This window comes from Nomascus leucogenys, unplaced genomic scaffold (genome assembly GCF_006542625.1).
Source record: "Nomascus leucogenys isolate Asia unplaced genomic scaffold, Asia_NLE_v1 Super-Scaffold_258, whole genome shotgun sequence".
NCBI lineage: Eukaryota > Metazoa > Chordata > Mammalia > Primates > Hylobatidae > Nomascus > Nomascus leucogenys.
Window position 1 is genome coordinate 1061488 of NW_022095769.1, and position 68121 is coordinate 1129608.

Sequence of the window (68121 nt, forward strand, 5' to 3'; positions counted from 1 at the left end):
GAGAGTGGGAAAGGGGTGGGGAGAGCTGTGGCTGACAGTCAGACTTGGCAGGGCCTCTGGCCATCAGGATCCAGTGAGCGTTCTGGGGACCTAAGAAGCACTTGAAGGTGCTTTTGGAGAATTGGTGAGAGCAGGTGGCAGGGAGACAGTGACCAAGCAGAAGTCTTTGAGTGACTTTGAACAAAGCTTGGGCCCAGGCTTATTCCCAATTGGCGCCACCTCATAACAGTTTGCTACCCAGCCCGGAGCCCAGTGGCCACACCCTTGGCACATCCCTGACCAGAGATGCCTGCAGGCCTGACCCTGGTCTTCCCTTCCAACCCTGTGGTTACTAGTCCCTGCATTTCTTCACCCTGCCTCGGTTGACAAAATACCCTGTCTCCAGATTATGCAATCGAGCATTGGGACAACCCTATGGGGGAGGTGAGGCTGGGATTATTCCCATTTCACAAGAGTAAAAAGTAAGGCTCAGAGATGTAAAGCAACCTGTCCAAAGTCACACAGCTATTTGGCGGGCAGAGCCTGGACCAGGAGATAGGGCTTTTCTCTGCAAGTCCACAGCTCTTTCCAGAACTCTCTTGAGTTTTAGAATTTCTGAGCTAGAGCTAGGAGATGGCACAGCTTCTCTGGTATGGGGGATGTGGTGGAAGACAGAATCCACCCCTTGGGTTTTGAAACCTCCCTTGAGTGAGCAGGGAGGGGTGGAGCCAGACTTTCAGAGGCACATGAGGCCCTCAGGGGAGGGAAGTGGGCTGAAAAGGAAAGTAAACTAATAACTTTACTTGAGGAATGATAATTGATCTAATACATGCTACATGCTTACTTCCACCAGGCACTGTTCTACCTACTTTAGGTTCTCACAACCTTATGAACAAGATCTATGATCCCCACTTTAGAGATGAGGAAACTCAGGCACGGAAAAGGAAGTAACTTGTCCACAGTCACACCGCTGGGAAAAGGAGCGGCTGGGATTTGAACTGGAAGTCTGAGCCCGCAGGCCAAGCTCTCATAGCGCGACTGCACTGCTCCTTCTGTGCTCCAGGCACTGTGCTAGGAGCCGGGATGAACCTGACAGATGTACCCTAGTCCTCCCAGAGAGGATCCTGGCCGCGGGGCGGCCAGGGACCCAAGGGAGTTTTTGAAGAGAAGTGTAGCCAGAAGCGCCTAGGAGAGAGCGGGGGGTTGGGATGGTAGGTGGAGAGGGGCCTGTTCCAAGCAGAGCAGGGCAGGGTCCGCGCTGGGCAGGATGCCCGAGGCCTCGGGGCTCAGGAGGGGAGCGCTGGCGGACGGAGGTGGCTGGAAGGCCGGAAGGCAGTGAGAGCATCAGCCGCGATGCCCGGCCCGCATGTTAGCTATTCCTGAGCGGCAGGGCCTGGGGGTGACTGGGGAGCCCGCGTCCTCCCCAGTGGGAGGGGACCACGGCGCAGGAGGCAGAGCGGGGAGGAAGGATGAGGCACCCCGTGGCAAGACCATTCTGGCTGCTGCCTTTCGGAGAAAGATTTGAGCTCTAGGAGGCAGGGGCAGGGGCAGGGGCAGGGAGAGGAGCTGGGAGGCTGCGGCAGGAGTTTGCAGAGACTGCAAGGCAGGAGGAAGGAGACGGCGCTCGGGGAGAATCCACGGGTGGAGAGATATTACAGGGAGAACCCCATTTGATGGCCATTTTGCAGCAGGGAGTTAAAACCCACACTTGGCTGCCAGACCTCAGTTTGAAGCAGAAGTCGCCACTCATTTGCAATGCGACCAAGGGCAAGTGACTTAACCTCTCTGAACCTCGGTTTCCTCATCTGTAAACAGAGCTAATGACCCATGTATCTCATTGTGAAGATTGTTGCAAAGATTTAGACAATGTAAGCAGGCGTCTGGACCTAAGTCCTAAGTAAACTGGAGCATTCTGGACACTGTCCTTTAGGTCGTTTTGCAGACATCTAAGTCTGGGGGAAAGAGTCTTTGGGGCAAGGAGCATAAAAAGTTTCTGGGTCCTCTCCTAGCCTCTCCCCTCCAAACTGGGTGGCTTTGGGGAGAAGCTCTCTGAGCTTCTGGGTTCTCATCTATAAAATGGGGATACTAGCATTTTCCTCACCGAACTTTGAGCAGAACAGCCGGCACAGAGCTGTTGGACTTGGAGCAGAGCATCGCTTTTGTGTGAGCAAGAGCTAGTGACCCACCAGAAGGCTATGACAAGGGTCAGCTCAGCTAACACAGCAGGGCTGCGCTGGACAAGCAGGGCTCACAGGATCCTAGGGGCCTCCCTGGATTCCCTGTGGGATTTCTTTATCTGCCATGGAATGCAGCCTCGGCAGCAATGGGAGTGTTCTCACACTCAACATCAGCAGCCCTTACTGGGCATTGAGCTCACACATCAACCACCCACTTTAAACAAGTTTTAAAACAACAGTGTATTTCTAAAATCATTTTTGAAATGCAACTGTGTAAAAGTAACATGAAGGATAATTGTTACATATCAGGGAGAGTGATGATACCTTCTGAAAATTTCCGCCAGTACGTCTGCGCCCTGTGTGACAGTAGGAGCCATAAGGAGTTTTCATATCCTGTCAGTTTCTTTTCTTATTCCTTATTCGTACCAAATTAGAAGAATCCTAAACCACAATTATAGGTCATTAGAAATGGCAGCAAATGTTTGGTGGCTCTGACAGATGGTTCTGGATTCAGACCAAACAAGAATTCAGAAATCACAGACCTGTTTCTTCCTGAAGACTGCTCTCCCCTCTCTCGGACATTAGGTCAACAGGTACCAAGCTTCCAAAAGCCAGAAGACTAAGTATTTCACCGAGGGAGAGGGGGGCGGCGGTGAGGGGAGCAAGCAGAGCCATAATCCTTTCTTTGGTTGAATTTGACTCCGGAAAGAATTCTTTAAGTTCTGATGTAATGTTTGGATGTGGTTTTTAAATAGTCTTAATAATATGTCACCGATTCCTTTCTCCCGCTCAGAAACAAAATCACCAAGTGCTGAAAAGGAATCAAAATCAAAATGGAGCAGTCATACTGCTGTTTGGTTTTAAGAAAGTCTGCTAACTTGCTCCTCAACAGTAAACATTGTAATTGGTGATGTCTGGACAATACAGATATTGAATATATTGCCATTTGAGAGAGTCACTCAGGATCTCAGAAGTGGCCTTGAGTGGAGAAATGGGGGTTTTTTTGGTTTTGTTTTGCTTTTTTTTGAGAAAGAGTCTCACTCTGTCGCCCAGGCTGGAGAGCAGTGGCATGATCTCAGCTCACTGCAGCCTCTGCCTCCCAGGCTCAAGTGATCTTCCCACCTCAGCTCCCCACCACCCCAGTAGCTGGAACCACAGGCATGCACCACCATGTCTGGATAATTTTGTTTGTACTTTTTGTGAGACAAGGTTTTGCCATGTTGCCCTGACCGGTCTTGAACTCCTGGACTCAAACAATTTACCCGCTCTGGCCTCCCAAATGCTGGAATTTCAGGCATGAGTCACCAGACCCAGCAGCACATCATTGATTTTTAGCCAGCTTCACTTGGGCCCACAAGAATGTTTGAAAAAGATGAAATGAAACCATTTCCTTAAGTCATTGACTAGGCCACTGAAGATCAGTTCTAAGATCTTAAACAGCTTGCTCAGATGACAATATATGTGATAACTGACAGTTCAAACCTCACCTTAGAGGAATAAAATGTCATTATCTTTTTTAAAATTTTGATATTACACAAACTATCACTGGGCAAAAACTTGCATTTTTAAATGAGGAGTATAAGATAGCCAGATTTATTAAAATCAAACTATTTTCTCATAATATTTGCAATTGACACTATGTGATATCCAACACTGTCATTTGATAAAGGAAATTTGCCGAAAGTTGGTTTTTCATTCTCTGTGAGAGAAATGTGTATCATTAATAACATGGCTGTGTTACAATCTTCTCAGATAGTATTACTTTGTAGCTGTGTTTTACTAAGAGGAGTGCACTTTTAAATGCTGCCTCTGTCATTTTGTTTTTCTTTCTGCCTTTGCTGGGGGAAAATCCATTAATTTTGTCCTGGAAAGCTTATTTTGCTCTTGTTCTGGAAAAAAAAGAAAAGTCTCTGATGGTTTACCAGAAAGGTCACTGTGCTGTGTTTGAAAATGATGTGAAAATCTTGATGGCTTTATGCCACTATTTGACAAAGTTTCATAACACACAACTCACTGGGGATTAAAATGGAATGGATCACCAGTCCAGTAAAGTTTAGTTTCAGATCTTCAACATCATACTCACTATTTACACTTTTTCAGCTACTTGTGTGAAATTGTCAGACGTGTTCCAGTTCTTAGAGATTTACATATTTTTGAACTAGATGCTTGTTCACTATGTATTTACTTTTCTTCTTTCTTCCTTCCTTTTTTTTTTTTTTTTAGCCCAGCCATATGCTTGGACACTACGTATTTACTTTTATAACACTATTCTCAGTTGTAGTATTTGGGTTACTATTTTTCTCACTCTTCTTAGGCTTTAATTAACCACTTTTGAATCACTGGCTTACTATTTGGGTTGAGGATATTACACATCACAAAAATAATAACCAAAAACCCATAAATGACACGAAAATATGTCTCTGGAGATGATCTGCCCAAGCTAGATCAGCCAAATTCAAATTAGAGGATGCACAATGTTGGAGAATGTGACAGTTATTAAGAACGAAATGGGGCTGGGTGCAGTGACTCACGCCTGGATCTCAGTGCTTTGGGAAGCTGAGGCAGGAGGATTACTTGAGCCCAAGAGTTCAAGACCAGCCTGGGCAACAATGTGAGAGCTCATCTCTAAAAAAAATTTGAGGATTAGCTGTACATGGTGGCGTGCGCCTGTAGTCCCAGCTACTCAGCAGGTTGAGGCAGGAGGGTAATTTGAGCCCATTTCAAGACTGCAGTGAGCTATGATCACACCACTGCACTCCAGCCTGAGTGACAGAGTGAGAACTTGTCTCTGAAATAGATAGATAAATAAATAAATGTACAAGATGGGATTGTTGCAAGAATCTTAATCAATCAATTTTGCATTTCAGATTTATGAGTAGAGCAATTCCATCCCTTTTTTCCTTAGAGGTTTCCTATGGACCACTTGTATACCTTTAGGGATCCCCCAGTGGTCCATGAACCACACTTTAGGAAAATTCTATAGCCATTAAGTCTGTTGTCTGAATCATGAAATGTAGTTGGGTGGGGAACATTGTCCTGTTACCCTGGTCTCTGGCCACCCAGAGCTGGAAGAGTGCATCCTTGGCCGAGTGACATGTTAAGGGGGAGGGACCTTGATAAACACATAAGGGGCATCAAGAGAGAGCCAGGACATGTAATGAGCAGAAACCTGGACAGCTCAGTCTGGAGAATATTCATGGGAAGATGCAGGGTCTGTCAGGACTCAGTTCATGATGGGCGGCTCTGGTCCCCTGATGTCCCTTGGTTAGGTGTTCTGTTTCTACCAGGGTCCTGTAGCATGCAATAAGCTTTTTTTGACTAGTGAATAACCCCCCAGAACTCTAGAGGTCTGCATTGTAATTCTCCTATTGTGGTGTCAGCTTTTTTTGATGTCACAAATACCCCCAATGCCATAGGGTCTGTGGGTCTTAAGGTCCAAGTGGCAGGACCATTTGCACCACACCCGGAACTGTTGAATAACTGTTTCTTGCTCTGCGTCTCATTCAAATTTGACAGCCTTTAATGTCACCTGTAAAACATATTCCCAAAGGTAGAACATGTTTTCTCCAGAGTCTGAGGAGGCCTACCAGATGAGCTTTCTTATCTGTTGGGCAAGAATTTCTCCTTTCTTTGGAGTGGATGTCTAGTCATGCTTCTGACTACCAAACCACTAAAGATCTCACTGATGTTAATAAGATCCTAAATCTTTGTAGGGCTTTTTTTCTTCCCATCCCCTGGAATTCATGCACTTACCAAGGCTCCTTGGCACTTTTCTGGTCCAATTAACACGACGTCATCTGAAGAGTAGACCAATGCAGCCAGGCGCCATGGCTCACGCTTGTAATCCCAGCACTTTGGGAGGCCGAGGCAAGTGGACCACCTGAGGTCAGCAGTTTGAGACCAGCCTGACTGACGTGGTGAAACCCCGTCTCTAATAAAAATACAAAAAAATTAGCCAAGCGTGGTGGTGCATGCCTGTAATCCCAGCTACTTGGGAGGCTGAGGCAGGAGAATCTCTTGAACCCAGAAGGTGGAGGTTGCAGTAAGCCAAGATTGCACAATTGCACTCCAGCCTGGGCAACAAGAGCAAAAATCTGTTTCAAAACAAGAAGAGTAGACCAACGCACTATTCTGCAGAATGTCCAGATGATCCAGGTAACTTCAGACTTTTATGACAGAGTGGGAGAGTTAATATACCCTAAGACAAGACTTTAAATGTATATTGCTGTCCTTTCCAAGTGAATGCAAATTGTTTCTATTTCTTTCTTATAAGGATGAAAAAGAATGCATTCTTCAGATCAATGCCCACATACTATGCACCTGAGGCATGTTCATCTGCTTTAGCAAAGGTATGGCTCCTAGCCCAGCAGCGGCCATTGGGGCTAATACTCAGTTGTGTTTTCACTGGTCCACTGTCGTCCTCTGGAAACCATTTGGTGAATTGTTTGGTTTTTACATAATATATCCATTCTAGCATGCCCACTTCTCTGAGCTTTTTGATCCCATCTTCTACAGTCTGCTATGACAGTTCTAGCATTTCTACTGTACTTAGTGTAAAGCTGGCTGGTGGGTGATTCAGAGCCTGTTCTCTCTTCTCTCTCTCTGTCTTTTTTTTTTTTGAGACAGCACCTTGCTCTGTCACCCAGGCTGGAGTACAGTGGCATCATCATGGCTCACTGCAGCCTCGCACTCCCAAGCTCCTCCTACCTCATCCTCCTGAGTAGCTGAGACTACAAGCGTGTGCCACCATATCTGGCTAATTTTTTTTTTTTTTTAGACTGCATCTCACTCTGTCACCCAGGCTGGTGTGCAGTGGCACCATCTTGGCTCACTGCAACCTCTGCCTCTTGGATCAAGTGGTTCTCATACCTCAGCCTCCCGAGCAGTTGGGATTATAGGTGTGTGCCACCACGCTCAGCTAATTTTTGTGTTTTTAGTAGAGACGAGGTTTCACCATGTTGGCCAGGCTGGTCTTGAACTCCTGACCTCAAGTGATCTGCCTACCTTGGCCTCCCAGAGTGCTGTGATCACAGGCATGAGCCGCCATGCCCAGCTATTTTTTTTTTTTTTAAGTAGAGATGAGGTATGTTGCTTGGGCTGGTCTCAAACTCTTGAGCTCAAGCTATCCTTCTGCCTTGGCCTCCCAAAGTGCTGGGATTACAGGCATGAGCCACTGTGCCCAGCCCAGAGTCAGCTTCTTTAGGCCACTCCTGGCACCAGCTGTCCTAGATTAGGTCCCCAGGAAACAGACTCTAAGATGGAGTTTTATGTGCAGAAATTTTGGGGGTAGTGACTGCAGTAGGACTGGGCAGAGACAGACATTTCACTGCAGTGGATTCACAACAAAGGCCTCAGCCAACCCCACAAGGAGTTCTGGAGCTGAGGTAACCCTTGGGAGTTGTCCCTGCCTTAAGACAAGGAGTCAGGCTTTTATACCCTCACAACAACCAGCCCTAGGATGACTGCTTCCCAGGGAGGGAGCGAGACCTCTGGACTCCCTTTGCCTTGGATAATACTTGGGGAGGAATATCGGGGCAGCGGCCTCCAGCATTCAGCATTCAGCTGGCCTCCAGCATTCAGCTGGGTGTTGCCATCCTGCAGGGGAACCCACAATAGCTCTGAGGAAAGGCAGATTTCACAGATCTCCCCAGCCATTGGAGACTTCTTGAAAATGTGTGGGCCGGGTGTGGTGGCTCACGCCTGTAATCCCAGCACTTTGGGAGGCCGAGTTGGGTGGATCACCTGAGGTCAGGAGTTCGAGATCAGCCTGGCCAACATGGTGAAACCCCATCTCTACTAAAAATACGAAAATTAGCTGGGTATGGTGGCACACGCCTCTAATCCCAGCTACTCAGGAGGCTGAGACAGGAGAATCGCTTGAACCTGGGAGGTGGAGTTTTCAGTGAGCTGAGATTGTGCCACTGCACTCCAGTCTGGGCAACAGAGTGAGACTTTGACTCAAAAAAAAAACAAACAAACAAACAAACAGAAAAAACTGTGGTGGCCCTGTCACCAGAAATATGTAAGATGTAGTTTATAATTCCCTGGCTAGGGTTTTATAGCTCAAAACCAAGTACTGAACAGAGCTTGGCCTAAATTAATGGTTTTCAAACTTGGTTCCATGGTATCCTGGGGGTTTCTTATAATTCTCAGGGGGTTCCATGGATATTCATATTCAGGGGATCATTTCTCATCACTGCTGTGACCATGGCAACTCCATTCTTATCTGTTCACAGATTAGGACTCTGCAGAAGGTTTTGTTTGAGGAAAGGCTTTTACTGCTGAAAACTAACAGTAGGACATTCTATGGAATACCTGACCAGTACTCCTTGAAACTTCAGTCATGAAAAACAAGGAGAGACTGAGAAACTCTCAAGAACCAGAGGAGACCAAGGAGACACAAACACCAAATGCAATGTGATATCCTGGATGGAATGCCGGAACGGAAAAGGGACCTTAGGAGAAAAATTCATGAAATCCGAATAAAGTCTGGAGTTTAGTTCACAGTAAAGCACCAGTGTTGACATCTTCATTTTGGCAAATGTTCCATGATGATGTAGGATGTTAACATTAAGGGAACTGGATAAGGGATATATGGGAACTTTCTGTACTTTCTTTTCAACTTTTCTGTAAATCTAGAATTATTAAACCCAAATTGTAAAAGTTTATTTTAAAAAATTAGCATTCAAAAACCGTCAGACAAATGAGCTCCAAATACATCCAGAGATGAGAAGAAAGATGGTGACCTGATTCTGGAAGTTCAGATGTCCATGTTGGTGACCTGATTCAGGAAGTCTTTCAGGAGGATATCAAGCTTGGATCTTGGATAGAGCTGGGATGCGAGGCACTGGGGATTGGGCAATATCCCTGCCTGTAGGATTCTTTGTGGAATGCTGGATATTCATATTCCGGTCTTTTCTTATCTCTGGCTGCCTCAGGGAAGTAAGAACCCACCTGGGAAAGAGAGGACAGGACTGAAGAGGGACTCAAGGAAGTTGAGCTTACTGGATTGGGGGTGAATGTTAAAGTTCCAGTTTGAACAGGTTTGGAGGGAGAGATGGATGGTGGGGAGGGCATCATACCTTCATTGTTGCTAAATACTTCCTCTTCTTTCCAGCAGAGCCCAAGCTGGAGACCAGGAGAATCTAGAGGAAGGAGGTGACACAGGCCTGCTCCTAGTCTGATGGGAAAACCTACGTTATACCCTCAAGGAACCCCAATCTGGTATGGGAGACACACTCCCTGACTTCCGAGAGCTCTCTGTCTGAACGAGTGGATGCAATGCCTACCTTTAAGGAGACCCTCTGTCTGATGGGAGGGACACAGCTTCTTCTCCAATCTGAAGGGGAGATGGGACACATCACATGCACACTGGTGGTAGCTGGACTGACCTTTAGACATTAGTATTCAGGGACAAGGAGAGCCTGGGAGGAAGGCTTGAGGATGACCTGTGGTCCTTCGTGAAGAGAAGGCCAGTGTAAAGGGTGCTGGGATGGAGCTGATGGGCCCCCGGGGAGTGGGCCCTGCTCAGACATAGATGTCCATATTGGTGACCAAGCTCTGATCTGTCGTCCCCACAGGGGTCTATACCAGCTGAAAAGCAGTGAGGAGACAGGGAAAGACAGGAGACACACAGAGCCATATATGGAAGATCTGAAGTGGAGTGATAAAGATAAATATGAGGCTGGGCGCGGTGGCTCACGCCTGTAATCCCAGCACTTTGGGAGGCTGAAGCCTGTGGATCACCTGAGGTGTCAGGAGTTCGAGACCAGCCTGACCAACATGGTGAAGGCCCATCTCTCCTAAAAATACAAAAAATTAGTAGGGCATGGTGGCACGCGCCTGTAGTCCCAGCTACTCTGGAGGCTGAGACAGGAGAATTGCTTAAACCTGGGAGGCAGAGGTTGCAGTGAGCTGAGATCTAGCCACTGCACTCCAACTTGGGTGACAGAGCGAGACTCCGTCTAAAAAAAAAAAAAGAAAGAAAAAATAATAGATATTAGTATATGATTAAAATGCAGGCAGAAGCGAAGAGAGATTCCTGCTCCCAGACCTCCCCTCACTCCCCACCCTATCCCCCACCCCTGCCCTGGCCCCAGCTGGCACCCCATTTGCGTCTCCCTGTGTCCATGCTCCCCAGTCAGGCGTTACCTCAGTATTTTCTTTCACTAGGGGTCAAAGGCAAACAGAGCCAAAATCCACATGCGCCAGCTTGCAGGGGAGGAGGATCTCTGGAAAAGAAGGAGAGTGAGAGCAGGTACAGCTCCCATCTACCATGTGGTACACACCAGGCTGGGTCAGGAGGAGGGGGCAGGGAAGAGCCGTCCCGGGGGCCTGTGCAGAGTTGGGCACAACACGGCAGTCAGTAATAGTTGATGACTGACTGAATGAGTAGCATGCAATCAATATTAGAGAATGGGCCATAGCACAGTGGTTAAAGCCTGCGTTCGAATCTCAGCTCTGCAACTTCCTAGCTGTGTGACTTTGGGCAAATTACTTAACCTCTCTGAGCCTCAGTTTCCTCACCTGTAAAATGAGGATAAGAATATTAAAGGAACCTACATCCTAGGACTGTTGTGGCCTTGCATCTAGCTAATGCCTACACGGACCTTACAACAGGGCCTGGCACACAGGAAACACGAAAAAGCCCTTAGCCTGTGTCGTACAGGTACTACACGAGTGTGATTTTCCTGTCTGTGACATGCATCTGTGCTCACTGGGGATATGGTGTGTGCAGGGGGTGCTTCTGGGCTGGTGATAGTGAGGGTGGCAGGTGGTATTGGAGGGTAGGAGGAGCTCTAGCTTTGTGGCCAGGCCAGGCAGATGTGGGATCGATTCACAGCTTTACCACTTCCCAGCCAGGGGGGAGCCCCAGCAAGGGGCTTCCCCTCACAACAGAATGGGCATAAGCCCTTCCTGGGGCATTGTCAGTGAGGAGGTGCAAAGTGCCTCTTCAAACACTACAGAGAGCTGTAATTTTTTTTTTTTTTTAGATGGAGTTTTGCTCTTGTTGCCCAGGCTGGAGTGCAGTGGTACGATCCCAGCTCACTGCAACCTCTGCCTCCTGGTTTCAAGCGATTCTCCTGCCGCAGCCTCCTGGGTAGCTGGGATTACAGGTATCCGCCATCACGCCCAGCTAATTTTTTTTGTATTTTTAATAGAGACAGGGTTTCATCATGTTGGCCAGGCTGGTCTTGAACTCCTGACCTCAGGTGATCCACCCACCTCGACCTCCCAAAGTGCAGGGATTACAGGCATGAGCCACCACGCCCAGCCAAGAGCTGTAATTCTTTCCAACGTTATGCATGGTCTGTTGTATGTGGCTGTGTGTGTCTAGAAGCCATGTAGATTTGGAAATAGGGGACATGTGGACCAATGAGAGAAGACTGATCTGGCTGTCGGGACACCTGGGTTCTTTCTGAGCTCGAGAAAGGGGATCTTGCGCAACGCCTCGGCCCTTCTGACTCTCCAGCTATAAAATAGAGGTATTAAGGCTGACGTCCCAGAGCCGTTGTGAGGATTAAATGAGACGTCATGTGTGGTGTGGTCAGCTCACAATAGTTCCTCAGCAAAAGGGAGGGAGGCAGCTCTGTTCTGATCTTTCCAACTACTGGTGGTGCCTGTGGTCAGTTTCCAGCCACGTCATCCTGTGATCCTTTCCAGGCATGCACACAGATGGAAACCTGTTTGTGCAAATAGCCACTTCTTTAGATGAAGGGGGAGGGCATCCCTTGGACCATCCTGGGTCCCTTGGACCAGCTGGGAGTAACAGATAAGCCAGGCTGCCTGGGTTTGAATTCCAGCTCAGCCACTTGCTAGCTTTGTGACTTCAGGCTACTGACTTGACTTCTCTGTGCCTCTCTTTCCTCCTTTGAAATTGGAGACAATTGGAGCACCCATCTCAGAGGGCTTTTGGAGGAGTACAAAGGTGTAAAGTGCTTACGGCAGAGCCTGGCACAATCATTTGTTGTTATTCTGAAGTTGGGCCGGGTCTGGAGGGTGTGCTCCGCTGCCCAGTTCCCACGCCTTTCCTGGCCAGCAGATATCTCATCCCCTGGAACAGTCCCTCCTGAGCTCTGACCAGGCTCCCTCAGGCGGAAGTTCCTAGAAGGGTGCAACCTGGGGCAACAGCCAGGGCAAGCTGCTAAAATGATCACACTTCAGAGGAGGCCTCTGGATGTCAGTGGGACAGATTTTGTTGGAAAGCGAATGTTCATAATGTTCAGGAAAGACAAGTGAAGGGCACCCTTTTGCAGGTCCCCAGTTGGGTAGGAAAGAACCAGCCTTTCTCAGCTCTCTTCTCCTCACTCAGACTCCCTCCCACCCAAAACTCAGAAGGAGCCTTAGGAGATAGTCAGAGTGGTCTTTGGCAAGGTCAGAGGTCTGATACTCTGAAGTTCAAATCTCACTGCCCTGCCAGTGACCTCAAGAGGGGGAGAACCAGGAGTAGAAAAATGTAAAGAGGGTGACTAAAGGGGGTGGGGTGGGGGCTGGGGGAGGTATGATTGGAATGAGAGAAGAAATGGTGGGCTGTCAAAAAGAGGGAAACAGAAACTGTGGGGATCTGCTGTACCCAAAGTAGGCAGAGGGCCACATGTGCCTGTAGATGTGTGTGTAAGTGTGCATCCGTGAATGCGTGAATGAATGAATGTGTGTGAGAGCGCAGGTGGGTTTGAGTGGGTATGAGTGCCTCAGTCTGTCTGACAGTGCAGAGAGAATCATATACTCACCCATGGGTGGAGACTTTTTCTGTTCATCCCCCTTATTTTCCAGTTGAGGAAACTGAGGCTCATTGATGGGCAGTGAAATGCCCATACATGCTGGGAGGGGGCGGAGAGGAGCTTTTCCTAGCTTCATCTTCCCTTCAGTGTCCCCTCCCCCCACCCTCCAGCTATTTCTTGAGGTCAGAGGGAGGGGGCAAGCCAGGGCTGCTGGAGAGAGGCAGAGGGGGGTGGGAGGCAGCCTTGCAGGGCACAGGGGCTCTGCGGGAAGGGTCCGGACACGTGGCCTCCCCATTTTCTGCGGACGTGGACTCCCCACCCAGCAGAGACGTGTCATCCCTGGAGCGGGCAGCAGAGCCTCTCCAGCTTTTCTGCCAGATCCAGCCTCGAATGCGGGGAGGGCCCTTCAGAAGGACGCTTGGGCAGGTTCCTAGTCTGAGAAAGCTGAGCCCTAAAAGGGAGTGGGTAAACCTGGGCCCACCCAAATTCAGGCCCTCCCCTCTCCGCCTCTCCTCAGTGTCCCCACCTGGGAAATGGGAGAAAGTCAGGGAATTCTATCTGCCGTGGGAAGGTAGAGTCTGGGTGAGGGGCGTGCAAGTCTTCGAAGCCCCCTTCCGATGGCAATCGGGGAGCAAGACCTCATCCCAGGCCTGCCTGTGGCTTCCTCCCCCACTTCAGAGCCCCCTGCCTGGGAGAGGCACCCTCTCCCTGACTGTGGGGGAGGAGGAGAAAGAGGGTCCACGTCAGGAGAGGGAAGCTGCAGCCAGAACAGACATTCCCAATGACTCACAGCCCCGGAATGCCTTGAGAGCCGCAGGGACAGCCCCCTGTTCAACTGGGGCAGCTGGAGACCCAGGACCCTGGGGGGCAGGGAGGCAAAGTGAGGGGGAGGCACGGGTCAGAGGCAGAGCCTGGAGACAGGATTGAAGCAAAGGTCCCTGAGAGCAGCTGAGAGACGGAAGACAGTGTATCGCCCACCTCATCCTAGCCACATACTGTGGTCCTCACACAGCAGAAGTAGGAAGACTAGATCTTACAGAGGACCCCCTCCTAGACCACCATGGAACTCTTCTTCTTGTGAACGCTTGAAAAGAGGAGGAATGTCCTGCCCCTGTCCCTTTCTGGGTCTGATCCTAGCACCCTCCTGCCCTGAGGAGGCAGGGGGATGGCTACAATGACCTGAGAGCCCCCACCTGATTCTCGCCCACTCCAACCCACTTCATTGTCATGCTTCTCCCATGACCTCTGTCCCCTCCACTTTCTGGGCCTCAGGTTTGAGGAGGGCAAACTGAGGCCCAGCCTGGTCATGGGGGGCGCTTGAGGAACACAGCTGCTCTCCCCAGGCCAGCCTGACCCAGCAGAGCTCTGGGCTCAGGGCCTCTGTGTTCTGCTCTTCCTCCCTCCAGCGAAGATGCAGCTAAGCCTCCAGTCTACGTGGCAGGCAAGGGGGGAGCTTGCGAGGGAGGGGAGCTGGGAATGAGGTCAGCGGGTTGGATGGGCCAGGCCATGGCTGCGAAGGCATCTGGGCTGCAGCAGTCTGGAAGGTAGGGGCCTCCGGGTCAGGCCACTCCCAGCCCAAACCCGCCATCCACCCGCCCACCATGGCCTCCTTCCCGTCTCCTGCTCCTCCCCTCCCTGCAGCCCACATTCCGCCCGCCCAGGCCAGATGGTTCGCATCAAGGCTTTTCCATGTGGCAGTTCCTCCCTGCCCACCAGGCTCCCTTCCCCCTCTGGCCACATGGCTCAGCTAAGAGTTGGGGAGCAGCTCTCCTGGGCTGTCCTCCTAGGTCCAAATTGGGATTATGTGGGATCCCCATGTCATGCTGTCGCCACCATCGTCAGTGACCTCCCTGGCCCTGCCAGCTCCCCAGCCCCAACCGCCTGGGCTCTTGAAGTGTCACAGGGTTCTTACCTCTGATCCCCCAATCCCAGCTCTGTGACCTCTGGCAGCTACTTTCCTTCTCTGGGCCTCAGTTTTCTAATCTGTACAAGGAGGGGAGAACAGAATAAACTCCAAATTTCCTTCCAGCAGAATGTCTCTTATTCTGTGATATTTCCACCTAGAGACTCTAAAGCTCTGGGATCCAGCAGAGGTCAAACCGCAACTCTGGAGGGGTTATCTGGTCTACCTCTTTACCTGCTCCCAGCCCCATTTGTTTGTTCATCTCCATATCCATGAATTCCTCCCAACCCATCTATACTTTCCTCGAATCTTTCCCTCCCTTTAAGGGCCCCAGCCTTCTAACTTGAGTCCTTCTGCTCTCACCAAGGTATAAGTCCTCTGGGTGAGTTCTCAGCAAAAGGATCACAACCATTCTCCTTTCAAAGGCAGTCACCAACTCTCTATGGCCACCACTGAGTATAACTCCTTCCCCCAGAATCCCAGGCCTCTAGAAGTTGGCCCTAGCCTGCTTTTCCAGCCTTATCTTCCTCTGCTCATGGCCTTCTCTCTCTTTCTGTCTGTCTGTCTGTCTCTCACTCAATCTGTGTCAAGCTTCCCAGGCTGGGCGGTGCCTTTCCTCCCATTTAAACCCTGCATTTGAACCCTGTCACCCACCCTCCCAAGCCTGGCTGGAAAGCCACCTCCTCCATGCAGCCTTCCTTATCTCTCATTGGCACTCCCATCATCCTTTGTGTCTAGAGGCTTCCATTTACTGAGCAAGACATAGACCAGCAAGGTGGTCTCACTACTACCCCAGTTCACAGACTGGGGAAATGAAGTTCCAAGATGAAGCATTTACTCAAAATCACACAGCCAGTGCTGCCTCAAGTGAGGGGCATTTTTGTGTGTGTTTTATTCCTCTTCCTGGCTCCCCACTCTCCCAGAATAGGAGCTATTGTCCCCAGAGCTCTCCCCAGCACACGGCTGGCCCCAGAAGGCCTGAAGTAACCACTCAGTGAATAGGATCAACTAGAGGGCCGGCAACAGGCACCAAACTCAGCATATTGTCCCCCAAGCAGGGTCCTTGCCCAGCCAGAAGCCCGGGGTCATCCCTGTTCCTCACCACCCCCACCCCACATCCAATCCAACCCCAGCACCTGTAAATTTTGCTTCCCAAAGGGCTCTCAAGTCCATTCTCTTCTCTCCGTCTCCATTCCCACCTACCGGGGCTTCCTCACCTGGGCAAGTATAGCAGCCTCTCAGCTGCTCCTCCACCTTCGCCCACAGCCCTCCTCCTGCAGGTACCTACTCCATCGAGTGCCCATGGCGTTCTTTTACAAATGCAGACCTGATTGTGACCCTCCCCTGCCTCAGGCCCTCTGCTGGGGCCCATAGCTCAAAGGAGGCAAACTACACCCATGATGGGGCTTCTCTGGCCTACCCAGCGTTTGCCTGTGGTGCTCCAGCCACACTGGCCTTCCCTGAATTCCTTGGGCATCCAGCACTCGCCATGCTCCCTCCTGCCTTTGCATATGTGGTCCCATCACTCTCCACCCTGCCTCCTATCCTTTCCCATCAGCCTACCCAGGGAAGCCTTCCTAGGGCTCCAGGACTAGAGCAGACCCTCTGTCATGTCTGCCCATTCAAAGCTCTGCATTCTTCTCCTTAGTAACCTTAATGGCTGCACCTCCACGTTTATTCATGTGATATCATTGCTGTCTGTGTCTTTACCAGACACAAACTCCATCAGGCAGACACAGGGTCTGTGCTGCTCACCATTGAATGCCCAGTACCCAGCAAAGTGCCTGGCACGTGACTATTGTTGCATGAATTTATCAGCAAATGAATGTAGCTCCTTAGCAAAATTGGGTGGAGGTGGCTTTTGGGAAGAAGGCGAGGTCATATTATCCATACGGGATCCTTTCTGTGTCCGAGCCAGACTGTCCAAAGGGGCCCTCTGCCAGGACCCCTGCCTAACAACCCGCCCTGAAACTCCATAATCCGAAGTTTGCCAGGAGGAAGAACTGGTGGCTGGGGCAGAAGCGGAAGACAAGAGACATCGGTGGCCAAGGCTTACCTGGAGTGGGGGTTGTGGGGGCTGGGTATCAAGGAAGGAGATCAAGATCTGGAAGGTACCTCTGCCCAACAGAGGCTTCTCCTCAGCACCCCCTTCTTTTATTTAAATTCAGGATTCAAAGGAACCCTGGCATTTATCTCCCAAACACAACACGGCAACCAGACATCTGGCTGTGATGCAAGCCCTGCACCACCCACCCCCCTGGCCACGCCCCCTATGGCTGCTGCTCTTTCTCCCCTGGAGCATCTCACGAACGCTGCCTGCCCGCCTACAGTATGAGGAGACCCGGCAGAGCACCATCCCCCAGGATGGGCACCAGAGAACTGGGGACTGGGGAAGAGGAGATACCGGAAGAGAATAAGGGAGGAAGAGAGGGAGGGAGAAAAAAATATGTGGGTGAAGGAGTGGGACAATGGGCCAGAGACCAAGGAAAGAAAAGGAAAGGAAAAAAAACTAAGAAAAGGAAGAAAAATGCATGAAGAGAAAAATTTGAAGGCAGAGAGGTTGGGGGTGGGGGAGAGAAAAGGTAAATGAATAGAAAAAAGAAAGGAAGAAAGGAATGGAGAAAAGTAAATGGGATAAAACAGGCACAGAATTGAACCAAACCAGAAAGGTATAAATATTCAATCAATTCATGGGGCCAACTTTCTTCTTTTTTCTTTTTTCTTTCTTTCTCTCTTTCTTTCTTTCTTTCTGTCTTTCTTTCTTTCTTCTTTTTTTTTTTGAGAGAGAGTTTTGCTTTTTTTGCCCAGGCTGGAGTGCAATGGTGTGATCTCGGGTCACTGCAACCCCCGCCTCCTGGGTTCAAGTGATTCTCCTGCCTCAGCCTCCCAAGTAGCTGGTACTACAGGCGCATGCCACCACGCCCAGCTAATTTTTGTATTTTTAGTAGAGATGGGGTTTCACCATGTTGGCTAGGCTGGGGTCTCAAACTCTCAACCTCAGGTGATCCGCCTGCCTCAGCCTCCCAAAGTGTTGGGATTACAGGCGTGAGCCACCGCGCCCTGCAAAGCCAACTTTTAAGAAGAACTACCCTGCCTCCAGACATCAGGAGCAGAGAGGGATGTGACAGAAAAGCTGCCAGCTACCCTGGCTGGGACCTGGTGGGGTGGCTGGAGAGGGCCTGGGAGCTGGGGCCATGACAGACCTCGTGTCACCTGGGGCCATGCCCCCAGCCCTTCTTTCTCCAGCTCCCAAGTTCTCCTCCTAGGACTGGGGTGGGGGTGGTGGAGGCGGGGGGCAGAGAATGGGGTGGGATCCGTCCAGGACTAGAAAACAAGGTTCATCTTCAAGAGCCTGCAATGAGGGCTTGTTCTAGGGGAGAATGAGGGGGAGGCTGGGCCTGGCTGTGGACATTTGAGGGCTCGGGTCACCTGGGAAGAAAAGGAAAGGGGGAAGGAGAGCGAAAGAGGCAAGTGAGATCCAGAAAAGGAGCTCTGGAGACAGAGGGGGTTGGAGAAAGCAGCAAAGTAGCTTGGAAGACAGAGGAGGGATGCAGGGGCCTGAAAGGAATGCAGGATCCAGGATGGAAAGAAAGAGAAAGAGCAGGGGAGAGAAGCCTCTCTAGACTCCTGCCACAGCCAGACTCCTCCTCCCAGTCGCTGCCCTCTGACCTTGCTTCCTGGCCTCCCACACACTCCTTAGTCCACTCCAGTCCAGCTTCCTTGCCCATCTCTCCACCACAGCAGCTCACACTGTGGGGATCAATCACCACCATTCTGCTAAGTCCAGGGAACGTTTTACTCCTTACCATACTAGTTCTCTCTGCAGCATATAACTCTACTTCCTTCTAGTACCATCTGTTTCCTCTGCACCCATGACCTCCCAATCCCTCTCACCCAGCCGTCCTTATCTGGCCACTCTTGCCCTATCTTCTCCTCCTCCACCCAGCCCTTACACCCTGAGGGTCCCCGAGGCTCAGTGCCAGCCCCTCCACACTCCTCCCTCCATGCTTTCTCTGAGACAACACCATCCACAACCCCAGCTTCAGTTACCATCGTCCTGGGACCCACATTTGTCTCTCCTCTGAACTCCTGACCCAGGCGCCCAAGGCTTTCCTCCATGTTTCTAATTGGATGTCTCACAGGCTTCAAACACTCAGCACAGACAAAACCTACTTCATCATCTTCCCACTAACCCTGGAAAGGAAAGAAGGAGGGAGGAAATGAGAGAGGGAAATCCTAGGAGGCTGGAGGACTTGGGTTTGGGGCTAAGGCATAGAAGAGCGGAGCTGTACCTGGAAGCTGAGGAACCTAGCAAAGGGCTCCAACTGTGCAATGCTAAAGCAAGGGAAGAAGAAGGGCCAGCACACACCCGGGGTCTGTCCCCAGACTCTGCTCCAGGCTCCCTCAACAGGAACTGTGCAGGGCTCCATAATAGAGACTCATGGAGAGCTTCATCCTGGGGTCTTCACTGCACCCCCACTCTTAGACCCCACCCTTTTCTCTCCTCAGCCCCTCTCCTAGGAACCCCCTCTCTATCATCAGTCCAGGGCTAGAGGTGGGGGCACAGAAGCGTTCTGGAGAATCGGAGTTGGGGGAAGAGCAACAGAACCTCAACTGGAGGCTGCAGCAGCTGGAAAGGGTGACCCGGCTGTGCAGGGCAGGGGTGCATGCCCCCACCAGGTGCACAACACCTGGGCTACCTCTTCCAGGTGTGTTCTCCTCCTTTGTCCCACACCATGGAGTCCAGATGGGGCGCCTGAGGAGCTCTGAGGGTGGGGGCCTTTTCCCTCCTTCTTTGGTGTTGGGGGGCACTTGGGGAAATTTGGAGAAGGAGAGAACTCAGAGCTCAGCACTTTCCTCTTTCTGTTTTTCTTCTTAAGGAATTTTTTTTCCCTAACTGCTGATGACTTTACCATTTCTTGGGGGTGTGGGGAGGAGATTTTGGCTTTTGCTCCCCCCCACTTTAAGTGCCGGACAAAGTCTTACATTCCACAAGAAGCCAGAGCTTCAGAGTTTCCTAAAGATGAGGTGGCGTCTCCTCCTCTCACAGGCACAAGCTCCCTCCTCCTCCCACCCCCCATCCCCCCAGTCTGCAGCCCTCAGTCCTGGCCAGGAAGGCCCAGCCAGGCTGGGAGGAGACCCCAAGCACATTCTTCCTCTCACTGTCATACTGCAGAAATTAAAGACACATCTTCGGCCTGGGCGCCCGCCAAGCGTTTTAAGTCGAAGAGTGGCAGGGGAGGCCTTGAGCCTCAGCTCCATGCCACGTGTAAAGGTTGCTTGGAAACTGTCTGCCTCGGCCCCTGGGAGGAAGGCCTGGAACTGGACATTGGGGTGGTGGCTGTCACACGCCAGGTACACAAAACCCCAATACCAGGGATCCCCAAATATCCTTCAGAACCCCAGGCCCATGATGTAGCAACTCCCAATTCACACCTCGGAGGTTTCAACTCTTCTTTAAGATGGGCGTGGGAAAGCCTGGATGGGAAACATATGGGGAGGGGCGGGGAGCTGCAGGCAGGAGCCCTTCTCGCTACGAAAACCCAAGAAGCAAGGAGGTGGACAGGTCACTAACCCTCATACTACCAAGCCCTGTGGCACCCTGCCCTACACCACCACTCTAAATGTCTGTTCCCTCCAAAAACAGAACCCCTGTCCCCTATTAGGGAGGCGGTCTCTTGGAGCTGACCCCCAGTAGAGGGCAGGACTTTGGCGGGTTCAAGAACTGCCATCTCAGCACCTCAGCCCCCCAGTCCTGCCCTGCAGTTGCTGGCACTAGGCGGGGGCAGACCCTGGGCCACAAGTTGCCGCCACATGGTCGGGATAATTGATGAAGGTCCATCCCTCCATTGCTGTCTCCAGCCCTGCCTCTCTGGAAACTCTATATTTTCCCTTTAATTATAGCCCCTGCAGTCTCCCTCTGCTGCCCCACCCGCACCGCTCATCCTGGCTGCCCACGGCCAGCCGACGTGGCTGCCTCCCCTTCTGTTCCTTTTTTTTCCCCTTTGCCTTCGTTGCACAAAACCAGCTGGGGGAGGGCGTGGAGAGGGGCGGGGGGAGGCAATGGAATCTTGGACGGTTTGGGGGAGGCGGGACTCCCCGCTTCCACGTTTGCAGCTCTGGAGCACCGGGGGTGGGGAGCTGCTTAGGAGGGAGAGAAATGAACAGGGCACTGCAAGGAGACCCCCAGGCCTTCTCTCAGCCCTACAGAGTTTCTCAGGACGAGGTAGATTGGGGTTGAGGCAGAGCCTTGTTGGGGGATTGGGACGTGGAGGAAGACAGGACTTGGCGTTCTAGAGGCATCTTCCCTAGATATAGCCTGCTGTCCTTCGGGTCCCCAGCCCCTTTCAGAGTGTACAGATGATTCTCTCTGGTTCCTAAGGCAGAGAGCAATGACCAGGATTTTCAGGAAAGAGAGGAGGCAGTGGGAAGTAGCCCCTAAAATAAAGTCAATCATCCTCTGCAGCCCATCCCACACCTCCAAAGGCAAGTTTCACCCAGACACCCAAAATATCCCATACATCCCCAACACTGAGTCCAGGTACAACGGGAGAAGGGGCTTTATGCAGCTCCCAGAAAGACACCTCTTTAGCTAAGTGCCCTCCCTCCACCCAGGTTCTCTCTGGTTTGACTGTGCTGGGTAGGAGGGTCTCTAAGCAGCCCCTGGCCATTGCCATGGCAAACAAAACTCTTCTCTAAGTCACCAATGATCACAGGCCTCCCACTAAAAATACTTCCCAACTCTGAGGTGGAAGAGTTTGGGGAATGAATTTTTAGGGGATTGCAAGCCTCAATCCCCACCTCTGTGTCCCTAGAATCCCCCACCCCTACCTTGGCTGCTCCATCATCCAACCACCAAAGCTTTCTTCTGGAGAGACCACCTAGTCATGTTTCTCACCCTGCACCTCAGCCTCCCCACCCCGTCTCTCAATCATGCCTAGGGTTTGGAGGAAGGCATTTGATTCTGTCCTGGAGCACAGCAGAAGAATTGACATCCTCAAAATTAAATCTCCCTTGCCTGCACCCCTCCCTCAGATATCTGATTCTTAATGTTTAGAAAGGAATCTGTAAATTGTTCCCCAAATATTCCTAAGCTCCATCCCCTAGCCACACCAGAAGACACCCCCAAACAGGCACATCTTTTTAATTCCCGGCTTCCCCTGTTTTGGAGAGGTCCTCAGCTGGCCTCTTTATGCCCCTCCCTTAGCTCTTGCCAGGAAAGTCAGAGGGCGACTGGGGCACAGCCAGGAGGACCCCCTCCCCAATACCCCCAACCCTTCCACCTTTGGAAGTCTCCCTACCCAGCTCCCCAGTTCTACTTCCTCTAGATTGGAGGTCCCAGGAAGAGAGCAGAGGGGCACCCCTACCCACTGGTTAGCCCACGCCATTCTGAGGACCCAGCTGCACCCCTACCACAGCACCTCTGGCCCAGGCTGGGCTGGGGGGCTGGGGAGGCAGAGCTGCGAAGGGGGGAGATGTGGGGTGGACTCCCTTCCCTCCTCCTCCCCCTCTCCATTCCAACTCCCAAATTGGGGGCCGGGCCAGGCAGCTCTGATTGGCTGGGGCACGGGCGGCCGGCTCCCCCTCTCCGAGGGGCAGGGTTCCTCCCTGCTCTCCATCAGGACAGTATAAAAGGGGCCCGGGCCAGTCGTCGGAGCAGACGGGAGTTTCTCCTCGGGGTCGGAGCAGGAGGCACGCGGAGTGTGAGGCCACGCATGAGCGGACGCTAACCCCCTCCCCAGCCGCAAAGAGTCTACATGTCTAGGGTCTAGACATGTTCAGCTTTGTGGACCTCCGGCTCCTGCTCCTCTTAGCGGCCACCGCCCTCCTGACGCACGGCCAAGAGGAAGGCCAAGTTGAGGGCCAAGACGAAGACAGTAAGTCCCAAACTTTTGGGAGTGCAAGGATACTCTATATCGCGCCTTGCGCTTGGTCCCGGGGGCCGCGGCTTAAACCGAGACGTGGATGCTCCGGAGACTCGGGAATGGAAGGGAGATGATGAGGGCTCTTCCTCGGCGCCCTGAGACAGGAGGGAGCTCACCCTGGGGCGAGGTTGGGGTTGAACGCGCCCGGGGAGCAGGAGGTGAGGGTGGAGCGCGGCGTGAGTTGGTGCAAGAGAGAATCCCGAGCGCGCAGACGGGAAAGTGGGGATCTGGGTGCAGAGTGAGGAAAGCACGTCGAAGATGGGATGGGGGCGCCGAGCGGGGCATTTGAAGCCCAAGATGTAGAAGCAATCAGGAAGGCCGTGGGATGATTCATAAGGAAAGATTGCCCTCTCTGCGGGCTAGACTGTTGCTGGGGCCGTGGGGGTGCTGAGCTGCGGCGGAGGGGGCGCGGAGCGTGGGCGGGTGGAGGATGAGAAACTTTGGCGCGGACTCGGCGGGGCGGGGTCCTTGCGCCCCCTGCTGACCCATGCTGAGCACTGCGTCTCCCGGTCCAACGCTTATTGGGGCAGGATCCGGAGCGGGAAGACCCGGGTTATTGCTGGGTGCGGACCCCACCTCTAGATCTGGAAAGTAAAGCCGGGGATGGGACAGCCCAAGCCTCTTAAAGAGGTAGTAGGGCCCGTGAGGTCGGCCCCGCCCCGGCCCCATTGCTTAGCGTTGCCCGACACCTAGTGGCCGTCTGGGGAGCCGCTAGCGCCGTGGGAGTGGTTAGCTAACTTCTGGACTATTTGCGGACTTTTTGGTTCTTTGGCTAAAAGTGACCTGGAGGCATTGGCTGGCTTTGGGGGACTGGGGATGGCCCCGAGAGCGGGCTTTTAAGATGTCTAGGTGCTGGAGGTTAGGGTGTCTCCTAATTTTGAAGTACATTTCAAGTCTTGGGGGGCCTCCCCTCCAATCAGCCGCTCCCATTCTCCTAGCCCCGCCCCCACCACCCCACCTGCCCAGGGAATGGGGGCGGGATGAGGGCTGGACCTCCCTTCTCTCCTCCCGCGCCCTCCTCCTGTCTCCACCACGCAAGCCACTCCCCACGAGCCTGCCCTCCCGATGGGGCCCCTCCTATTCTCCCCCCGCCCTCCCCCTCCCACCCTGTGGTTTTTATTTCACTTGGCTTCAGCGCCAATGGGCTGAGGTTGGAGTTGGAAGCCACCGCGGACTAAAGCTTTGTTTAAATTCCTGAGAACTGGAAAGAGTTACAGCCTCCCTGGCCAGGCGCCTCGGCGCTGTCACCCGCGCTGATGAGGAGCAGGCGAGCTTTTAAGGATTTGAGGAAAGAGGAACGGGGGGAGGGGCGGGAAGTGAAAAATCCAAGTGTGCCTCTTAGACCAGGGGGAAAGGTGGTTAAAGTGGGGGTCTTGGAGCCCCAAGGTAGGGGTCGCAGTCACTACTGACAACGCCCCTCTTCTTCCGCCTGTCCCAGTCCCACCAATCACCTGCGTACAGAACGGCCTCAGGTACCATGACCGAGACGTGTGGAAACCCGAGCCCTGCCGAATCTGCGTCTGCGACAACGGCAAGGTGTTGTGCGATGACGTGATCTGTGACGAGACCAAGAACTGCCCCGGCGCCGAAGTCCCCGAGGGCGAGTGCTGTCCCGTCTGCCCCGACGGCTCAGGTGCGGCTGCGCTCGGGGCCTGGGGCCTGGGGCCTGGGGCCTGGGGCCTGGGCCTGGGGCTGGTGGGGCTGGGGGTGGGGCTGGGGGTGGTCGGCGCTCGCTGGCCCTCCGTGCTAGAGGCCTCAGCCGACGGGAGCAGCATTAGCAAACCTTGGCTCTAACGCGCGTCTCTTCGCCCCTAGAGTCACCCACCGACCAAGAAACCACTGGCGTCGAGGTAATCTCCTGCCCTCGAATTTTGCCCCTCCGCGGCCCGTGACTCCTCACAGTCCTCCCTTCTCTAACCTGGCCTCTTGTTTCTTCTCCCCCAATCCCACAGGGACCCAAGGGAGACACTGGCCCCCGAGGCCCAAGGGTAAGCGTTGCACTCTCTGGGCTGTAGGGGGCTGCAGGTGGGCGTGGCTTCTGGACCCACGCTCACCCCAGCCCCGCCCTCTCCCCCTGCAGGGACCCGCAGGCCCCCCTGGCCGAGATGGCATCCCTGGGCAGCCTGGACTTCCCGGACCCCCCGGACCTCCCGGACCTCCCGGACCCCCTGGCCTCGGAGGAGTAAGTGGAGAGGACTTGTGTGTCCACTCTCCCCTGTTTTGTTTTTGTTTTTTGGCAGATGACATAATTTTATACTTTGAAATAATTTCAAACTTACAGAAGTTGCAAGAATCCTACAGGAAACTCTCACATACCCTTCACAGTTTGTGACATGTGCTTTATTAGTCTCTGTTTATGTATATGTATCATTTTTTTTTCTGAACTGTTTGAGTAAGTTGCTAACATCAGGCTCTTTTGCGCCTAAATACTTGGGTGTGTTTTTCCTAAAAACAAGAGCATTCTCTTAACTGACCATAGCACAATGATTAAATTCACTCTCTAATGTGCAGTCCATATTCAAAGTTCACCGATGTCCCAATAATGTCCTTTATAGATTCCACCCCCCGCCACCCCAATCTGGGATCCAGTCCAGGATTATGAATTGCACTTAATCATCATGTCTCTAGTTTCCACAAATGTGGAACGTTCCTCAGACTTTCTTTGTCTTTCGTGGCACTGGGAGTTTTGAAGAGTCCAGTTGTTTTGCAGACCATCCCTCAATTTGGGATTGTCTGATTAGATTAGATGCAGGGCTGCATTTTTGGCAGGAGTATCTGAAAAGCAATGTTATTCTTCTCAGCACATCACACCAGGAAGTGCATGATGTCAGTTTCTTCCATCATCGGTGCCGTCTTCTGCCTTTCAATTCACTGTCCTGACCCTGACTTCTCTTGTTTGTTCTAGAACTTTGCTCCCCAGCTGTCTTATGGCTATGACGAGAAATCAGCCGGAGGAATTTCCGTGCCTGGCCCCATGGTGAGCCAACAGGGGGAACAGGGCTGACAGAAGAGAGAATGGGTATCCAGAGAAGGTGGTCACAGGCGGCTGGTATAGACAGCTTGGGAGGTCAAGATCACCTTTGGGACCTCAGAGTCCAGAAAGGATGCAGGACGACGGGGTGGTCCCAACAGGCATGAATGACTACATCCACATGCTTTCCTACAGAGGGATCACCATGACCCCCTTTCTTCTCCTTCTATAGGGTCCCTCTGGTCCTCGTGGTCTCCCTGGCCCCCCTGGTGCACCTGTGAGTATCCAGGACATCTTCATATGCCTCCTTGGGCTTTGGTCTTTTGGAGGGAAGACTGGGATGAGGGCAGAGGAGATGCTCAGAGATCTCTTGGTAAGATTGGAGAAGGTTGACAGGGACTTGCCTTCTAACCACATCTTTCTTTCCTTCTTCTCAAGGGTCCCCAAGGCTTCCAAGGTCCCCCTGGTGAGCCTGGCGAGCCTGGAGCTTCAGTAAGCACTCTCTATACAGATACACACTCCTTCTACAAACACGCAGACTCTCCTGTCGAAGAACTCCCAGGCCTGGGGTCTTCCTTACCCCTTCCCTTCAATCCCAGCCTTCCCCTTCTTTTTTTCTTATCCATATTCTAACCACCCCTGCTATCTTTTCTAGGGTCCCATGGGTCCCCGAGGTCCCCCTGGCCCCCCTGGAAAGAATGGAGATGATGTAAGTATCCCCAGCAAGAAGATACCATCTGACCCCATGGCCTCCATGGGTTGGATCCTGCAATTTCCACTCCACCACATTTGGGAACGATACTCAGAGGAAGGAGGGCAAGTCCTCTGTGATGCACGGACTGCCCTGGAACAATGATCTTTTCCTAATGAGATGATTCCATGTCCCCAACAAAGTGACTGTTCTCCTCACCCCAGCCACCTTAGAGCAATCCCCAACCCCATCCCTTTGGGGAAATTGGTGCACAGATGGTGAGATTAAAATGCTGGTGACAGAAGTAGACAGAAATTCCTTTAGAGGCACTCAGATTTCACCAAACGAAGGTTTCACTGTAAATTTAAACTGAGCTCTAGATTCAAAGATAAGATTCTGGGCCCCCAAACCTGACCTGCAACAATCCAAAGAAGACTGAGACCTTCTCCACTTTTCCAGCCCCTGGGCAGTGGTGGGGAGGCAGGGGCATGATGGTCTTTTCTCTCCCTCTCAGGGGGAAGCTGGAAAACCTGGTCGTCCTGGTGAGCGTGGGCCTCCTGGGCCTCAGGTGAGCAGGCGGCTGCGGCTGAACCTGGGCTTCACTGCACTTGGGCTTCATTTAGGAGCTGGGTCCACAGTGGTGTGTTCTAATGGCCCTTCCTTGTCTTCTTCATCTCTCTCCAGGGTGCTCGAGGATTGCCCGGAACAGCTGGCCTCCCTGGAATGAAGGGACACAGAGTGAGTTACCTTTGAGTCATTTAAGCTCCCCAAGTCCCTAGCATACCCCCATCCAGTCCCAGCCTCTTCCCCAAAAGATCCTGAGTTGCATCATGGTGGGTGGCAGCTACAGAAGTCCCAAGGGACAGAGAGTGGACATCCAAAAGCACCGCCCTCCATGGGAAAGCAGTTCCGATTAAACGATTGGGTGAGATCTTGAGCCAGTTGGGGTTTAGTCTAGCTCAGAAACGGGGATGGTGGTGATGACCTCCCAAGGCTCTTTCTCAGATCTAGGTGGGTGTCAAGGCTGTTCCACCCCCTCCACAGGTTCTCACCTTCTACCTCTTTCACGCTTTAGGGTTTCAGTGGTTTGGATGGTGCCAAGGGAGATGCTGGTCCTGCTGGTCCCAAGGTAAGAGGCTGTCTGAACATCATGGTCCTCCACATCCCCAGAGTCCCACCATGAATGAATTTCTGACTCATTATTCTCTGTTCCACAGGGTGAGCCTGGAAGCCCTGGTGAAAATGGAGCTCCTGGTCAGATGGTGAGTGTGCCCAGTTCCAGAGGGCAGGGATGGGGCAGGAGGCAGGGGCAAGATGGAGGCCTGGGGGAATGAGGCTGTCTCCCATCTCATCTGACTTCTCTTGGTTTGGTTGTCAGGGCCCCCGTGGTCTGCCTGGTGAGAGAGGTCGCCCTGGAGCCCCTGGCCCTGCTGTAAGTACTCCTGGTCCCTTGGGGGATCCCTGAGCTCTGGAAGGGGCTCCCCAGGAACTCTAGGGACTGGCCAGTGCTCAGTGGACTTAACGGGGCTTCCCCTCTCTCCTGCAGGGTGCTCGCGGAAATGATGGTGCTACTGGTGCTGCCGGACCCCCTGTGAGTGTGGCCTGTAGGCCTCAGGGCCTGGGAGTGGGGAGGGGTCTCAGTGTCTGCTCTTGGGGCTGACAATGGAGGCAGGTTATGTTGGTCTGAACCCCAGGACTTCCTCTGTCCCAGGGTGTGACTTGCAGCTGCCATCTCTTCCTTCTCGCTAACATCTCCATTTCATTCACAGGGTCCCACCGGCCCCGCTGGTCCTCCTGGCTTCCCTGGTGCTGTTGGTGCTAAGGTGAGACCCCCACTCTCCTCTAGCATGACTCTCATGGGCCAAGGGGTTCATGTCTCTCTGTTCCCCAAACCAAAGGGACCCAGAGTGGCAAGAGAGCAGCCCATTCACTAACACCTTTGACCTGGGGTCTCTGTCTCTGATCTTAGAGTCCTGATCATTGCTCTCCTGTCCCTGTCTCCCCTTCCTCCTGCCATCCCAAGAGGCAATGTTGGGTTTCCCAGGGTGGCTTCTGATATGTCCTTTCTTCTGATTCAGGGTGAAGCTGGTCCCCAAGGGCCCCGAGGCTCTGAAGGTCCCCAGGGTGTGCGTGGTGAGCCTGGCCCCCCTGGCCCTGCTGGTGCTGCTGGCCCTGCTGTAAGTGTCCCCGCCTCAGTGTCCCCTTTGCCACTTTCTAACCTCAGAGTCCTTGCCTGTAGCTCACACTCCTTTCTCTGTGCCACAGGGAAACCCTGGTGCTGATGGACAGCCTGGTGCTAAAGGTGCCAATGTAAGTATCCTGCCAGGCTTCAGTCCCACTCCTGCTGCCTGCAGCCTGCCTGCCCCTTTCCCTCTGCTCCTAGGCTCACCTGGCTGTCTGCCTCCCACAGGGTGCTCCTGGTATTGCTGGTGCTCCTGGCTTCCCTGGTGCCCGAGGCCCCTCTGGACCCCAGGGCCCCGGCGGCCCTCCTGGTCCCAAGGGTAACAGCGTGAGTACCAAACTCTCCCTTCTGCCCACCCCATGCACTAGCTCCAGTGCGGCTCTCATCTGGGGAGCAGGAAGATGTAGGCCAACTGAGCGCCCCCAGCTCTCGGCTCATCCTCTTCTCCCTTGCAGGGTGAACCTGGTGCTCCCGGCAGCAAAGGAGACACTGGTGCTAAGGGAGAGCCCGTAAGTCTCCCTGCCACTCTTCTTGCAGCCCAGCCCACCCTGCCCTGGGAGCCCCCTGAGGGAAATCCAGAAAGGAAGAGGAGCTCCTGGTCTCCTGGGGGAGTCCCTGCCCCACCCCCAGGAACCCCTGATGCTGGAGGCCCAGCCTCAGCCAGCTCTGAGGCTGGCACAGGATGGCCCCTTACGACAGGCCGCCTCCTCCTCTCGGCCCTCTCCAGGGCCCCGTTGGTGTTCAAGGACCCCCTGGCCCTGCTGGAGAGGAAGGAAAGCGAGGAGCTCGAGGTGAACCCGGACCCACTGGCCTGCCCGGACCCCCTGGCGAGCGTGTAAGTGTCCCTGCCCGCCCCCTCCCACTCCACCCTCAGTGCCTGGCTGGTGCCCGTGTGTCTCAGAGTTCACTGGCCTCTTCTCCTCCTGCAGGGTGGACCTGGTAGCCGTGGTTTCCCTGGCGCAGATGGTGTTGCTGGTCCCAAGGTAACCTCTCCTTGAGGCCGGGGGGCTGACCCTGCCGCTCCCTGGGCATCTTCTTCCTCTTTTGGCCCATGGCAAAGAGCCACAAACTTGAGACCCTAACTGTTCCTGTGACTTCCCCCAACCAGGGTCCCGCTGGTGAACGTGGTTCTCCTGGCCCTGCTGGCCCCAAAGGATCTCCTGGTGAAGCCGGTCGTCCCGGTGAAGCTGGTCTGCCTGGTGCCAAGGTGAGGCCCCAGCCCTTCGGCCTGGTTTGGCCAGGCCCTGACCATCCCGTGTAGGGTCTGGGATGAGGCGTTCTGGAGCAGGCCCAAGGGTCTGCCCCCCGGAGTCCTCCCCCACCTCCATCATGCTTCTCCCCAAATCCCTCTGCCTCCCTAGGGTCTGACTGGAAGCCCTGGCAGCCCTGGTCCTGATGGCAAAACTGGCCCCCCTGTAAGTATCACTCCCCCTGAACCCCCTGCCACTGTCCTGTCTGCCTCCCCGCTATCCTCACCGCTGCTTTCGTGCCTCCCATCCTTAGGGTCCCGCCGGTCAAGATGGTCGACCTGGACCCCCAGGCCCCCCTGGTGCCCGTGGTCAGGCTGGTGTGATGGGATTCCCTGGGCCTAAAGGTGCTGCTGTGAGTATTCAGTGAGGATCCATGAAGAGCCAGGGACAGACACACCTGAGACTCGAAGGAGTCCTGGGCTCTGGGCTCAGCTCTGCTGCTGACCTGCCGTGTGACCACTCACTCTCGCTTTCTGGACCTCAGCCTCCCTATCTGTAAAATGAAAGACTTCTTGGCCGGGTGCGGTGGCTCACGCCTGTAATCCCAGCACTTTGGGAGGCCGAGGCGGGCATGAGGTCAGGAGTTTGAGACCAGTCTGGCCAACATAGTGAAACCATGTCTCTACTAAAAATACAAAAAATTAGCTGGGTGTAGTGGTGCGCACCTGTAATCCCAGCTACTCAGGAGGCTGAGGCAGGAGAATTGCATGAACCTGGGAGGCGGAGGTTGCAGTGAGCCAAGATTGTGCCATTTGCACTCCAGCCTGGGCAACAGTGTGAGACTCCGTCTCAAAAAAAAAAAAAAAAAAAAAAAAAAGGAAAGAAAGAAAAGAAAAAATGAAACACTTCTCCAAGTTTCATGACCACTGCTCTGTCCTGGAAATAAGTGGTATTGGTGGCCCTCCACCCTGACACGTGGGGATAGGACAGGCCTTTGATGTGATAGGCACCCCCAGTCTTGGTGGATTCTTTGAGGTCCAAAAGGAGATAGCAGAGGCGATGAAAGCGCTTTGCAGTGCAGGCCACAGCGGGCATCTAACAGGGAAAAGGCAGGGGAGAGGGTGCAGGAGGAGCAGCCTGGAAGGGCATCTTGGGAGGAGTGGGCTCAGAAGGGGCCCAGCAAGAAGCGCCTGCAGGGGCATTCCCCGGGGGCCAAACAGGAGAGTCTTTTGAAAAGAAAGTCCCTTAAAAAGTCCCACTCAGAGTAAATGAGAGGCCCTCGGAGGCCCTGGTTTCTCACTTCAGCCCCCTCAACCCTAACTCCCTTTCTCCACAGGGAGAGCCCGGCAAGGCTGGAGAGCGAGGTGTTCCCGGACCCCCAGGCGCTGTCGTAAGTATCTCCTTTCCATTCCTACCCCCTTCCCCGTTGCTGTCCCGGCACTTTCTCCTCCCTGCAGGAGGGGTGCTAGAGGCCACAGTCCTCGGCTGCTCTGCTCAGGGCCTCCTAACCCTGAGTTCCCCTTCGCTCTCTTCCCTCAGGGTCCTGCTGGCAAAGATGGAGAGGCTGGAGCTCAGGGACCCCCTGGCCCCGCTGTGAGTGTCCCTGATGGGGAGATCTGGGGAGCAGGAAAGAGGAGACGCCCTCAGCCCCTCGTCTCCTTGGCCTCCCCGTGACCGTAGTGTTCTCTCTGTGCAGGGTCCCGCTGGCGAGAGAGGTGAACAAGGCCCTGCTGGCTCTCCCGGATTCCAGGTGAGGCCTCATGGCTGTCAGGGTGCTGGGAGGTAGGGGTGGGAAACACCTCTTTGGTCTCTTCCAGGTTGTAAACCTTCCCTCCCTTCTTCCCCCATTTCCCACCTACAGGGTCTCCCTGGTCCTGCTGGTCCTCCTGGTGAAGCAGGCAAACCTGGTGAACAGGTAAGAGGGAGCAGCTGGCCAGAGGGGTGGGAGATGCAGGGAATCCAGAGGGACAGGCCCCTGCTCCTAGCTAATCAGACAGCCATCAACTAGAGGGATTAAGGTTAGACGCCAGAAAGAACTTCCTACCAGGAAGGGAGCAGCACAGAGGGAAGTGGGGGCTGCATGACTGCTAGTCTGGGTGACTTCTTTTAAGAGCTGCTGGAATATGCTGTGACTTTCCCTCAACCCTTCTATTGATAAATCTTGGTCCATAGTTTGGGGAGGAGGAAGAGAGGGGCTGTTTGGGATAACCTCAATTCAGTGCTGAGAAGGGGTTCCTCTCTAATCACGGCCAGCCCCCAGGAGGAGGGACAGTGCTTTCCAGCATAGTGGCCCCAGGTAGGTTTTGCTCACTGTCTGTTCTTCCCTCCCTCCCCCTCAGGGTGTTCCTGGAGACCTTGGTGCCCCCGGCCCCTCTGGAGCAAGAGTAAGTAGTCCTCTCTCGCTGCATCCATCAACGTGCCTTGTACTTGGCCCTGTCTCCAGAGCAGCCATCACACGCCCTGTCCTTCCCTTCTAGGGCGAGAGAGGCTTCCCTGGTGAGCGTGGTGTGCAAGGTCCCCCTGGTCCTGCTGGTCCCCGAGGGGCCAACGGTGCTCCCGGCAACGATGGTGCTAAGGTGAGGGCAGCGTGGAAGGGGCTCTGGCAAGTAGCCCAGGGACCAGGTCTCACCCCTCCTGCAGCAGGGGATGGCTGGCTATGACCAAAGCCATGGAGATAGGGTGCAGGGTGGGGGGAAATGACCAGGGTAGGGGCCCACACACAGCCTGGAGTCTGGGCTATGAGTCTTTTCATCTTTTCTCAAGGCTTGTCATTGGCCTTGGAAACAAGCCTGGGCGATACCAAGCGGGGCTTAGGGCTGTGACCCACTCTTGGGGCCCCAGGCCTCACTCCAGTCTTCTTGGTTGTCACATAGGGTGATGCTGGTGCCCCTGGAGCTCCCGGCAGCCAGGGCGCCCCTGGCCTTCAGGGAATGCCTGGTGAACGTGGTGCAGCTGGTCTTCCAGGGCCTAAGGGTGACAGAGTAAGTTCAACCTTTCCCCTTCCCTGAGCCCTACATGGCTCCCATCTCTGCCTGCTTTGAATCCCTCAGCATCTCTCCTTCTCTCTGGGATCTGTCCCTCTTCTCACTAATCCTCCCCTCTTCCCCTTTCCCCTCTGGCCTTTTTGCTGATGAATCCTCTCCTTGTGTTCCAGGCCCGTCTCTCCCCATGAGTTACCATGGTGATGAGAGGTGGGGGCATCTCCTTGATGGAGGCTCCCTTATTTATCCTGCTACACAAGTCAGGGGCCTCTTAACCTCAGTTCCACCTGAGTCTCCAGGCAGGCACCCTTTATCCTGAAAGAATCTTTGAGTCCTTGGCCAGTTGGAGGCAGGGCAGAGCTGCAGAGGGCCTCTCAGGAAACCCAGACACAAGCAGAACACTATAGGTCACCTTGCCCCACACTGGAAATATCAAGCTTATCCATGTCTTTAGGGTGATGCTGGTCCCAAAGGTGCTGATGGCTCTCCTGGCAAAGATGGCGTCCGTGGTCTGACTGGCCCCATTGGTCCTCCTGGCCCTGCTGGTGCCCCTGGTGACAAGGTGAAGTGGCCGCTTCCCCACCTTCTGCCCTAACACCTCAGCAGGCCTCCTCAGCAGGCCTGGGTACGGTTCTGTGGGGTTGCGTTGGGACAGCAGGTCCTGCCAAACTGAGCTGTCAACGTGGGAACCTGGAGGGACCAGAAGGAGGGGAGGCTCTCCTGGGGTCATCTACTAGGAGTATTCAGGGGAGGCCCTGACCCTGAGCCTCTTGTCCCTTGCTCTCAGGGTGAAACTGGTCCCAGCGGCCCTGCTGGTCCCACTGGAGCTCGTGGTGCCCCCGTAAGTACAGAAGACCTGTTAAGACCCCATATTTGGCCCTTCCCTCCCTTCACACAGCACCCCTGGGCCTGTCTGTGCCTCCACCCCTTGCCTCTCCCCTCACCGCATCCCCACCTTCCCTCATGTAAGCGCATCTCTCCCATCTGACTCCTTTTCTTCTAGGGAGACCGTGGTGAGCCTGGTCCCCCTGGCCCTGCTGGCTTCGCTGGCCCCCCTGTGAGTACCAAGACCCCCGTCATTTTTCATCACCGACTGGGACCTGGGACCTGGAGGGACAGAATGAGGACAAAGGCGTCAGCCATCCTCAGGGGAGAAGGGTGGAGACGGGATTGTTTCCCACCCAAGCATCTTCCTGCCTCCATTACTGCTCGTCCCCCAGCCGGTGGAAACTCCTGCCTCCTTCCCTCCACTCACCTCCCTGCTTCCTCCCCCAGGGTGCTGATGGCCAACCTGGTGCTAAAGGCGAACCTGGTGATGCTGGTGCTAAAGGCGATGCTGGTCCCCCTGGCCCTGCCGGACCCGCTGGACCCCCTGGCCCCATTGTGAGTGGCTTGCCCTCTGTGCCCGTGATGCTGATGGGCTGGGACCCAGGACGGGTCCAGGCTTAATGCCTCTGTGCTCTCCTACAGGGTAATGTTGGTGCTCCTGGAGCCAAAGGTGCTCGTGGCAGCGCTGGTCCCCCTGTGAGTATCACCCACCTCTCTGCTGAGCCTCTCTCCTCTCCTCAGGCAGCAGTGGCAGGTGAGGGCAGCTGGGTCGGGTGAGTTGGCTGTTCTCCCTCTGACTGTTCCTGTGTTCTCTCCTTCCAGGGTGCTACTGGTTTCCCTGGTGCTGCTGGCCGAGTCGGTCCTCCTGGCCCCTCTGTAAGTCTCTGCAGTGGAGTCCACTGCTCTAGGTTGGGTGTGGTGGGTGGGGGCTGCCAGAAGGATGGTGGGTCCGACTGAGGATGCAATGATGCACCAGAGCCCCCTGGAGTCTGACAGCCCCTCCTATCCCCATCCAGGGAAATGCTGGACCCCCTGGCCCTCCTGGTCCTGCTGGCAAAGAAGGCGGCAAAGGTCCCCGTGGTGAGACTGGCCCTGCTGGACGTCCTGGTGAAGTTGGTCCCCCTGGTCCCCCTGGCCCTGCAGGCGAGAAAGGATCCCCTGGTGCTGATGGTCCTGCTGTAAGTGCCAGCTCAGATCTCTGCAGCTCCGGAGGTGTCCAGAGCTGGGGAGGGGTCCCCGTGCTGCTGTCCGGCACCTCACTCCTGTTTGCCTCCCAAAGGGTGCTCCTGGTACTCCCGGGCCTCAAGGTATTGCTGGACAGCGTGGTGTGGTAGGCCTGCCTGGTCAGAGAGGAGAAAGAGGCTTCCCTGGTCTTCCTGGCCCCTCTGTAAGTTCCCCCGTCACCTTGGGGGACCCTGAGAAAAACCATCACAGGACTTGGAGTGGGGTGGAGCCAAGGAGAACAGATTTGGTAGAGATGACCCCAGCGGACTCAAGGGTCCTCCCAGACCCTATCTCTGGCCTGACTCTTTCTTCTCCCTTAGGGTGAACCTGGCAAACAAGGTCCCTCTGGAGCAAGTGGTGAGCGTGGTCCCCCTGGTCCCATGGGCCCCCCTGGATTGGCTGGACCCCCTGGTGAATCTGGACGTGAGGTGAGCAGTCCCCAGCCCCCATGCCAGTACCCTCAGCATGGCCACTGTGGCCTTGCCTAAGCCCTCTTCCCTGGCTGACTCTCACTTCTCTCTCTCTCTCTGCAGGGAGCTCCTGGCGCCGAAGGTTCCCCTGGACGAGACGGTTCTCCTGGCGCCAAGGTAAGATGGCGACACTCCATGACCACAGCCTTGTCTGCTGCTTCCCTGCCCCATCCTGGCCCTTCAGTTGGGGCTGACCCATATTCCCCTGCTCTCCTCGCCAGGGTGACCGTGGTGAGACCGGCCCCGCTGGACCCCCTGGTGCTCCTGGTGCTCCTGGTGCCCCTGGCCCCGTTGGCCCTGCTGGCAAGAGTGGTGATCGTGGTGAGACTGTAAGTAGCTGGGCTCCAGTTCACTGTGTCTGGTCAGGCCAGGGACTCTCCAGGCCTCCTTAGAGGCCTGGGGATGGGTGTCGGACTTCACCCAGGCAGGGGGAGGAAAGGAGATCCTGCAAGATGTCGGGGCCTTAATCCAAAAAGCTGAGTTAAAGCTCAGCCCCAAGTCCCCTCTCCCAGACAGGACCCCCCTCTCGTGAGTTGGCCCCAGCTCTCGTGAAGATTGCAGCGGGGAGGTTTCCCTGGGAGCTGGGAGAGATGGCCACAGTGGGAAGCAGCTGAGGAGAGAGAGATCCAGCAGAGGGGAGGCCTCATCCTGCAGCCCCAGCCTCAGCCTCCCCTGGCCAAGAGCTCATGCTTTCCTTGCTCTCCCCAGGGTCCTGCTGGTCCCGCCGGTCCTGTCGGCCCTGTTGGCGCCCGTGGCCCCGCTGTAAGTACCCTGCCGTGTCCCCCACGCCTTCAGAACTCTACAGATGCAGACAGTGCCCCACTCGATGCCAATGGAACTTCCGCCCGACAGTTTGTCCCTTTCTCTCTTCTAGGGACCCCAAGGCCCCCGTGGTGACAAGGGTGAGACAGGCGAACAGGGCGACAGAGGCATAAAGGGTCACCGTGGCTTCTCCGGCCTCCAGGGTCCCCCTGGCCCTCCTGTGAGTATGCTCAGCCCCTCCCCAGTCCCCATGCTGTGCTGTGATAGGAGGGGGAGCTTTGCCTCAGTTTCCCCCTCTGGATAGTCATTCTTTCCCCTCCCTAGTGGGGACTGGGGTCTGAAGATTTATGGGCATGTCCAAGTAGCTTCTGAGAGGGTGAGGGGTACACAGAGAGGGATTATGGGAGAGGTCTCTGCCTATGGACACCCTCGGGCTAGATTTCCAGAGTCACGAAGGGGCATGGGTTTCCCACACTGCCCTTGTCTCTCCAACCAGGCCCTCAGGCTACATTTGACCCTCACTGGGCCTGAATTGCCTTTTTATCTGTCCTTCAGGGCTCTCCTGGCGAACAAGGTCCCTCTGGAGCCTCTGGTCCTGCTGGTCCCCGAGTAAGTCATGCCTTGTCTCTCCTCTTCCTGAGCCCCAAGCCCAGGCTTACCTCGGGGACCCTTGCCAGGGACCCAGGCACCCTTTGCCTCTCTGGAGAAGGGTTCAGGGACAGGGAGTGGGCAAAGAAAGGAAGAATCCTGAACAAACAATCTGATCTAGCTTTGGCCTCTCTGCTCCCCAATCCGTCCTCCCCTGGCTCAGCGGCTGGAAGGAGCTATGGCATGTCCTATGGAAAGAGGCTGAGACGGGCTCTCTGAGGCCGTGGAGCCAGAGCCAGCAGGGAGGGTGGTGGGCTTCTCCTCCAGAGCTGGGGTTGTTCAGGCTCCTGGCAGCCTTTCTCAAACCATTTCCCCCACTCCAGGGTCCCCCTGGCTCTGCTGGTGCTCCTGGCAAAGATGGACTCAATGGTCTCCCTGGCCCCATTGGGCCCCCTGGTCCTCGCGGTCGCACTGGTGATGCTGGTCCTGTTGTACGTAGCTCCTCATCCCCTCTGCTCATGGCCCTCCAGCCCCCAAAGCATTTGGACGCTGGTAATCCCCACTCTCCTCCCTCTCTGTGCAGGGTCCCCCCGGCCCTCCCGGACCTCCTGGTCCCCCTGGTCCTCCCAGCGCTGGTTTCGACTTCAGCTTCCTGCCCCAGCCACCTCAAGAGAAGGCTCACGATGGTGGCCGCTACTACCGGGCTGATGATGCCAATGTGGTTCGTGACCGTGACCTCGAGGTGGACACCACCCTCAAGAGCCTGAGCCAGCAGATCGAGAACATCCGGAGCCCCGAGGGCAGCCGCAAGAACCCCGCCCGCACTTGCCGCGACCTCAAGATGTGCCACTCTGACTGGAAGAGCGGTGAGGGCCTGCCCTAGCCTCTCCCTCCCTCCTACTCCTGCCATGCCAGGGTCCCCATGCCCATATGTGCCCCTACCATATGGTGCTGGCTGTTCCCCTTCCCTGACTCCATCTTGCCCTGCCCTACCACAGGAGAGTACTGGATTGACCCCAACCAAGGCTGCAACCTGGATGCCATCAAAGTCTTCTGCAACATGGAGACTGGTGAGACCTGCGTGTACCCCACTCAGCCCAGTGTGGCCCAGAAGAACTGGTACATCAGCAAGAACCCCAAGGACAAGAGGCATGTCTGGTTTGGCGAGAGCATGACCGATGGATTCCAGGTGCGTGAGCTGGACCTCAGAGCCAGTGTTAGGAGATGGGCTAGCCCAGTGCTCAGAAGGGACATGAAGTCCTGGAGTAGGTCTCTGCTAAGGGTGATGGACAGAGCTGGGCTGGGAGGCAGGGGTCTCAGGTCCCTGATAGTGATTCAGACACAGGCTGCCTATGGGCAAGTGGTGCCTCCTCTTGATATAACGGTGCATTGGGCAGCTCTCTGAGGACCCTGGACAGGGAGGCCAGGCAGGACTAGAGGTTCCCGCAAAGCGGCTCACTCTTCCCTCTCTCCCCTCCCCTGCAGTTCGAGTATGGCGGCCAGGGCTCCGACCCTGCCGACGTGGCCATCCAGCTGACCTTCCTGCGCCTGATGTCCACCGAGGCCTCCCAGAACATCACCTACCACTGCAAGAACAGCGTGGCCTACATGGACCAGCAGACTGGCAACCTCAAGAAGGCCCTGCTCCTCCAGGGCTCCAACGAGATCGAGATCCGCGCCGAGGGCAACAGCCGCTTCACCTACAGCGTCACTGTCGATGGCTGCACGGTGAGTGCCCAGAATCCCCAAGCAGGGCATCCCCTCTCCGGCCTTGGGCTTTTTGGGCAGGCCATAGTGCCCTCTTTCCATCACTCCCACGTGGTAATGCCCCCTCCCATTGTCTCCGCCCCACCCCAGAGTCACACCGGAGCCTGGGGCAAGACAGTGATCGAATACAAAACCACCAAGACCTCCCGCCTGCCCATCATCGATGTGGCCCCCTTGGACGTTGGCGCCCCAGACCAGGAATTCGGCTTCGACGTTGGCCCTGTCTGCTTCCTGTAAACTCCCTCCATCCCAACCTGGCTCCCTCCCACCCAACCAACTTTCCCCCCAACCCGGAAACAGACAAGCAACCCAAACTGAACCCCCCCAAAAGCCAAAAAATGGGAGACAATTTCACATGGACTTTGGAAAATATTTTTTTCCTTTGCATTCATCTCTCAAACTTAGTTTTTATCTTTGACCAACCGAACATGACCAAAAATCAAAAGTGCATTCAACCTTACCAAAAAAAAAAAAAAGAATAAATAAATAACTTTTTAAAAAAGGAAGCTTGGTCCACTTGCTTGAAGACCCATGCGGGGGTAAGTCCCTTTCTGCCCGTTGGGCTTATGAAACCCCAACGCTGCCCTTTCTGCTCCTTTCTCCACCCCTCCTTGGGGCCTCCCCTCCACTCCTTCCCAAATCTGTCTCCCCAGAAGACACAGGAAACAATGCATTGTCTGCCCAGCAATCAAAGGCAATGCTCAAACACCCAAGTGGCCCCCACCCTCAGCCCGCTCCTGCCCGCCCAGCACCCCCAGACCCCGGGGGACCTGGGGTTCTCAGACTGCCAAAGAAGCCTTGCCATCTGGCACTCCCATGGCTCTTGCAACATCTCCCTTTCGTTTTTGAGGGGGTCATGCCGGGGGAGCCACCAGCCCCTCACTGGGTTCGGAGGAGAGTCAGGAAGGGCCACGACAAAGCAGAGACATCGGATTTGGGAACGCGTGTCAATCCCTCGTGCCGCAGGGCTGGGCGGGAGAGACTGTTCTGTTCCTTGTGTAACTGTGTTGCTGAAAGACTACCTCGTTCTTGTCTTGATGTGTCACCGGGGCAACTGCCTGGGGGCGGGGATGGGGGCAGGGTGGAAGTGGCTCCCCATTTTATACCAAAGGTGCTACATCTATGTGATGGGTGGGGTGGGGAGGGAATCACTGGTGCTATAGAAATTGAGATGCCCCCCCAGGCCAGCAAATGTTCCTTTTTGTTCAAAGTCTATTTTTATTCCTTGATATTTTTCTTTTTTTTTTTTTTTGTGGATGGGGACTTGTGAATTTTTCTAAAGGTGCTATTTAACATGGGAGGAGAGCGTGTGCGGCTCCAGCCCAGCCCGCTGCTCACTTTCCACCCTCTCTCCACCTGCCTCTGGCTTCTCAGGCCTCTGCTCTCCGACCTCTCTCCTCTGAAACCCTCCTCCACAGCTGCAGCCCATCCTCCCGGCTCTCTCCTAGTCTGTCCTGCGTCCTCTGTCCCCGGGTTTCAGAGACAACTTCCCAAAGCACAAAGCAGTTTTTTCCCCTAGGGGTGGGAGGAAGCAAAAGACTCTGTACCTATTTTGTATGTGTATAATAATTTGAGATGTTTTTAATTATTTTGATTGCTGGAATAAAGCATGTGGAAATGACCCAAACATAATCCGCAGTGGCCTCCTAATTTCCTTCTTTGGAGTTGGGGGAGGGGGGGACATGGGGAAGGGGCTTTGGGGTGGTGGGCTTGCCTTCCATTCCTGCCCTTTCCCTCCCCACTATTCTCTTCTAGATCCTTCCATAACCCCACTCCCCTTTCTCTCACCCTTCTTATACCTCAAACCTTTCTATTTCCTCTTTTATTTTCTATTCTTGCAATTCCCTTGCACCTTTTCCAAATCCTCTTCTCTCCTGCAATACCATACAGGCAATCCACGTGCACAACACACACACACACACCCCCTTCACACCTGGGGTTGTCCAAACCTCATACCCACTCAGCTTCAAGCCTATCCACTCTCCACCGCCCTGGATGCCCTGCAGTTGGTGGCAGTGGGATGCTCATGGATGCTGGGAGGGTGAGGGGAGTGGAACCCGTGAGGAGGACCTGGGGGCCTCTCCCTGGACTGACATGAAGGGTAATCTGCCCTCTGCTCCTTCCTCACCCACGCTGAGCTCCTGCCGAAGGAGCAACGCAACAGGAGAGGGGTCTGCTGAGCCTGGCGAGGGTCTGGGAGGGACCAGGAGGAAGGCATGCTCCCTGCTCGCTGTCCTGGCCCTGGGGGAGTGAGGGAGACAGACACCTGGGAGAGCTGTGGGGAAGGCGCTCACACCGTGCTCTCGGGAAGGAAGGAGGCCTGGCCCTGCTCACCACAGACAGGGTGCCTGGACCTCCTGAATCCCCAGAACACAACACCCCTGGGCTGGGGTGGCCTGGGGAGCCATTGTGCCCCTGCCTCCCGCCTACTCCATTTTAAGCTTTTTCTTTCTTTCTTTCTTTTTTCTTAAATTCTTGCTTCCTCTTCCTCCCTTTTCTCCCTCACTTCTCTTTCCCTTCACCTTCTGCCTGCTCCTTGACTGTTCGGCTCCCCCATCTCAGGTAAGGGGGACAGCGAGTGTGGTCAGCAGGGGACAGAGAATCCAGGGCGTCAGAAGTTTGGAGAGAATCAGGCACCCGGAGCCAGGGAGACAGCAAGACGACAGCTGGTCACCTCTCTCACCTTGTCTCAGGTCTAAACCCAAAAGGAACAAAAAGCCTGCGTTCCTCCCTAAGGTCTCCAGAGAGATGGACAAGTCTGTAGATACCATCCATCAGCAATACTAATATCGTGGTGTCATTAAGTATTCATGGCCATTCATTATGGCCTTTAATAATTCATCATTAGCACTTCTACCACACTTAGGACAGTGTAGAAAGGGAATCAGTCTAGAGAGGATAAGAATGATGGCATATAAATGAAGGCTTATTCATATGCAAATTACCCAAAGTTGTGTGATGCCCATGCATCTCTCTTTCTCTCTTTTTTTTGAGGCAGAGTCTCACTGTGTCACCCAGGCTGGAGTGTGGTGGTGCAGTCTCAGCTTGCTGCAACCTCCGCCTCCCAGGTTCAAGCGATTCTAGTGCCTCAGCCTCCCAAGTAACTGGGATGACAGCCATGCACTACCACGCCCAGCTAATTTTTATATTTTTAGTAGAGTCAGGCTTTTACCATGTTAGCCAGGCTGGTCTCAAACTCCTGGCCTCAAGTGATCCGCCTGCCTCAGCCTCCCAAAGTGCTGGAATTGCGGACATGAGCCACAGCGCCGGGCTCCATCTCTTGATCAATGTGTTGATTGCTTGGTGATGCCTGCCATGCTGCCCAGGAAACCCTGTCCACCTGGGCCTCTGGGACTTTAGGACCCTGGCTGTCCAGGCCACATCCCCATCTGCCCTCATGGGGGACCCAGGGACATCCTGAGCCTGGCATCCAAGGCTCTACCTGGCCACTACCCACCTGCCCAGGATCACTGTCCCCTCCCCTGCCCACATCTGTCACACCAACCAAAAAGGGTGGCCGCAGTTCTCACAAATGCACTGCATTTCCCCACTTCCAGGCCTTCTAGATGTCCTTTCTCTCTGCATACTCAACACCCTACTGTCCGGGCCATGCTCAAATGTCTCATTCTCCTCCCATTCCCTTGCCCAACCCAGCCTGAGCTCAGCCCCTCTGAGTTTCCAAAGCTCTCCAGATCCACATAGCTCCCCTCGGTCCTTTACCCTAGGATTGTGGACGTGGTCATGTTTCCATCCTGTTATTCTCTCCAGACTAGAGGCCAGGTGTTGCGATGCAGGGCTAGGCAGAGTCTGTGCTTAGGTACTGGGGAGACTAAAGAGAGAGAGACTGAGCTAGAGAGGCCACCCATCAGGTGAGAGCATGGCGCTGTGTGTGCTTTGTGCACAGGAGTGAGCAAGTGTGAGAGGAAGAGCAAGTGAAAGGCCCATCGGGGAGCAGACAGCAATGGAGGGCGCAGGGCAGGGCTTTCTACAGCAACAGACATGTCCTAGAGCTGCACTGCCCAGTACGGTAGCCGCTAACCACATGCAGCTGTTGAGCATGTGAGATGCAGTTAGTGTGACTGAGGAATGCAGTTTCCACTTCTACTGAATTGCAATTAATTTTACTAACTATATGTGGGATAAGGGTTACCACATGGGGCAGCAGAGCTGCAGGCAAAGGAGTGACTATGCCTCTTGTCATCTCTGTACAAATCTACATGCAGGTACGTGAGTGTGTGTGCATGCACGTGGGCATGTATGTGGACACACGCACTGTGGGTCAGGGCTGCAGCGGGGGCAGCCTTGTGCGGCAGTGCCCCATGGGCAGCTCTGAGCCTGCATCACGTGGTGTGGGGGCCGGTGTGTGGTTTCAGTGTGTACAGGACAGGAGGGGAGGGGGACAAAGGGGCCATTGTGCCACATTCCCAACTCAAACCCTCCTTTCCGCTGACATCACAGCTGCCCTAAATACAGCCACCCAGACCCACTGCCCGAGACCCTCACTATCTCCTGCAGGGTGTCACAGAGCCTGCTGCTCTGTCAGACTCACCTTTGTCTTCTCTGTGAGAAGGACCAGGCTTCTGATTTTTGGCTGATTTTTCAGTCAAGCCCAGATGGAAAATTCTAGAAAGAGAGGAGCCTTCATTTGGATTTTTAATTTCTGCTGCAATCTCAGAATCCTGGGTCCCTTTTGGGACCTGAGCCCCATCTCCTGGCAGGATTTTCTATCACCGGAATACGGTAGATTTTCCCTCCTTTTTTTTTTTCCCCAGCACCTTAACTCTCAGCTTCCCAGACTTTCTCCAGTGACAGAGCTGGGTGGGTGGAGGAGGAGAGGGGTTGCAAGAGAGCCTGCCGGCTGGGGTGAGGAGACTGTGTGTGGAGCAGGCATGAGCATGGGCTGCGTGGGAGAGAATGCGAGGCTGCCGTCAAGCCCAGCGTCCACACGAGGAGGCCTGCGATGGCGTCTGAGGGAGCAAGGTGAGTGCCACCAAGGGGTCCCTGTCTCCTGGGGGTGCCTGGTGATGAGAATGTGTCTCACTCTCTGTGCCCACCTACCTGTGCACAAATAAATGCATCTGTGTTCACAGGGGCCTATACACGTGTACGTGTGTGGTTTGGGGTAGTGGGGCATCTGTGCGTGATGAGGGCAGCTTCCCCACACGTATGGCAGTGAAAGCAACCCTGTGTGAACTGTGAGAACGCATGGACTGTGGCATTTGGGACATATGTGTACATGGGCGTGACAGAGGGCATAGGAGGGTCTGTCTGTGTGATACGGATGAATGGGGCAGGGGAGCAGAGAGGAGTGTGGGAAAAATTAGTGGGGGCTCAGTGTGGGAGGAGACCACTCTCCTGAAGTCCCCCAGCCAGTGGGAGCCCTGGTGCTGGGAAGGCTGTGTCTCCCCGTCCCCTTCCCCTGTGTGTGCTCCAGAGGGTATCAAGTCAGGCTGAGGGCACGTCCACAGTCAGGGAGGCAAGCTCCTGGAAGCAGGAGGGGTCTTGTCCAGGAGGGTAGCAGGCCCTCCCCATGCAGAGATTTCAACCCTTTGCAGAGGATGTGCAAGGCAAGGCCAGGAGGGAGGTGAGTTTGGCACATGCTAATGCTGGAGAAAGTGGGATTTTCTCCGCAAAAGACAATGGGAGGAACTGGGAAGGGGGTACTGAATGAGAAGGGACGGAGAACCATGATGGGGACTAAAACATTTTTGGGAGTGAGGCCACATACATGTTCAAGTTCTGGATGAATTCACTGCTGTGGGGCAAACTCTGCCCGCATGCTAGGGCTTCGCTGCTGAGTGCACAGAGGCCTAGGAGAGCAGGTGTTCTGTAGAAAGCAGGGAAAGGGGCTGAGTTCTGGGTGTGAGTTAATCTGGGATGGAGATACAGGAAGAGCCATGAAACCAGCGCAGCCCAATAAAGATAGAACCCAAGGCGCAGATGTAATTTTTCATGTTCTAGCAGCCATTTAAAAAAAGATAAAAAGGGCCGGGGGCGGTGGCTCACACCTGTAATCCTAGCACTTTGGGAGTCCGAGGTGGGCGTATTGCCTGAGGTCAGGAGTTTGTGACCAGTCTGGCCAACATGGTGAAATCCCGTCTCTACTAAAAATACAAAAAAAAAAAAAAAAAAATTAACTGGGCCTGGCGGTGTGCGCCTGTAGTCCCAGCTACTCGGGAGGCTGAGGCAGGGGAATTGCTTGAACCAGGCAGGTGGAGGTTGCAGTGAGCCAGGATAGTGCCACTGCACTCCAGCCTGGGCAATGGAGCAAGACTCCATCTCAAAAAAAAAAAAAAAACATAAAAATGCTGGTGCTATAGTGCATGTCCTAGCTACTGGGGAGGCTGAGGCAGGAGGATCCCTTGAGGCCAGGAGTTTGAGACCAGCCTGGGCAACATAGCGAGACCCTACCTCTACAAAACTTGTAAAAATTAGCCAGATGTGGTGGTGAGTGCCTGTAATCCTAGCTACTTGGTGGCCGAGGCAGGAAGATCACTTGAGTTTGAGGTAACCGTAAGCTATGATCATGCCACTGCACTCCAGCCTGGGCAACATAGTGAGACCTCATCTCAAAAGAATAAATAACTACAGGTAAAATTAATTTTAGCAATGTCTTTTATTTAACCTAATGTATCCCCAAATCCGATCATTTCACCATTACACTGAAGTACATCTCAGTTTGGACTAGCCACATCTTAAGTGCTTAGTACCCACATGGCCTGAGGCTGCTGTACTCGATGGTGCAGCTCTAGGCAGCAGATCCGTACCAAAGATCATACAAATTTAGGCTTCTGCCCCCAATTCACAGGGAGAGATTGAACTTTTTACAAGGTGCAGGTGGAAATGGAGTTCATTTAGCCTGGATCTTAGGGGCCAGGGAGACCCCAGGGACCTCTGGCCTTGGGGGATTGTGTGTGTGCTTGCATGCAATAATGTGTCCATCCTTGGGAGCTGCCAGAGTGTCCAGTTCCCACAAATTCTCACAACAGCCCCAAGGCGGTTATGATGATCATCTTATGAGTAAACTAACCCTCAGCTGGCTGAGCCAGCTGTTGTGTGGCAGGATCATGATTCCAGTCCCGCTCCCGGGCAGCGTGCAGCAGGGGGCTGAGGCCGGCCCTAGGTGGTGCCTTAAGTAGCCAGGTCTGGCCGATAGAGAGGTGGTGAGGGAATGTCTGAGCGTCAGGCCACGTGTGGGTGCTGTGTTTAGAAGGAAGGTGGAGGCCACCCACGGGGCAACAGGGGCAATGCCATCATGGGACTGGAGGAGACAGGGGTGGAGCAGAGTGTGCAGCTGGGCCAAGTCTCCCGGTGGAGGTGGTGATGGGGGCGGCTGCACTTCTTTGTCCTGGGCTGTGGGGGTTGGAGTGGGACTGCTGGGTGGAATCTTGCGCGCCAGGAAGGGGCTATTGCCCAGTGGGGAGGCACTAAGTATGTCTGTGCCCTCCCAGCATGCTGCCGGGGGCCTCTGGACATGTGTGCCCAGGCAGGGCTCAGCGTCCTCTGCAGGCACGCCATCCTCCCAGCTACTTGTCTGGGCCACTTCCTCTCAGGCCGGCAGCCAGGCTCCCGTGTGCTCTTTGGAGCTGAGCAGGCAGAAAGGCGCTGCCAAGACCCCAAGGCAAAGCCGGGAAGTGAGGAGCTGGCCTTGCACTCTCCTAGCCCTGGCCAGCACAGGAAGAGCACAGGAGGCCCAAGAGCTGCCTGGCTGCAGGGGGCGAGCCCAGAGATGAGGGGTGGGCAGCCTCCTCCTCAAGGGAGCAGGGATCAAGGAGGAGCCACCCCAGACAGCAGGCTGGCTGCTGGAGCCTCCGGTCTGCGCAACTCCTGGTTTCCTTCAGGAGAAAGAAAGAAATAGCCAATGAGAAGCCAGAGGCACCCGCTAGTCAAAGAACCCATTTGGTTATGGTGTGGGCACCTAAAGAGCTAGTCATTCAACAGGCAATTATTAAGCACGTACACTGCACCTCAGCCTGCCTCAGCAGATGCTCACGAAATCAATGTTTGTTGAGTTGATTGACTAACTAATGGGTACAGGGAGACTCAGGAGATAATGGAAGAAGCTTTAGCCATGGCCTTGCTCACTCCCTGTGACCTGAGAAGGGGAGCAACCTCCTTAAGAACACTGAGCACAGGCACGGTAGCTCACGGCGGTCATCCCAGCTACTCAGGAGGCTGAGGCAAGAGGATCACTTGAGGCCAGAGTTCAGGGCCAGCGTGGACAATGTAGTGAGACCCTGGCTCTAAAAGAAATAAAGAACGCTGAGCAAACCCAGACACATGGCGTCCCTTCATGCCTTCCTTCAGAACATCCTTCCTGAGCACTCACTGCGTGCAGGCACTGCACCTGCTGCAGGCTGAAAGAATCGTATGTTCTAGTGCGGAAGAGGACTCAGAATACGTGAGCCCAGACAGCGCAAATCCTCTCAGAGAGCAGGAAGGCCTCGCAGGGCAGGCAGTGGGACCACAGAGGGGACAGGGAAGGCCTCTCTGAGGAGGTGCCCTTTGGGCAAAGACAGAACCTGCATTGAGGGGCTAGTTGTGTGGATGTGGGAGCCAGGGCCTCCCAGCAGAGGAAAAGGAGAAGGAGGCTGGAGTGGCGATGCCAGCCCTTGTCTGTGTTCTCTCAGAGTTGCCACTAGGGGAGGGCCTTGACAGCTGTCCCTCTTTTAGCCAGGCCCCTCTCAGGCTGAGTCCCTGGCCTGTCCTCACGTGGGAGTGGGAGTATATGAGCCTGGATGTGGCCAGATGGCAGTGATCAGGGCAGAACTGGCCCAATTTGGTTGTGTCCACCTGGGAAAAACAGGCTCAGGCCTCCTTACGGCCAGCTGAGCTCTTCCGAGCTCATGCAGGGTCAAGCTGTGCTAGCGCCACTCAGCCCAACAAGGGTCCCAGGCTGTGCTGTGTCCTCTGCACCCCTGCCCATCTCTGGAGGAGCTCAGCAAGGCGGGGAGTCCTTGAGCCTAGGGCATTCCGGGACCCGCATTCCAACCTCCCTCTTTCCATATCTTTTTTTTTTTTTTTTTGAGACAGAGTTTTGCTCTGTCGCCCAGGCTGGAGTGCAGTGGTGTGATCTCGGCTCACTGCAACTCCACCTCCGGGATTCAAGCGATTCTCCTGCCTCAGCCTCCTGAGTAGCTGGGATTACAGGTACGTACCACCATGCCTGGCTAATTTTTGTATTTTTAGTAGAAATGGGTTTTCACTATGTTGGCCAGGCTGGTCTCGAACTCCTGACCTCAAGTGATCTGCCTGTTTCGGCCTCCCAAAGTGCTGGGATTACAGGCGTGAGCCACCACGCCCGGGCTCGCTCTCCATATCTAGATTGGCTTCTCTCCAAACACAACAGACAGAGGGACTCTCCCTCCAGGGAATCTTGAGGTGCCAAAGAAATCTACAGGTAAGGGCCTGGATTTCCTGCTTCTAGAACCCCTCAACTCTGTAGAAGGCAGGGTGGAGGCAGAAGTGCCAGGGTCAAATTCAAGCTTTGCCACTTGCTTGTTCTGTAACCTTGGGTAAGTTACTGACTCTCCCTTGATCTCTGTTTCCTTGTCTATGAAATGGGGATAATGATCCAGGCATCCCTCACTACCAGGTTCATGGGAGGGCTGCAGATAGCAGGTCCTTCCCTCTTTCTTCCAGAGAATTTGAGAAACAGCAAAATGCCAAGAGTCCAAAGGGCAGGCTGGCAGGCACTGGCTGCCTGTGGGGCCTCCCAGAAAGCACAAAGGGAAACAGAGCCAGTGAGGACAGGGGAGACTGCCAGCAGCAGTAGGTGAGCAGAGCACCAGGTATTTATTCTGAATGTCCTTACTCCACACACTCTCACCCCGCCCCACCCCCTCTCTCTGCTTGTTTAGAGCCTGAGTTCCAGGCGGGCCAGGAGCTGGAATCAGCAGGTGGAATGTGCCGCTCGTGGTGTGGACAGAGAAGGGAGGATGAAGTCAGGGCTTGACCTGGAACCACTATGAGAAGAGAGAGTGGAGGGCTGAGAGGGTCAGATGCTAGTTCTCCTGACTTCCCCACCCTGACCCTCCAACCGCGAGTGCTTGGCATTGGGGTCATAGCCCTGGCACTGGTGAGGACCCCCAGCAGCGGCCTCAGAGGGGCAGACAAGTCTATGTGTCTCTTCCCCTGACCTCTCCCAGATCCCACCATTTGCCCCAGCCTTGAGATAAAGGCCATCTTGTTCCCAGAAATAAGGCTGGCATCACCCACCAGACCCACCTGGCTGGGCCCTCAGTGCTGGTCCAGAATGAGGGGCACCTGGGCGCTGTCCACGCGGGGAGGCAGCCGCTCACCCGTGCGCACATTGAACATGGGCAGGGTGGAGAGTGGCCGGGGCACCTCGCGGCTGGCCGCCATCTGCCGCAGCTCCTCTGTGTTCCCGTGGATGGTGCAGTGGTGGACCATCTGGATGCTGGAGGAACAGGTGGGGACTCATCAGCTCTGGGAGTCAGCTGCTCCGGAGTACAGCCTGGCCCTGCCTCTGAGCCACCCTGCAGTCCTCCCCACCGCTTATGTGGGGAGAGACTCAAACACATGATGCAGGGGCAGAAAACAAACAGAAAGCTCTATGGGGCCAGGCGCGGTGGCCCATGCCTGTAATCCCAGCACTTTGGGAGGCCAAGGCAAGCAGATCACTTGAGGTCAGGAGTTCGAAACCAGTCTGGCCAACATGGTGAACCCCTGTTTCTACAAAAAATAAAAATAAAAATTAGCCAGGTGTGGTGGTGGGCACCTGTAATCCCAGCTACTCAGGAGGCTGAGTCAGGAGATTCACTTGAACCTGGGAGGCGGAGGTTGCAGTGAGCTGAGATCGCAAGAGACTCCATCTCAAAGAAAAAAAAAAGAAAGCTCTATGGTGCCTGCTCAGTGCCCAGTGGTCAAGACATGGGCTGTGGGTGTAGACAGCCTGGGTTCAAGGCTGTGTGTCTTGGGCAAGTTGCTTAACCACTCTATGCCTTAGTTTGCTCAAGTGCCAAATGGAGATAATAACACCTACCACCAGGCCAGGCACGGTGGCTCACACCGGCAATCCCAGCACTTTGGGAGGCCAAAGCGGGTGGATCACTTGAGGCCAAGAGTTCAAGGCCAGCCTGACCAACATGGAGAAACCCCATCTCTATTTAAAAAAAAAAAAAAAAAAAAAAAAAAAAAAAAAAAAACCTACCTTCTAGGACTGCTGTTAAGATTAAAAGAGAAAATGCGGCTTAGCGTTTAGAACAGTGCCCACCACGTGGTAAGTGCTCATAAGATACAGAGACATGAATAGACATCCACAGGGGCCATATTCTTCCAGAAGCCAGTGTTTGCTGAGCTTTATATTATGTTTTTATATTATTTATTTATTTATTTTTAAGAGATGGGGTCCACTTTGTCACCAACTTCAGTGCAGTGGCACAATCATAGCTCACTGCAGCCTCTACCTCCTGGGCTCAAGTGATACTCCTGCCTCAGCCTCCTGAGTAACTGGGACTATAAGTGCAAGCCACCATGATCGGCTAATTTTTAAAATTTTTTTTGTAGAGACAGGCGTCTTACTATGTTGTTCAGGCTGGTCTTGAACTCCTGGCCTCAAGGGACCCTCCTGCCTCTGCCTCCCAAAGTGCTGGGATTACAGGCATGAGCCACTGCACCTAGCCAAGAATTGGTTTTCTTAGAGGAGCTGGGGCCCCAGGCAGGGCTGAAGCGACCCCACTTGCCACTTGGTTACTGGTGAGATGAGGGAGGAGAAGTGATCCCCAACCATGTTCAGATCCCAATTAGTGGACACAGACTCCAGTTAGAGCCTGACAGTTTAGACTACAGAAAAGACCTAGCTTCACGCTGAATGGGCCATGCTCCTCCTGCGGGGAGTGGGACCAAGTCCTGTCTGGCTAGCAGGAAGAGGTGGAGCCACCATCTAAGGCCAGGGGAGGGTCAAGATGAGCTCTTGAGTCTGGAATTTGGTGAGCTGAGTTGTCCGAAACACAATTTTCTATTCCCAGGCAAGGGGAGACTGAGGGGAAAGAAAGCAACCAGTGTGTGGCTGCTGAGATGGAGACAGCTGGGCAGGTGAGGCCCTGGCAGAGGAAGGCCTCAGTCAGTGGGCCCCCTCCTTATTCCCAGCCCCACATCTGGGCCTCATTACTCTGGCAACACACAGGTGGAAAAATGTGCTGGGGATGTTTTTCTAGAGCAAGAGCAGAGGCCAGACCCCGCAGTGGCTTCCCCACGGTCCTTCCACATCAGCACTTGGGCAGACAGACAAACAGCAGGCATTCCTACACACTCAGGCGCACGCACAGACACACACACACGTGGCCCAGGTCTCACCCACACCCACTGTACCACCAACACACAGTCCCTAAAGCACTGCCTCTGGCACAGAAATCCCCAGGAGAGGGTTGTGGGGCCTGGAGGACTCTGTGACCACTGAAATCTGATCTAGGTGAAAAGCAGTCAGCAGAATCATAACTTGTGGATAATCTGAAAAGTGGCAGACACTGAACAAGTGAAAAATTGGATTTTGTAGAAATACATCAACACGAAATCCAAACCAGCCAAGGCTAATGTTGCACATGGTAAAATGGTTATTGATTTCAAATTGACTGAGGCAGCAGATTTTTCTGACAACATCAGAGCTACAGAGTTGACCCAGGGAGGGCTGGACATGGAGGAAATACTGGTCACGAGAGAATATCCCCAGTGGCAGTAGATGTTAGTGATTAAATTTGGCGCAGTCCAAAAAAATTGAGGAATAAAATCTTCCTAGTGAAATGTACATGAAAAGCCACTGATCCCCATGGGGAAAACTTCTATAAAATTGAAAACAGAAAATAAAAGCAAAGCCTTTTAACTGCTTTGTATAGAAAGTTGCTTGAGGAATTAAGTCAACTTAGCGTAGATCAAGGAATTACATCTCTGTTCACTCTGGAAAATATATTCCCCATAAAAATTCATAAATGTTGGTATAAACCTGATGCCTGCAAAGCTTGTATTCTTCAACCCAGTGGCTCAAAAACCCAGTGGGTCGAGACAGTGGGGTCAAAATGGTGAGTTTAAAACTGGGGGCCAGGCCAGGTGCAGTAGCTTTAGTCCCAGCTACTCAGGAAGCTGAGATGGGAGGATCGCTTGAGCCCAGGAAGTCTGAGGTTGCAGTGAGCTATGATTATGCCACTGTGCTCCAGCTTGGGTGACAGAGTGAGACCCTCTCTATAAAAATTTTTTAAAAAATAAAAGAAGCCCAGGCACGTGCACACACACATGCATATGTGCACGCACCGTTCAGGCCCACTGTCTGGCCCACAAGCGCAGCCCTCCTCCCCAGGACACCTGGCATGTTACATGCCTCCACCATCGGGCATCTCTGGTCCACCCCTCCCTGGAGGAAACAATGGGGCTACTGTGACCCACACAGAATTCTGGTAGCCTCTGAGGTCACCACAGAGATAACCTCACCACCCCCTGCGCCAAGAGCACAAGTCTGTGGAGGCCAGCCGTGGGTGACCGTCCTTGATCTTCTCTGGCCACCCAGGGAAAGGCGAGGGCCAGAGCCCAAGAGGAAGCCTCAGAGAGGACCAGGAACCAGGACACACCTCAGCCATCCTGCGAGGGGCCGCCCAGTGGAGACTTCCAGCCACCCTGGAGGTCCTTGCACCCAAGACACTTCACCTACCCCAGTGAGAGAAGCAGAAAGGCACTTCACCACTGTCCCGTCAGTGCCATTGAACTCAAATACTGCCATGGGTGGAGGCCAGCAGGGCAGCATGTCCCTAGCAAGACAGCGACTGGGCAACGCACCTGTGCCAAAGCCTGCCAGAAGCCCAGCACGTCCAAGGTGATCCTGAGGGCTGTGGCAGACAAGGGGACTTGCAAGTATGTGTCCCTGGCCACCCTGAAGAAGGCTGTTTCCACCACGGGCTACAACATGGCCCGAAATGCCTATCACTTCAAGCATGTGCTCAAGGGGCTGGTGGACAAGGGCATGCTCAGCAGGTGACCGGCAGGGGGACCTCAGGCTCCTTCACCCTGGGCAAGAAGCAGGCCTCCAAGTCCAAGCTCAAGGTCAAGAGACAACGGCAGCAGAGGTGGCACTCTGGGCAGCGCCCCTTTGGACAGCACAGGTCACTACTGGGCTCCAAACAGGGGCACAAGCAGCTTATCAAGGGGGTTCGAAGGGTGGCCAAGTGCCACTGCAATTAATGAGGCAGGCCAGGCAAGTAGTCAGGGGTGCCAAGCCCGCCATTGGCTCAGTGCAGTGGGAATAAAAGGAACCTAACTTATTTCACATCTGCCTCCTGGAATCTGGGGTTCAGGGGATTGGGAGAGGAAGAGGGCTGGGGGCACATAGAAGGGGTAAAGTCATGAGTAGGGGAAACCAGGCCAAAATAAGAGAGGAAGGATTTGGAAAGGGCTGGCAGAATTGGAAGCACTCATAGACACCAGCTAGTCCAACCTCGTGATCTTGCAGGTGGAGCATCTGAAGCCAGAAAGAAGGGTGACGGAGTAATTGTGTGGCAGAGCCCGGCCTGGACCGCAGGTGTCTGACCCATACTGATACTGGGAGTCTCTTAAGTTGCTTCTCAAGCCCTTTCCCCCATAGTGGCAGCAGGTCCCATTCCCCTGTGTCACAACAGGCTCTTCTTTTTTGGGGAAAAGAGTCTCACTCTGTCGCCCAGGCTGGAGTGCCGTGGCACGATTACGGCTCACTGCAGCCTCGATCTCCCAGGCTCAAGCGGTTCTCCTATCTCAGCCTCCCAAGTAGCTGGGACCACAGGCATGCTCCACCACGCCTGGCTAATTAAAAAAAAAATTTTTTGTTGAGATGAGGTCTCTGTGTTGCCCAGGCTGGCCTCAAACTCCTAGGCTCAACCAATCCTCCCACCTCAGCCTCCCAAAGTGCTGGGATTACAGGCATGAGCCACCACACCCGGCTCACTAGAGACTCTTCTATGGACACCAGCAAATAAGAAGGCAGAGTCAGGAAAGATCAGGCCCAGCATCCAGCCAGCCCGGAGCTAGGGCTCAGAGGTCAAGGGAAGGGGTGAGCATCACCCCAGAGTGATTTATTCTGTCTCTGCTGTTCATGGCATAGTTTGGCGGGGTGGTCCAACAACTGTCTAGGTGGGCTCCCATCCCACCCCCAGCTTTCCTTTACTCACTCAGAGGTAGCCAGGTCTCTCTTCAGCCTGTGGAAAAGTGAAGGAGAGGGTTAGCCCAGCTCTAGGCTTCACCCCAAGGTGCCCCAGGGCTCCAATGTGTGTGGAGGTCTGCGTGTGATTATCCACAATGCCTCCTGGTGCCAGGCCAGGCATATCTCCAGCCCCAGGTTGCCTAGAAAGGGGCCCAACACTCCTTTTGTGCCTGAGAACCCCATTCCCAGGGTGTCTGGGTCCCACACAGCACAAGTGCCATTGTGAGTCCCATGGGTGTGAGCTCCAGCAGGTGTTCCCCCACCCTTCATGCCCACACTCACCTTCCCTCCCGCCGGCAGCACATGACGTAGGCCAGCAGCAAGGTGAGAAGCAGGGCCACCAGCAGGGGCACCAGGAGGGTGACCAGAGCATCCACCAAGAAGTCACGGTCTGGGGCTTCAGTGGGTGGGCAGAAGAACGGGTCATGCTCCAGGATCCCATCGCCTGGGGTGGGCACCTCATCTGCAGGCTCCGGCACTGACTTATCCACCTGCACAGAGAGCTCAGGGCTGACGCAGGAAGTGGCTGGCTGGACACAGAGGTCCCCAGGAACAGGGCAGGGGCCAGGACTAGGAGGCAGGAGACAAAGTCCAGCAGAGGCGGGACAGTGCACTGGTTAGCACACAGCGCTACGGTCTGACCGCCTGGTTTGAATCCAGACTCAGACAAGTGCTTAGCTACGATGATTATGTGCCTCTGTTTCATCACCTGTAACGTCAGAAGGATAATAGTAGCACCTGTCTCCTGGAGTGGTGGTGAGCATAAAATATGTTGATGGGACAGTGCCAAGCACATAGCAGGCGCTCAAGAATGTTGTCAATTACCAGTAGCTGGCTGTGGACCCCGAATGAGTCCCTGCTCTGTTGGTCAATTCACAGGAACAGTGTACAACAGCGGTGGGATCCTGTGAACCTCAGCTCAGTATCCAAAGAGCTGTTGTGAGCATCTTTGGTTTATAGTGTGAAGAGCTATCAGATCCTTGTTGTAAGTGCGTTTGCTAGGTGGCACCTTAGAGAAAAGCAGACAGAGCTGTCACGCAGAGGCCCTTGGTAGGGAAAGGGTTTGGGAACTGGACTATGATACAGCTGTTGGCCTGGGCAGATCTGGGGCGCGGGAGCTGGAGACCCCACGTGTGGATTGCGGACTCTGTCGCCCTCTTGTGGGAGAAAGGTAGAACTTCAGGGTGTGTGTGTGTGTGTGTGTGTGTGTGTGTGTGTGTGTGTGTGTGTATCCTCAGACTAAGCCTGTGGGCAATACTGAGAACATCAGAGAAAGAAATGGGGACTGGAACAATTAGAGAGACGGAGGTAGAAAGCAGCATGGGAGAGAAGGGGGACTGGGATGGGGGCCATGCCCCACCCCATCCCTGGTCCCAGGGTCCCTCCTCACCAGGGTCACATTGCACCAGTCAACGCGGAAGTGGGGTGCCAAGGTGTCGTAGCAAGACAGAAGTGGAGGCTGGCCCTGGGCACAGCGGGCGTAGCTATCGGGTGATGCCACCATCTTCAGGCAAGTAGAGAAAGGTGAGGCAGAACCCACCTTAATGTACACCCTGGGACCAGATAGAAGTCACTGTCAGCAGAGTGGGGGCAGGGGCGCCAGGCACCACTCTACCAGGGGTTGTTGAAACTGTCCTCATTGTAGGCTATGACCTGGGGTTGGGATGAGGGGGACGCCTAGGAGGGATGATTAAGGGAGGAACATGGCACAGCTGGGGTCTGGCAGGAGTCACAGTCCTCCCGGAGATCTGAGGTCACGGTGAGAGTACACACAGCACCCCATTCTTCTAGGGGGCCTTACCCTCCCCACTAAGGAATGTCTTTTAATGGATGTATCTGGTATGTGCTCATGAGGCACCAGGAAGTACAGAGTTCAGGGTAACTAGGGTCTAGGCTCTGGAAGGACAAGGAGATGCGGGTATAGCCAGAGGAGAGTGGAGAGTGGTGTGAAGCTGGGAGGTGGAGATGTGCATGGTAAAGCCCCACCTGGAAATTAGGGAGACCCTTGTTCTATGCCTGCCACAAGCTGCATCCTCCTCTTTCAGGAAGTCCTCTAGGGTTGCACGCCTACCCTTCTTTTCGGCCCTCAATGGGAAGGGGGACACGGCCCCCACGGTCCAAGGCAGAAGTGATGTTGACTAGCTGAAGCTCTCCAGGCTCCCAGAGTCCCCCTAAGGCTGAGAGGAAGCGGCTGGCAGGTGTTGAGGGCAGCACCTCCTCCACATCATGGCTGCGCACCAGGAACTCGGCTTGGTATGGCAGCAGGGGGCCTGGGAAGGCCAGGTAGACACCTCAGGCTGCACCCAGCCCCACCTCTGCCCTGCAAAGCCTCCCCGAAGCTCCTCCCCACATCCCTGCACACCCCTTCAGGCCCCTCAATGCCCCATCCACCACAGACCCCAATGAGCCAAGGCCCCATAGTCTCTGCAACACAGTGGGTAACAGAACTCCAGAGCCTGGAATCCCAGCCCAGCACCCACTCCCTAAGAGCCTTGTCCCCACTTTCCAGGATGCCCTGCTCCATGCCTCTCCAAGCCTCTTCTGTCCACAGCCCCCTTCCCTTCCGGGAGAGATTCCCCAAGACTGGCATTGGTGGGGAAGGGATGGGCCACAGCTAGAGGTACCTTCCGGGTCCCCAATCTCCAGCACCAGCCTCTGCTGAGTGGTATCAAAGCTGTCCCGATTGTAGGCTGTGACCTGGGGGATGGGAAAGACATCTGAGAGGTGGGTTAGGGGAGAAACATGGCACAGCAGGGGCCTGGCAGGAGAGGACTCAGATACCAAATTAGAGATATGTAAATTATATGTAAATGACTGTGAATGAACACCCAATCCCGACGTGTAGGGCTGCTCCTAGGAGGCCACTCTGGCCCACCCCTGTGATTTTCTCAGAGTCCTTGACGGCACCTCAATGACCTGGCGCCCACGATCTTCTGGGGTGGCAGAGCCGTAGAGGAAGCCAGGGTGTTGGGGGCTGCGCTGGGTGTAGCGGAGCCACCGGGGCAGGTCTGGGTGTCCCTGGAGGTGGGCGTGGTAGGTGATGTGGACAGCGGGTGGGACAGCTGGTGGAAGCAAGGAGAGGGGCTTAGAGTCACAGCAGGAGTCCTGCGGGGTACACCCCAGCCCACCCGCCTGGGTGCCTGTCAGGCCGCTCACCGACATGCTCAGGAAGGCTCAGAAACGTCTCATGGTCCAAGGTGTGCACAAAGACACGGCCCACAAGTGGGTGTAGCGTGGTCTGCTGGGCCTCGGTGTCCCCTAGCCCTGCCAGGAGAACTGTGGGGACCCCACAAGTCCCAAACACACAGACCAGCCTCAGTCCTGGGCAGGGGACAAACTCCCTTCCCCACCAAGTCCTTGGAGCCCCTATGGCATCAAGAGAAGCGCTTCCTTTGCTGCGTCCCAGGAAGGGATTGGGGTGGAGGTGGGGGAGCAGGCCCTGCTGGGCTAGACATTTTAATCGTCTGGGTTTCCGGATTCTCGGGAGAGCCTCTCCCGCAACCTTTCCATTCCTTGTTTTAGGCCCCTATTAACGGTGCAGTGGGCAGGGACTGATGTTTGACTGGGAAGAGTGTGTGTGAGGGTGTGTGTGTGTGTGAGGGTGTGTGTGTGTGTGCGTGAGGGTGTGTGTGAGGGTCTGTGAGGATGTGTGTGAGGGTGTGTGTGCACGTGAGAGTGTGTGAGAGAGGGTATGTGAGGGTGTGTGTGTGTGAAAGTGTGTGTGGGGGTGTGTGTGTTTGAGAGTGTGTGTGTGAGGGCATGTGTAAGAGTGTGGGGGTATGTGGGGGTGTGTGTGACAGTGTGTGACGGTGTGTGTATGAGGGTATGGGTGTGTGTGTGAGTGTGTGTGAGGATGTGTGTGAGAGTGTGTGTGAGGGTGTGTGTGAGAGGGTGTGTGTGAGAGTGTGTGGGTGAGGGTGTGTGTGAGGGTATGTGTGAGGGTGTGTGAGGGTGTGTGTGAGGGTGAGGTGTGTGAGGGTGAGGGTGTGTGTGTGAGGGTGTGTGAGGGTGTGTGAGAGGGTGTTTGAGGGTGTGTGTGTGTGCGAGGGTGTGTGTGTGAGGGTGTGTGTGAGAGTGTGTAACGGTGTGTGTGTGTGAGAGTGTGTGTGATGGTGTGTGTGTGTGTGTGTGTGTGTGTGTGAGGGTGTGTATCTGTGAAAGGCACTGGGAAAAGAATTCCATGCTAAATGTCCAAGAATCTAGAGGAGAGGAAGAGGGGCCAGGAGCCTACAGAGGTGGAAGGGTAGCCATCTGGGCCTGGAGACCCCACCTTCCTCCCCTAAAATATAGGTTAGAAGAAGGGCTGCCCTAGAGGCCAGCAGGAGCTGAGCAAAAGGAATCCTAAGCCCAGGAGAGGAGCAGAGGACCTGGCCGCCAGCTCCACCCTCCCTCCTGGGGCCAAATTTAGCCTGGGCTTAGAAGCTTCGGCCTAGCCAGCTCATTAAAGGGCCCACAACCCTTTGGGCCTGTGCTGTCAGACCCACCCCGGCCCTAGGACACCTCCAGCCCTCAGAGCTCCCAACCCCCTCATCCCAGAGCCCAGCTCCCAGCCCCATTCCCTGGATCCCCAGCCGGCCATGGCATTAACACCCCAAAGCCCTTCTGGCACCTGCCTCACCCAACCCAGATCCCTCTTCTGCGGGCCCTCCACACCTCCATCTTACCACCCCTAAATCCCACCCCCTCATCCTGGGCCTCCCCACTGAACAAGGCACCAACTTGCCCAAGAGGAGAGGAGTCCAGAAGAGCGTCGCAGCCATGGCTGCCCAGCCGGGCCCGCCCCGTGAGTGACAGAGACAGGGGGCAGGGAGGAGAGGAGGGAAGGAGGGAGGTGGCTCGGGGCAGCTGGGTCCCAGCGTCAGCCTCCCCTCCCCGCCTGGAGCATGCACCGAATCTGGGATAGACACCCTCCTCACACTCATTGTCCCTCCAACCATCCCCTCCAGTGGCCACAGTGTTTTTTAAACCACCAACCTGGCCACCTCCATCCTCCCTTAAAACTCTGATGGTTCTCATGGCCCCTGAGTTCCCAGCTCATCCCCAGTTGGTGGCTTTCTGGCCCGTCCTGAACCTGGTCAGCTGGTCTAGAATCCCGTCCTCTGCCCCTACCCTTCCAACCCCAGGCCCCTGCTCAGCCGTTCCTGCCTAGCTTGGCAGACTCTCTCAAGTCTCCATGCCGTCACCCAGGCTTTTCCCTCTGCCTACAGTTCCCTTCCCACCTTCATTCAAGCAGCAACCTTCCGGTCACCTTTCCAGACTCTGCACAGATGTCCTCTCCTCTCTGAAGCCTTTCTGACCTCCCTTCTTCTGCTAGGCCAAGCTGGATGTCCCCTTTGCCCCTGCGTGCTTTCCTGGGCACAACCCAACCACACAGACTGCTCCAAGCTCCTCGAAGACTAGGATCTTGTCACGTTTGTATCCTTTGGCCTGGCACAGGGCCTGGCAACTAGTAGGTGTAGCCGGCTGGTGGCAGCTTCCTTAACAGCAAATGTAGGTGCCATCCACCCAGCCTTTATCCCCAGTCCAAGCACTTCGGTGTGGAGGTCTAGCAAGCCCTGGACAGGACCAGCCAGGTAGAGACAGGTGAGCGGAGGAGGCGCCCTCTCTGGCCCATGGAGTCAGGGCTTGGCGCCCAGACTTGGAGGTCTGGAGGTGGGCACGAGTCCCCCCTTGGCCACTTGCTGGGGATGCGGCCTTGAGTGCACCATTTGCCCTCTAGCCCATTTCCACAACTATAAACTGGCAAGAATAGTGCTTGCCTCTTGGCATCATTATGAGGACTCCAGAAAGTAATGAATGCAGCGCATATTTACCGAGCACCTGCTATGTATCAGACATTGAAATTGCAGAGATAAGCAAACCTCTGCCCACGTGGAGGTCACCTGCCAGTGTGTAATACCAGCTAGCCCTGCCAGCTACTGTGCTGGGAGTCTTACATATATCTACCTATATGACCTCATTCCATCTCCTCAGCAGTTCCATGAGGCAGGTATTATCACTGTGCCCATTTAACAGATGATAAAACTGAGGCACAGGGGTGTATACCTTTCCCAAGGCCACATTGCTGATGAGTAGAATGCATGCAGACGGCTTAGCCCAGTGCCTGACTCAGTCAATGACTGAGCTGCCGATGTACTTGCCCGGCCCTGCTTCCCCTTCCTTCTTGCCTCTGCCAAAGGATCTCAGTCCAGGGGCGATGGGGCGGGGTGTCCTCTCCCCAGGTCTCTCACTTAGGGCAGGCACAGGGGCAGTCTCCCCAGGTACCCAGAGAAGGGGGCGGGGACCTATGGCTGCCGGGGTTCCCAAGTCCTTGGTGCCTGTGTGACCTCTCCTCCAGGGCCTCAGGAGGACAACAAAATACTCCAGGCAAGGATCGCTTGGGTCCAGCCTAAGGGCACATGTGTTGGCCTGCAGATGGGGTGACTGGTAGGCAGGTTACTCAGTACTTGTCCCTTCCTCTCTCTCTCCACCTGACTGACCCGCTCATCCCTGGAGAGCCACCAAATTCCAGAGTCAGCGTCCCCTCAGGCAAGGCAGTATTTGTCCCAGCATCACCTGGCCATCTGTCTTCTCAGAGACAGAGGGAGGGAGGAAGAAAGGTTCTGGAGGCAGAGGAGGAGTCCGAGGGTTCTGGGGGAGCAGGCAGAAGCGCCAACCCCCTGGGCACCTGCCTAGCCTCACCCCTGAGCTTCTCCATGTGACTCCCCGCCCCCTGCTGTCCCCCTGGCCATTTTTGGAGCCACCCACTCAGCTGTCTTAAGGTAGCAGTGCCTGGCCCCAGTGTCACCAGGCCCACAGAAGCCAGCCTTCCTTAATGAAAAGCTGCAGCCACTTCCCGATCAGATCCTCCCTGCCCAATTCAAGGGAGCCAGGGACTGTCCCACAAGCCAGAAAGTCCCCAGAAACCCTTCTCAGGCCCCTCAGCCATCAGAGGACCTTCCCACTCAGAGCTGTCTGGATTGCAACCTGCTGCTTGTAACACACGGCACCTTCTGTCTGTTGGGCCTAGGGGTGGGAAGGGAGGTCACAGGGTCTTTAAACTTCTTAGTTTGAAAAATTTGCAGCATACTATAATAAGCCCCCATGTATCTGTCACCCGGCTTCAACAATTATCAACTCATGGCCAATCTAGTTTCATCTATACCCCTCCTGATTAATTTCATCCATCATTATTTCAGTGTATATCTTTAAATGATAATGACTCTTTTTAACATAATCACATAACACGTTCAGTTATTAACATCATCAATAAAATTCCTTAATGTCAAACTTCTAGTGTTCAAATTACCAATTTCTCATAAATATATATATTTTTACAGTGTATTTATTTGAATCAGGATACAAAGAAGATACACACATTGCAACTGATTGATGATTTATAGGGCTTTTTTTTTTTTTTGAGACAGAGTCTCGCTCTGTCACCCAGTTGGAGTGCAGTGGCATGATCTCAGCTCACTGCCACCTCCGCCTCCCAGGTTCAAGCAATTCTCCTGCCTCAGCCTACAGGCACGCGCCGCCACGCCCAGTCAATTTTTTTTTATTTTTAGTAGAGACGGGGTTTCACCATGTTGGCCAGGCTGGTCTCAAACTCCTGACCTCAAGTGATCCACCCACCTCAGCCTTACAAAGTGCTGAGATTACGGGCGTGAGCCATTGTGCCTAGCCAAGGCTCTTTTAAATTTCTTTAAATCTATAGGTTCCCATACGTCTTTCTCTCTCTTTCTTTTTTCCTTCCTCCCTTCCTTCCTTCCTTCCTACTTTCCTTCCTTTCCTCCCTCCTTCTTTCCTTTCCTCCCTCCCTCCCTCCTTCTTCTTCCTTCTCTCCCTCCCTCCCTCCTTTCTTCCTTCCTTCTCTCCCTCCCTCTCCTTCTTTCCTTCCTTCCTTCCTTCCCTTCTCTCTCTCTTTCCTTGAAGGAGCCAGAAAATTTCTTCTGTAGTTTTTTGCCCTCTGGATTTTGCTGATTGCATCTCTATGGTGATCTTTAACATGTTCCTCCCACCTCCATGCTTCCTATACGTTGTATTTCCTGTACATTGTTATCTCCTGTAAATTGTAGTTGGATCTAGAGGCCTCATAAGGTTTATGTTCAATTTCCTTCGTTGAGACCACTTCATAGGTGGTGACAGTGTTCTTCCATTTGAAGGCACATCATGCGTTTCTGTGGTCTTAGCAGTGTCTGTGCCTCCGCCATTAGCGTTTTATTGTTTGTGTGTGTGCAGAATAGTGATATTCAGATTTGATCACTCTGATCATGCCTTCCTTTATTAGCTGGAATAATTATAGACAGAAACTGCCCCTTGCGATTTGGTTACTGAGTGGGAAAGTTCGTATAAGAAAGACAGGAGAAACGCTGGACTCTTTCTGTATTAAACAGTTTCTGAATAAAGAGCTGATTCCCTAGCGTCCTCCAAACTCTGGCCAGTCCGAGCTTTTTTGGTAGTAGTAGAATGATGAATACATGGTTTACACTTATCTGACTGCTTCAGTCCATTGCAACTAGGGTCCCTTCTGGTGCTCACATTGCCTATCTTTAGCTCTCGGTTTTGTCATCCCCAGTTGGGGCGTCGGTCAGGGGAGCTGAAGGGGTCGGGGGCTCGCACCCTGCCTCGCACAGCTGGTTCCCTTGCCATAGGTTCCTCCGGGACTTCCCCGGCCTCCGCCTCACTCCTGCGGCCAAGCCCTGCCCTGAGCTAGTCCCTTCTCTGTCCTCGCCTTTTTGACATACGCATCCGTCTCTCCAGCTTTCTGCCCCGTCTCTGCCCACCAGTGCCTAAATGTAAGCCCTCTGGTCCTTTGTCCCTGTATCTCCCCATCCTAGTGAATGTGTGCTGAATGAACGAATGAATGCTGTCCAGTGTGTCTCATTCAGCTTCAGTCTCTGCGCACCTGTCTCTAAGTCTCTTGAGGTCTGAGGCCGTGTTTTCTTTATCTGCATCTATACGTTGCCATGAGGCACAAAGGAAAGGGCTTCTCGTCATTGTGATCTGATTCTCGCATCTGCCTCCCAGACTCCACCCACATCTTTCTCCCCTGTCCCGTTCGCCGCCTCCGGCGCAACAACAAAGACTGCGACCTGTCCAGTCCGCCACGAGAGGGCGCGTTCGCTGGTGCCAGCCCGGTCTTGCGCCTGCGCGATGTTGGGACGGAGCGGGAGTCGGGGGCGGGATGCCTGCGGAGCGCACCGCCCCGGGCTGGGGATGCGCGTCAGCAGTGCGTGCTGGGGGACGCAGTTACAGGGGGCGACGCAGGAGGGAACCCAAGGCCACGAGCTCCATCTCGTCCTCCCCTTCCCGACCCAGAAGACGCTCTAATCTACAGGGGAGGAGAACCCGCACGGAGGCAGGGGGCTGGACATAATGATCTCTTCCCCGTCCCACCTCCACCCTATCAAGCCTCCGACTTCCACGGACATTTCCATATCCCCCCAGACATTTTGGGATACCAGCCTGGAGACCTAAATGTACCCAGAATCCCCCGCCTTTTTATCGGTGGATTTCAGCCCTCAAAGGGTTCCGTGAGCCTCTGACCGCCCAAATCTATCACACATGAGTTGGAACGCCAGAGACCATTCCCGGCCAAACGTTAGCTTACAGCAGAAGGAGAGAAGAGGAGGGACTGTCCAAGGTGCCTCGGCACTATGCCTGCACAGCTGGATCTCTGGACACGGAGCCCTGGGCCGTTTCCACCCAGACACTCCCATTCCATCAAGTGGGGGTAAGAAGGATCAATGAGATAATGGAAGCGAAAGTGCTTTGCAAACTGTAAAGCTCTGGAGAAAGTAAGGGTGTTTTATTTATTTATAACTGACAGTGCAAGGTAATAGCTGCCCAGGGCCAGCCCACAGGCACAGCCCAAGAGCTGGAAGAGGTCAGATTTAGAAGCCACCATTCACTGATAGAAGGATTAGGAAAATAAGGCCAGGCACGGCGGCTCACGCCTGTAATCCCAGCACTTTGGGAGGCCGAGGTGGGTAGATCGCGAGATCAGGAGTTCCAGACCAGCCTGGCCAACATGGTGAAACCCCGTCTCTACTAAAAATAATTAGCCGGGCGTGGTGGTGGGCACCTGTAATCCCAGCTAATCAGGAGGCTGAGGGAGGAGAATCTCTTGAACCTGGGAGGCAGAGGTTGCAGTGAGTTGAGATCATGCCATAGCACTCCAGCCTGGGTGACACAGCGAGACTCCGTCTCAAAAAAAATTAAAAAAAAGAAGGGTTAGGAAAATAAGAGGCAAAAGTCTCTGACATCTTCTGTAGACAGCATGATTATTTATATGGAAAATCAAGAGATTCTACGGGCATATTATTAGGGTGATTAAGTGAAGTCATGCTGGACAAAGTCAACATCCAAATACAAAAAACCCTACAAAATTCAGCAGTGTTTCTATGCACTAGCAATAGTTTATTAGAAATTATAGTATCTTTCAAAAAGAAATCATTCACAATAAAATTAAAATTGTACAGAACCCAGAAAAAAATTACAAAACACATTGCAAGATATTTAGGAAGTAAAACATAGGCTACAATAGGAATAAATGGAGAGCCGTAGAGAAGTATTAGGTTAAGTATGAGATGCCTCAATGTTATGAAGATGATTCTCTCCACGTTAATCTGTTGATTCATTGCAGGTCCAATAAATATCCCAACAGGATTTTTCACAGAGCTAGGCAACTGATTCTAAATTTCATAGAGAAGAGCAAAGACCCAAGAAAAAAGTAGACAGTTCTGAAAAAGAATAAGGAAAGAGACCTGGCCCTAACAAATACCAAGACTTTTCTGAAAGCGATAATAATTAAAACAATGTGGTATTGGTGCCGGGCTAGACAAAGGGATCAATAGAATAGAGTGCCCAGAAACAGATCCAAGTATATGTGGGAATGTGATTTATGATAGTGGCGGCACTGCAACTCAGTGAGAGAGAATAGACTTCAATAAAACGTGTTGTGACAATTGGCTTTTCCTCTGAAAAATCTTCACACCATCCATAAATATGAATTTCAGATGGATTAAAGACCTAAAAGTGAAAAACAAAACTTTGAAATAATTAGGAGAAAATGTAGGAGACCTAAGGGTAGGAAAGCATTTCTTAGACAAGAGACACACTCAGAAAAGATCAGCCAATTTTTATTACATTACCCCCCAAAAGCCCTCTGCTATGAAAATGATATTACAAACAAAGTTAAGAGACAAGGAGCAGCCTGGGTGGCAATGGTGACAGCATTCACAACAGATAAAGGGTTAGCATTCAGAATATAAAGACCTCCTAGGAATATGCAAAATTAGCTGGGTGTGGTGGTGCACACCTGTAATCCTAGCTACTTGGGAGGCTGAGGCAGGAGAATTGCTTGAACCTGGGAGGCAGAGGTTGCAGTGAGCCAAGATTGCGCCATCCCACTGTAGCCTGGGCAACAAGAGCGAAACTCCATCTAAAAAAAAAAAGAAAAAAAAACCTCCTAGGAATCAATATGGAACAGACAGAACTTTTATTTTATTTTTATTTCTTCTTCTTTTTTTTTTTTTTTAAACAGGGTCTTGCTCTGTCACCCAGGCTGGAATGCAGTGACACAACCTCGGCTCACTGCAACCTCTGCCCCTCCAGGCTCAAGTGATCTTTCTACATCAGCCTCCCAAGCAGCTGTAACTACAGGCACATGCCACCATGCCCGGCTAATATATATATATATATAAAACATATATATAACATGTATTATATATAACATAATATATATAACATATATAATATATAACATAATATATATAACATATAATATATAACATATTATATATAACACATATATAAAACATGATATATCATATATGTTATATATGATATATCATATATATATAACACATATAATATATATCATATATATTATATATAACATATTATATATACATATATATAGCATATATTATATATATAAATATATATATATATTTGGTAGAGATGGGGTTTCACCATGTTGCTCAGCCTTGACTGAAACTCCTGGGCTCAAGCAATCTTCCCACATTGGCCTCACAAAATGCCAAGATTACAGGTGTGAGCCACCAAACCTGGCCTATTTTTTTCTTTCAAGGTACTCATCAGGTAGTAAGGACAGACATTTTTTGTGCCACTCCAAACAGCATCCCTTCTTTCTTCCTTGATAATCAGAACCCCATTCTGATTCAGGGGTTTGGGCTTTTGGGGAGGCTCGGCCTTCCTCAACCCCATCAGGTGAATGATGATTGGTCTTAATATAGCATGATAATTTAGTTCCTCTGGTCAATGATTGGTTTAGGTGTGAACGTTTATGCAATTCTGGAAGGTCTCCTGGTGGGGACCCCTGGGAAAGAGACTAATAAGAAAGCATCCAGTTTCTTCTGTCTCTGACGTTGTTGTCTGCACAAGAGGGTTGAGGCAGCCATCTTGGGACCATGAGGGGGCCAGTCTAAGAGGCAAATCAACACAATGAGAGGGTGTTGGAAAAAGACAAAAAGAACCTGGTCTTTGATGTCACAGCGGGGCCTCTGAATTAACCACCCCCAGAACTTCTTGTTATGTGAGCTAATAAACGTTCCTTTTTGCTTAAACCCCTTCTAGTTGGGCTTTCTGTTCTAACTTGCACCGAAAACTACAATAGCATAGCAAAGGATATGAACGTAAGTTATTTTCCTAGAGGAAACCCACATGGTCAATGAGAGTAAGATGCTCAACCTCATAGGCAAGGAATGCAGCTTCAAGTGAGATGCCACTTCATGCCTATCAGATTGGCAAACATAAGTCTAACAAGAGCAAAAGTTGGCAAGGATGTGGTAAAACAGGATGTCTTGTACAAACGCTGGTGGTGAGAGGATCAATTGGTTCAGACGCTGTAGAGAGCAGTTTGGCAGTACTAGTCAACTTCAAAGTGTGCCTGCCCAACAATCCTAGCTTTCTAAGTATATGCCCTAATAATAGGTTCAGAGAAAAGTCCAAGCATGTTCATTGAAGCCCTGTTTATATAATAGCAAAACAGGCCCGGCTCAATGGCTGATGCCTGTAATCCCCAGCACTTTGGGAGGCCGAGGCGGGCAGATCACTTGAACTCAGGAGTTTGAGACCAGCCTGGCCAACATGGTGAAACCCTGTCTCTGCTAAAAATACAAAAATTAGCCGGGTGCACTGGCGTATGCCTGTAATCCCTGCTACTCGGGAGGCTGACGTAGGAGAATCGCTTGAACCTGGGAGGCGGAGGTTGCAGTGAGCCAAGATTGCACCATTGTACTCCAGCCTGAGCAGCAGAGCGAGACTCCATCTCAAAAATAAATAAATAGCAATAATAACAAAACATAGAGACGACCTAAACACCCAATTGATAAGTATATTGTGGCTTATTCTTCTGATAAAATAATAAACAGAAGTTAAAATGAACAAATCAAATGAACAAATGTGGCTACATTGTGAAAAAAACATGTTGACTGGAAAAATGATACACATAGTATGATGGCCATTGCATAATTTTTTTTTTTTCAGGGTCTTGCTCTGGAGTGCAGAAGCACAGTCATAGCTCACTGCAGCCTGAAACTCCTGGGCTCAAGTGATTCTCCCACTTCAGTCTCCTGAGTAGTCAGGACTATAGGTGCACCACCACATCTGGCTAATTTTTTATTTTTTTGTAGAGACGTGGTCTTGCCATGTTGCCCAGGCTGGGCTTGGAATCCTGGCCTCAAGTGATCCTCCCGCTCAGCCTCCCAAAATGCTGGGATTATAGGCATGAGCCACTGTACCTGCCCTTGTTACATACATTTTTAAAATACATAATTCTAGACCAGGCACAGTGGCTCATGCCTGTAATCCCAGCACTTTGGGAGGCTGAGGCGGGCAGATTACCTGAGGTCAGGAATTCGAGACCAGCCTGGCCAACATGGTAAAACCCCGCCTCTACTAAAAATACAAAAATTAGCCTGGCATGGTGGCGCGGGCCTGTAATACTAGCTACTCGGGAGGCTGAGGCAGGAGAATTGCTTGAACCCGGGAGGCAGAAGAGGGGAATGGGGACTCATGTGGGTATGGAGTTTCAGCTCTGGAAGATGAAAGTAAGTTCTAGAGATAGATGGTGGTGATGGTTGCACAACAATGTGATTGTACTTAATACCAGTGACCTGTACACATTAAATGGTGAATTTAATTTAATTAAATTAATTAATTAATTTATTTTTGAGACAGAGTCTCACTCTGTCGCCCAGGCTGGAGTGCAGTGGCACGATCTTGGCTCACTGCAAGCTCCGCCTTCCGGGTTCACACCATTCTCCTGCCTCAGCCCCCTGAGTAGCTGGGGCTACAGGTGCCCGCCACCATGCCCGTCTAATTTTTTCTATTTTTTAGTAGAGACAGGGTTTCACCGTGTTAGCCAGGATGGTCTCCATCTCCTGACCTTGTGATCTGCCCGCCTCGGCCTCCCAAAGTGCTGGGATTACAGACATGAGCCACCGCGCCCAGCCAAAATGGTGAATTTTATATCTCTAGTCTGCTACAATTAAAATATAGTAACACAAAAATTATGGTCTAGAAAAGCTGTATTCCAAATGTGTGAGTGTTGGGGGAGGTGGACAATGGAACTGGG

General features: G+C 53.5%; 3 protein-coding genes and 1 long non-coding RNA gene across 7 annotated transcripts; 2 read left to right on the plus strand and 2 right to left on the minus strand.

The window, feature by feature from the left end:
- Positions 1–8800: 8800 nt before the first annotated feature.
- Positions 8801–9526, minus strand: LOC105739061. Its single transcript, XR_001114924.2, has 3 exons — positions 9446–9526; positions 9239–9301; positions 8801–9110 (listed from the first exon to the last, which is right to left on the minus strand). It is a non-coding gene; the product is annotated as an uncharacterized LOC105739061 (long non-coding RNA).
- A 12902-nt stretch (positions 9527–22428) lies between these two features.
- Positions 22429–39991, plus strand: COL1A1 (collagen type I alpha 1 chain). The gene is made up of 51 exons (XM_030808056.1): positions 22429–22657; positions 24144–24338; positions 24521–24555; positions 24658–24693; positions 24786–24887; positions 25611–25682; positions 25909–25953; positions 26115–26168; positions 26332–26385; positions 26882–26935; positions 27052–27105; positions 27443–27496; positions 27585–27629; positions 27746–27799; positions 27914–27958; positions 28137–28190; positions 28446–28544; positions 28633–28677; positions 28778–28876; positions 29005–29058; positions 29277–29384; positions 29479–29532; positions 29658–29756; positions 29911–29964; positions 30053–30151; positions 31076–31129; positions 31279–31332; positions 31436–31489; positions 31601–31654; positions 32079–32123; positions 32217–32315; positions 32613–32720; positions 33175–33282; positions 33508–33561; positions 33724–33777; positions 33996–34103; positions 34191–34244; positions 34371–34424; positions 34565–34726; positions 34828–34935; positions 35093–35200; positions 35306–35359; positions 35464–35571; positions 35951–36004; positions 36117–36224; positions 36560–36613; positions 36976–37083; positions 37176–37458; positions 37591–37781; positions 38078–38320; positions 38450–39991. Exons 1-51 carry the CDS (start codon positions 22555–22557, stop codon positions 38594–38596), a joined length of 4395 nt encoding a protein of 1464 aa, XP_030663916.1. The 5' UTR covers positions 22429–22554; the 3' UTR covers positions 38597–39991.
- An 873-nt stretch (positions 39992–40864) lies between these two features.
- Positions 40865–58339, minus strand: SGCA (sarcoglycan alpha). Of its 4 annotated transcripts, XR_004028962.1 has the most exons (11): positions 58261–58339; positions 56694–56813; positions 56445–56599; positions 56162–56234; positions 55609–55807; positions 54928–55090; positions 53820–54028; positions 53506–53532; positions 48587–48779; positions 42909–42982; positions 40865–41054 (listed from the first exon to the last, which is right to left on the minus strand). XR_004028962.1 is itself a non-coding variant. In XM_030808057.1 (10 exons), the coding sequence occupies exons 1-9, from the start codon at positions 58295–58297 to the stop codon at positions 48599–48601; spliced, it is 1164 nt and encodes a 387-aa protein (XP_030663917.1). In that variant the 5' UTR covers positions 58298–58339; the 3' UTR covers positions 42280–42982; positions 48587–48598. The 4 variants fall into 4 exon arrangements, 3 of the variants coding, with proteins under 3 accessions (XP_030663917.1, XP_030663919.1, XP_003281290.1); XM_030808057.1 differs by lacking the exon at positions 40865–41054 and having other exon boundaries at positions 42280–42982; XM_030808059.1 differs by lacking the exons at positions 40865–41054; positions 42909–42982 and adding an exon at positions 44979–46194.
- On the plus strand, positions 51649–52685 carry LOC100598442 (spermatid-specific linker histone H1-like protein). Its single transcript, XM_030808060.1, is given in 4 exon segments — positions 51649–51884; positions 52029–52054; positions 52057–52325; positions 52328–52685. Coding segments are annotated over 4 exon segments (717 nt in total). The 5' UTR covers positions 51649–51681; the 3' UTR covers positions 52547–52685.
- Positions 58340–68121: the final 9782 nt, after the last annotated feature.

Coding starts and splice junctions, on each gene's coding strand:
- COL1A1 (XM_030808056.1), top strand. CDS start 22,555: ATGTTCAGCTTTGTGGACCTCCGGCTCCTGCTCCTCTTAGCGGCCACC. Junction 34,936..35,092: donor CTGGTCTTCCTGGCCCCTCT/GTAAGTTCCCCC, acceptor CTTCTCCCTTAG/GGTGAACCTGGCAAACAAGG. Junction 36,614..36,975: donor CTGGTCCTGCTGGTCCCCGA/GTAAGTCATGCC, acceptor CCCCCACTCCAG/GGTCCCCCTGGCTCTGCTGG.
- SGCA (XM_030808057.1), bottom strand. CDS start 58,297: ATGGCTGCGACGCTCTTCTGGACTCCTCTCCTCTTGG. Junction 56,814..58,260: donor CTGGACTCCTCTCCTCTTGG/GCAAGTTGGTGC, acceptor GGGTCCCCACAG/TTCTCCTGGCAGGGCTAGGG. Junction 55,091..55,608: donor ATTGAGGGCCGAAAAGAAGG/GTAGGCGTGCAA, acceptor ATCTGGTCCCAG/GGTGTACATTAAGGTGGGTT.